Genomic DNA, 72,089 nt, shown 5'->3' with positions numbered 1-72,089 from the left:
GTACTTTGGAGTAGTATTGCCTCCTACTGACCTGTCTTGGTATGGCTGCTACATATGTAGCTTTCAGTTAATTCAATGTGGTAAAATATGCACCATGTTTTCAGAAATGCATTCTGGTGTTGAAATGTTGCATTGGTTCAATACCCACCTCAATAACTTTAGTGCAACATCACAAGCCTAGAATGCATTTCTAACTGCATACGTTGGTATTCGTTTTTACAGCTAGAATTGAACGTGGTGGTCAGTTTCTTTCAGCCAAGTGCTGTAGCCTACCAACAGGGAAATGATCTGTGTTTTCGTGAATAACACTATAGAAATAATGCAAAAATGAAAACATTATCTTAAATGTTTGAATAATGTGTTTGAATAATAATAAGGCCTACATTACGTCTCATATGCAGTATGTCCCGTCGTCCCCCGGCCCCCCCTCCCCGACCAGGAAAAAAGTTCAGGCTCAGGATTTCTTTTCACTATCACCCCTGCCAATTATATTTTGCATGAAGATGTAATTCCCCTGTGAGTTGAGATGGACCTCATCTCTCTGGTACAGGATGTCACTGCAGACGTTGCTTTGCCTGACATATGACATTCCGCGATCAGTGAGGAAAGAGCCAACCAACTTGTTGATTTTTCTTCGGGTCGTGTTAAGACCCCTGGCCGCACCACAGATACAGCGTAACCATCTGTGCTTCTGGCAAGGAAGCATATTGGAGTAAACAATGTGGGTGGATGGAAAGATCTCGATCAGACGGGCGATCTCGTACCTTGTCCGCACGCTGACCTCATTCGATCCTAGATGAATAACTAGGATCTGCGGTGCATCCCTTGGCCCTTTCTCTCGCATGTGGGTGGATGGAAAGATCTCGATATGCAGCGCAAGGTCATCTCTGACCATACAGGCAATTTCATACCTTGTCCGCACGCTGACATCATTCGATCCGAGATGAATAACTAGGATCTGCAGTGCATCCCTTGGCCCTTTCTCTCGCATGACAAGGGGTAAAAGTTGATGCTAACGCATCCCACGCTGACCCAACCAGTGCACCCTGCACACAAGACCCAGGTTCGGGCTGCCATTGTCCTTCGCAAACTTGCCAAGCCAGTCAACGTAGGACAAGCCTACCATCCAGATCGTGGGGATCTCCATCGCTAAAAATGAACTAAGTGGCGTAATATCGCAAACGTAGGTCTTATCTATGGTGCGCTGATTGGATGTGCATAGACGTGATTGGATCGCTGCCAAGGCAGTGCGGAATTGTATCAATTCTGGTTCGGAGTGTCGGCCCACTACAGAAGTACAGACATGATGCAGGAGGAGGAGCAAGGAGAAGTGTGAAAATTTGCATTTTGTATTTTTTTAAACTGTCACAACGCGGGTTTTGCCCGACTGCAGCTGCCAACGCCGCGCGAAATTGTATCAATTCTGGTACGGAGTGTCACCCCACTGCTACCGACTGTCATTGCACTTTAAAGACATGCATTTAAGCTATTTTCTTTTCTGCCATCAGCAACAAGCATGTTGATGTCCTATATTCTATATGGGAGGTGGGGAGCTGAGCTGTCCTTGCCAGCTGTGACTCGCAGCCTGCTTGCTTATTTTTTTTCCGGCGTGGGCGCGCTGCAAAATAAGAGTTTCAATCGTGCCCAGTCACAGTCTCTGTTCCTCTCAAACTGGACTTGAAATTAAATATGCCTTATTTGCATATCATATCATATGAGACATAATGGGCGTAGGCTATTTATTTTAAAAATCCCTCTTGCTGCCCCGTCACCGAATTGTTGACCGCTCGCTCGTGTTTTTTGTTTTTGTTTTGTTTTTTTGGAACGTAAGAACAGGGTATGGCTCAACATAAAGGAACTGATGAGTCAATCTGTTGTAGCCTATCACACCAGTGGAGTGGTATAGGGCCTAACTAAATCCGTACACCAAACACATCCCTTGTCATGACCAGGAGTGCTCTCCATTTGAGTTCAGCTGGAAAGTAAAAGTTGTAAATTATTTGACATAAATTATATGGCCGAAAATCCGTCCAAACAAAACTCCAGTTGACGGAAATCCGTCGTAGCGACGGAGAACTTTAATCCCTGTGTTATATTAGAAAAGCACTCGCCAATTGTTCCTGATTAGGACCCAAACTCTTGGACCAGCGTGGACCCTTGCTGGCATATAGGTGGTCCTGCAGTGCCATCCCAACACTTAAGGCCTGGTGGTCCGCCATGATCGCTGGGTCATTCTTATGGTCTGCACAACAGAAAAAAAAAATGTAAATGTAATTATGTGAACACATGTGCCACCACATGCTGAATTACAATTTAACAAATGTATTCAAATATTTTGGGTAACCTTTTGGATGGTTGTATGGCCTTAGCCGGGACATGTTGATCTTCCTCAGCTTGCCGTCCTTGTTCTTAATAGTGGCCACCCCTCTGTTGGTCATGGATGTCATTGTGAATGGCCCTTCATGACAGGGCTGAAGGCAGTAGCCCTTCCTCCTTTTTAAAGGGGTTTCCCCAATGAGTACAGCGTTCCCGGCCTCAAATACACTGCCTAATGTTTTTCCTGTCCGCCTGCGCCTGTTTGATGTTGCTGTGCACCTAAAAGACCAAATTAAGGTTAGAATGTAGGAACTGTATAAAGGGGTTAAATGCATATGATAGAAATTTATTTTCATACTACTGAGAACCAACCTTCTCATTGAGGGCCTTGACCTTTTCAATGGTGTTAGGAATGTGGTCCTCAGGGTCCCCAACAAGAAAGGTCTCCTCCTCCGCACTGCAGGCGTTCAGGACAGCTGGAAGATGGGGTTGCCGATGAAACATCAAATAGTACGGGCTGTGGCAGGTTGACCGCTAATTGTGGTCAGAAAAATAATGTACGAAATTAGTCCTCTGATAAAAAAAAATCGGTTGCAATAGAGTGTCGAAAAGAAATTAGATTCTACAAGTGTTACCTGCTTCGATACATTGATGGCATACACTATGCCCTGCAGGTGTACCATGAAGTTCCATATAATAGCTGAGTTCCAATTAGCGGCTGGGTTCCCTTTAAGGGCCGGGTGTGCAAGGATATTTGGACAGATAATGGCCGGTTCCAAATAAAAGCCCGGTCTAAATAATCATTAAATGAATCAAGGAAGAAGGCTTGACCACCGGCGCTGCATGTTTCCCCCCTTGTATTGTTTTGTTTCGTTTTTAGGATGCGTCGCGTCTTCGACCATCAACCGCTGCGTCAGTGAAGTGCAATGTCGGAAATTTTGCAATCTAAAACTCGGGGGAAGCAGATGTTTCAGGGTATGGTTTAAAGGGGTATGCCACTATTTTGGGGCTTAATACAGTTAAAATCGTTGACCAGGGTTTATAAAGGTGGTAAAGTGTCTTATTTTTCATGTAAGCCATTGTCTTGCTTTAAAAGAGGGAGCATGTCGCTAAGCTAGTGAAAGTCAATGGATCCGTGTAGCATGCTACATTGACTTTCACTAGTTTAGCGACATATTCCGTATTCGCGTGGATTCATGCAAATTCAATGATATTCCGCATAATTTCACGATGCCACGTAATTCCTGTAAAGACCGCAAATTCCCGCAAATTTTCCCCTTTGTCCCCTTCAACATTCTGTGGAGTTTATAGGCAGCTGGCATCCAGCATGTTGCATTGCTGCCACCTACTGTTCAAACTTCAGTGACACTAAATGTGTGCAGCTATTTTGACACAGAGGATTCCCCTTCCGCCTTTATATTGGGGGACGGGGTGAAAGGTTAGACTAGCTAGCCTGGTAGCCAAACACCCACTCGGGAACGGTAACGTAGCTAGGTAGTGATGGCGAACAGGTCCCACTTGCCGACTAACATATCGGCCTCCGACAGAGCCAAGCAGTATCCGAAGTACCTACACGAAAGTGGAGGCAAGCTTTTTTGCACTCCATGCAACAAAGTTATTGACCATCGGAGAAAGTCTACGGTGCAGTATCATCTGCAGGGCCAGAAACACCTGCGAGCCGAGGACAAATGGCGCAGCAAAACCGCAAGACAGGTGACTTTGACGGATGTGGGGAAAAGAAAAACCGTCTCAACAATTGAACGTGAAGAGGTAAGACGCAGTGTTATTCTTGTCATGTGTTGGCTGTATGTTGGATGGCCTTTTGTAAATGCGTCGAAGCCAATTGAAGTAGAAATCTAAATTGGACAGTCTTATTTTCTTTTTTTTCCACTGTAGAAATGTGTTTCTTCTGCACTTTATGAGTGGGTGTGTTATCACTATTGTGATGAACAGCTTTGTAGTGTGACGAGTGTTTTCTACAGCTTTTGACTGTCCAAGACAAATTTCCTGCTGGATACATCTGAACTTGCCTGCCACCTGAATTACCCCCATGGCCAAATGTAATTTGTGTTGGGATTTCTACAGAAAATTAAAAGGAAGTGTGTTTCTGAATCTCTCTCTTTTGTCTTAAGCCTGCTTAGACTGATTGTGGTTTTCAGTTACCAAAAAAACTCAGAAAGGGGCGCAAAATCTTTGCAAAAAATGAGAAAATGCCGCCACAAAATCAGACATTTTGACCGCAAAAATCACAAAATCCCAGAGGGACTGCAGTATGATTGCGGCCTTATGTCCCAACCGGAATGAAGAGGATAAGTAAAAATAAGTATCTATGTTAACGCATGTGGGTCAAAGACGTGACGCTTGCATTTTCTGTCTGACTGATTTTTTTTTTTTACCAATTAATAAACATTAAAATGAATAAAATTATAGCATGTATGTCTACCACTTCCCTTATACATATGCCCACTTTTATTTCTTTAAAAACAATTGGCTATTGGCTATTTTCTGCCATCTTAATTATGAAAACATCATGTGGGGCGACCGTCCGGCCTTGACTTCTGTGTGGACAACTGGTTTTAAATCAAACTAAAATAATTTTAATATAATCCTTAACCTATTTGGAATAATTTTAAACTTTAAACACATTTCAATCATAATAAACAAACAAATCTTGTCTGGAGATGTTCATTGTCTGAAATATCATTTGGGGCGACTATCAAAAAAATAGAAATAAAGGACTTTTAATTTGACAACCATCTCAATAGGATGTTGCATCAGCCAGCCTCATGGTGAGGATCATAGACATAATATAGAATACTAGACCAAGCATTGTCTGCTAGAACGCGGTCAATAGTGCCGACATCTTGGAAAGGTGATCATCAGGCAGTAAACTCACGATAACGTTTGAGGAGTCTATAGTCAAGTCAGGATGCCGGGCAGGTGTTCAGCCTACTCCTGCTCAAATGAGCGAACCATGGCAACTGTTCGAGATCACAGCGTCTGCACTGATGACTACATGCGCTGTTCTGTAGGCCTACCAAAGCATTTTGGACGAACAAAACTACACCCCAAAAAAAACCCACATTAAAACAAAATGCACGTTAGAACCCATCTTCACTAAGTTCACTAAAACTTGCATTTAAATAATTTTGCCGTATTCAGGCTGCCACCTACGGGGTATTATCGATACTGCAATTCAATCTGCACTACCTGTGTTTTTTGTTAGGGATAGCTACGCAGAAACAAAACATGTAGGTTTCCCCACCGCTGCCACAGGAGATCATCATTGTCAGTTCTGGTAATGAACGTAGGCCTATTTTCACTTCACCGCAGGTTATCGTACAATTTAAGATGGGCCTTATTGAGTCAAGTATGAACAATAAATAAACAATGAACAAAAAAATCCCCCCCAAACCATTTTTTTTTTCATCAGCGCTTTACAGATTATATTCAAAACGCATAAAAACGTGTGTTATTTAGCGATATATTGTTAATTAAATGCGCTGACTGTTCACTGCTCCTATCAACCCGGTTATAATGAATGGAGCGAATCACCTTTCCAAGATGGCGGCCCGGCGGTCCCATTCGGCCCAATAGCGGTTACGTTCGATGCTCAGTCTAGTATTCTATATGATGTCTATGGTGAGGATCACACACAGAAAACAAGCAGGTGAGTAGTCACTCTCATTTTCACAAACAAATCCTGTTTTAAACTGCTACAGTGTCTACGTCACATTTTGATATCATGTGGAGCGACCAACCTAAAACTGCAAATAATAAGTTTCATACACATTTTTTTATTTTTAATGTAAATTTGTTAGTGATATGTGGTGAGAAGAAGCTAGCATGGGTTCTATAGCTAAGCATTAGCCTGTAATACTTGATCAAACTTGAAAACATCATCTGGGGCGACCGAGCATCATGTGGGGCGACCGCCACTGATTGCGTGAATGAAAGAAAACGCATATCCTGTATTTGTAGTTTCTGTATGCACATGTTTTCATTCATTATATGCATTTATTTGTTTTAAATAACTTTATACATTTCACCATATTTTATTTTCTAAATTTCAATTATTTCCATCCTACTTCAGAGAGAACTAAGCTTACTTCTTTTTGATTATTATTATGTTTTCATCAGATAAATGTGTGAATATTAAGCATTCATTCTACTTTTTCCAATTCCTTTTCTAACTCTGTGTATGTTTTAACCCTATCCAGACCGGGCTTTTTTGGCATTCCTGGGACCGGGGGGGGGGCTCTTTTGACCCCTCATAACTTAGGAACCGAATGGCGTATGACCACCAAACTTGGAGGGGATGATCTTCAGCCAAAGATCTCTGAATGACATCAGTTTGGTGTCATTATTGGATATTATGACGTCATTTCCTGTTTTTATTGTCCAAAATGTCATCTTAATGTATTTTCCTTTTAACTTGGGTAATGCACATCAATTTTGGTTATTATGTGCATCCGACCACTTCAAATGTTCACAAGGGTGTCTGATGCTAATGAAAATGTAAAAAAAATATGAAAAGTGATGATATGAGGCTTAGATTAGTGATTTTTGGTCAGGTGTACCTGTCAGAAAACCGTTGCCATGGCAACAACACAAATGATAAACCTAATCTTTTGGTATCACATTGTAGCCAACTTCATTCTAGGAGAAGTCACAAAGTTTCGTATTCATAGCTTTAGTCATTCAGGAGTTATACGACATCAAAGTTGGTGCGGGCACTTTTAGCCCCCCCCCCCCCGGTCTGGATAGGGTTAAATATACAACTTTTTACTAGATGGCCCCACTACCAAGCAAAGAAAAGACTGCTCGCTACAGGCAGCGGATCAATGCAGATCCTGAAGCAAGAGCGGACTATCTTGCCAGGAAAAAAGAAATAAAATCTATAGGTAGTTACAGTATAAAATGTAATGTTTGGCCACCAGAATCAGTAACAGTATACTAATGTCATTAATTTATTACACAATAATTTGTTTCAGTTACGAGAGAAGAAAGCAAAAGTGCACAATCAAATACATGAAGTCAGATGAACTATCAGAGAGAGAGAGGAAGAAGCAGAAAGCCAAGTGGAGGGCTGCATCAAAAGGTTACAGGCAGAGGAAGAAGATAAAAAAAGGCAATGCTAGAAATGACACCACCATCATTAGAAAACGCCCCACCAGTTTTAGTTGGAATAGGGCTTCATGAGCAGCAGGATAATCCAGGACCACCTACACCTCTAGTGGAGGAATTTAATCCCCCAATGTCCTCCACACCAGAGAGAGAAAGAAAGGAAACACCAGAGAAACAAGAACGAAAGAGAAAGAGACTGCAGGCTCAGAATCGTAGACTATGTGAGGAGAACAGAAAACTGGAAGAAAAACTAGCATACATGACAAAGGAAAAGGAATAAGCCAGAAAGAGTGAGATGAGGGCTAAAGAAAAGGTACGGTTGAGTGAGAAGTTCAAACCCAAAGGAAAGAAAAAAATGGCAACAGAGAGAGCGCAAGCAGTTGTTCGTTTTTTGACAAGAGATGAGAACAGTCGTCTTTTAGGTGGCAAAAAAGATCCTATCACCAAAAACAAGCTGAAGTATAAAAGACGTGTGCTTACAAAGCCACTCAAAGAGCTGCATACACTTTACAACAGTGAGATGGATAAGAGTCTGCATCTATCTTACAGGCAGTTCACTCGAAGACGGCCATTCTATGTAACAGATCCAAGGGCCCAAGATAGGGAGACATGTGCATGTATGGACCATGAAAATGTGCACCTGCTGGTCAACAAGCTCCACAGCAGAGGAGTACTACAAACAAAAAGCATCTCTGAGCTGCTGGGCATGATAGTGTGTGACACCAAAAATTAAGCCTGCATGGATCGCACATGTACCAAGTGCTGTTTTGAACAGGTAAAGTGCCTTGACACAGAGACCAGCACACAAGTCACCTGGGAGCAGTGGAAGAGGGTGACATCCACCAAATGGAGAAAAAACATTTTCCAACGTGATCAAACAGACCTTTACCGGAACCATAAAGGACTTGACTGAGCTTTTCCATCAAAAACTAGAAGCCTTGGCAGTCCACAAGTTCAACTGGCTCCACCAGGCAGAGCAATTCCGCCTCCTCAAACAAAACATCAGCGAGTGTGAAGCTGTGCTGCACATAGACTTCTCAGAAAACTATGCATGTAAGCTAAGCACAGAGATCCAGTCCTTTCACTTTGGCGGCAGAAGACAGCAGGCCACGATTCACACCAGCCTGATCTCCAAAAATTCCGTGCTCCTGGACACGGATGTTAAGGACACGAAATCCGTGTCCAGGAGCACGGATTTTGCCAAAATTCCGTGCTCCTGGACACGGAATTGTTTTCCGTGCTCCTGGACACAGAATTGTTTTCCGTGATGGGCACACGGAAGTACTTTCTATAGGCTAATACCACAGCACTGTCTTAACTCTACCATTAGAAAATACATACCAAATACTAATCCTAAACAAAATAATGCTATAGCAATTTAAGTTGTGCCCTGACCAAAACATTCCCTAACCTTAACCTGTCATTAAAGACATATTTTTGAGAAATACCTTTTCCAGATGGTTGCTAGGCTATCAAATTCATATAATGAATGAAAGAAAACTAGCTGTGCCCAGACCAAAACGATCCCTAACCCTAACCTGTCAGTAAGAAATGTTTTTTTTTTTAGAAAAATATTTGAAATTGGAAAAATCCTGAGAAAACACCAGACTGTGGAAACATAGAGCTGTGGGAGTATAGAGAGATCACTTCTGTGTGTCCAGCACGGAAAATAATTCTGTGTCCAGGAGCACGGAATTTTGGCAAAATCCGTGCTCCTGGACACGGATTTTGTGTCCTTACCATCCGTGTCCAGGAGCACGGAATTTTTGGAGATCATGTTGTTCACACAGCAGTCCTGTACACTGTTCATGGAACCAAATCCTATGCAACACTGTCTGACTGCCTTCGCCATGATGAACGGGCAGTGTGGGCACATCTAGAGCCAATCTTGAAAGAGCTTCGGGAATCCTTCCCACAAATCACTACCCTCCATATTCTGAGTGAGGGGCCTGTAACACAGTACCGAAATAAAAATATTTTTTACTTGCTCAGTACTGTGCCTTTCCTCTCAGGATTTACAGATGTGACCTGGAATTTCTCTAAAAAATCTCATGGAAAGGGGGCCCCAGATGGGATTGGTGGGGCAATAAAGAGAGAAGCGGATCTTTACGCTAACAGAGGAGGGGAGCTGCAGACACCAAAAGTCCTCTATGAGATGCTGGCAAAAGCTGACAGAAGCTCAAGGATCAAGGTCTACTGGGTGACAAGTGAGAGCATTTACAAATTTGACGAGTTAATTCCAGGCAATTTGGAGGTGGTGAAAGGCACCATGAAGATACTCTAAGTCCCCCATACTCAAATAGCGGCTCGCGAGCCATTTGTGGCTCGCGGGGCATCTATTTTTGGCTCTCGAATAATTTTGAAAACTTAAAAAAAAAAAAAAAAAAAAAAAGTATTTTTTTTTTTGGTCGCGGGGCATCTATTTTTGGCTCTCGAATAATTTTGAAAACTTAAAAAAAAAAAAAAAATTTTTTTTTTTTTTTTTGGTCCGATCGCGCTGTCGGCTCTTATTTTGAAATCGCGCCAAGACGCAATGACGAAGCGTGCCGTGCCCCGCCCCCTCAGGCAGTTTCTCCCTCTTTGTGTCAGTCACTGCAGGCTCCGGACAGAAGCACCTACGACGCTGGCATTAGAGGTTGTGAGGTAGACTACAAGGGAAGGACTGTATCAGAGCCTATAAATAAATTATTCACAAAGTTCTCTATGCATCGTTTTTGAAAGTAATGGTCCACATTTGATTGCAAACAGTGTGTTAGGACTTCGAATTGGTTTAGCAGTAGCTGTAGCTGCTAACACAAATGAAGGCAAACTGTGTTTGAACTCTGCTGGCAGCTAACTATTGGTAGCCTATTAAAAACGAATTGCTTAATAAACTTTTCACACTTTTAAACAGTCCCCAAATAGTTCGTTTGGAATGCAAAGACCCTCATAAGACTGCAAACAAAGTTATGAGCAACTTGACAATTTATTATTGGCTTTTGCATTTAATCAACATGGCATCTTTCTTGTTGATAAAACCTGGTGTTCTCCTTTCTATGTATCCTCTTTGTTGGGTCCATTATTGCCTCTGATTCTCATTATGCATGTGAGAGCTGCATAAACAAAGTCATAAAAAGCAACATGTGTTTGAAAAGTGTTATCTTCAGGCTTATTGGTTTTCTCACTAAGAAATAAATCTTTATGAACGTAGTCTGCAAATATAGACTAACAGATAATCTTATGTCATTAAAAAAAAATAATGAAGGGTGGGTGGCAATGAGAGCAAGGCAGGCACCTCACCCCACAATGCAGGCCCTTTATGAGAGAAATGTTCTCCCATCCTGTCACTAGAAACTAAATATCTGCTGTGGGTGTGAGTGCGTGTGTATTGTGCTTACAAAGGACTTATCATGTTTTATTTTATTTTATTTATTTATTTATTTATTTTTTGGGGAGGGGGGGGGGTCGTGTCGGCCCGGCCCTTTATTGGGAGGAATTTTGAAAAACTGGCCCTCGGGGACTTTTAATTGAGTACCCCTGCTCTAAGTGGTGTCATCGCAGCCTGCAAAGATCAGTCACAGGGAAGTATCTTGCTTCTGCAAGCACCTGGACAGTAATCCTTGCCCTTGTTTCGAGCTAAAAAAGCCACAAACCAAACCGAGAAACTGAGGACCCCTCACGCTCTCCTCCTGTGCCACCTAGGCAAGAAGAGAGGGTCCAAGATCTATGTGGAAGGTTTGTCATAGTGACCTACGACGAGCTACCGTATGTAGGTCAGGTCCTACAGATCAGCTGTATGCGGCAGTCAGATGATAAGAACTTGTTCCTATAGCCACAAACCCTGGATGTCACTTTCTACTTCAGGAAAGATGTTCACGCAGTGATTTCAGAGCCAGCAACTTCACGCTTTTCGAAGTTGACCTGCCCAGACTGGGTAGCGTTTAGAAATTGCTGGGGTTAAAAGAGAGAGAGAGAGAGAGAGAGAGAGCGAGAGAGCGCAACATGTCTTAAATGAAATCGTAAGGAAAAAGCAAACATTGTACTTTTAAGTGATTAATGTAATGAAAAAGGAAAAATGCTCAATGTGTCTGCAGAATACTGCTATGTTCTAGTGTTATATGAAATAGTAATGAAAAGACAAACATTGTATGTACAGCTCTAGGCCTTTTTATTAGAATAGCATGAAAAAGTTGATTTATTTCTGATTTTTTTTTCTGATTTTATTTCTTTTAATGTTAAACTGTCATGGATTGTAGATTCATGGCCCAGTTTTTTAACTATTCCAACCATTACATTTTTTCTTTTTATATACGTTGGCCTTCCAGCTCAAAAAACCCATGATTTGGGGAATACGCAGCATTAGAATATTGTTATAAAATCCCGTTTTTCTTCATCAAAATTCGGGTCACATTAAATCAGTTGAAATTTGGTACTTTCTACATAACATGCAATGGTCAATACTTGGTTAGGTCATTCTCTGTCTTCTTAAATGCGTTTAACATTGAAGTCAATGACAAAAACAGTGCATGGGAGTTATGGAAGCCCAGATATCCTTGATGCTTTGCTGTCAGCTGTTCTTGTTTGTTGACCTGGTGCCCCACACTTCACCCTTCAATATACACTGTAGATTTCCATGCCACGTTTTGGTGTTAACTCACCAGTTTAATTCTAACTCAACAGAAATAAAACCCCATTCATTTTCAATGGGGGTTAATTTCTGGTGATTTAGAATTAAACTGGTGAGTTAACGGCCATCACCCAAAGACGCCGGTGGGGTACCAGGCAGTGTGCCTTTCCCCGGAGGACCATCAATCGCACAAGAAAGTGGGTGAATAGTAAAATGGCTTACTTTATGCCAACGGTGAATGGTGTTTTTGTCCATCACCATCACATAAGGAGTTATAAGGAAGAGCTGTACTGTGATGAAGTTCATTGTCTGATAGGGGCCATGACATTTTGATTGTTGTCTGCTGTCATGCTGTTGGATCCACATATTACATGCAATTGTGGTATAAATTAACAATTATAGATTTGGTAGAAATTAAAAACTATAGAGCTGTCTAATGTTTACAATTCTCTCTCTCAGCAGCCTCAAAGCTCCCCAGCACTCGCCATGAAGGGAGGCACCATGACGCTAGCCTGATTATCATCGACATTCAAATCTCTTCGGCTTAACATTTACCAAGCGGCATGGTTGACCTGCCTCCATTGGTTTCCTTATAGTCCAGCAGTTAACTGTCAAAATAGCCCAGAATAGTTCACTTTGGTATGCAAGCATGAAAATTGGCACGGACGTTCATTAGAATGTACTCTATCAGCTCAGGGCGTTGGCCACGCAAAAATCCAAGATGGCCGCCATTTTTCAAGATGGCCACCTTCTCCACTTCTAAATAAGTCTAAGAATAGTTAAATTAGTGATGCAAGCACGTAATTTGGCAAAATTGTTCATTTGAATGTACTTTTTCAAAATATGGTGTTGGCCACGCAAAATCCAAGATGGCCACCATTGTTCAAGATGGCAACCCTCGCCACTCGCAAATAAGTCTAAGAATAGTTAAATTAGTGGTGCAATCATGTAATTTGGCAGAAATGTGTCTTTGTATGCACTTTTTTTAAAAAATGGTGTTGGATACACAAAATTCAAGATGGCTGCCATTTTTCAAGATGGCCACCCTTTATGATGCATAGAGAGAGAGAGAGAGAGAGAGAGAGAGAGACAGCACTTTCGCTCATAAACCCCAAACAATTGGTGCCTTCTTGGCAGCCTCCAGAGCTGGTCTGTGAATGTGAGAATGAGTATGTGCTCCACAAAGGCAAAGTGCAGAAGTTATTACTAGTGTCTGTAAAGGTTTTACCATTACGGAAGTGATAAAAGCACCAAACTTTGCATGGTGTGTCTTAAGGGTATTAAGCTGTAATTCTAGCCTAGGAGCCATCGGAAAAAAAACATTCTACCTTGTCATATACAATGTCATGCATTACATTGCATTACAATGCATTACATTGTTAGTACATGACATTATACTTAGCTGACAATGTTAATATAGTCCCAAACCCAGCAGAGATGAAGCAATGGCAGTTGTAGCCTGCTTGACAGATTGATGAAACTACAAAAATGTACATAGTGTGAAAGTATGTGTGATAGTGTGCATACTGTGCTTACATGCTTGGCAGCAAATGTAACATTGTGAACGATTTGAGAAGATTCTTGGTTTGAATTAAAATGAGTATTTCCCACACTAAAACTATGGTAAGAATAGACTGCTGCTAATGCTCACTCAGCAGCATCTGAATGGGGAAGTGTCAGTGCAAGATGATGTCCAAGGTAGCAGGTTCTCCATCCTTTCATTAACAGATATTTTGTATTTGTTTGACAGAGGGTAAAGGACAGGATCTCTCCATATGTATGAAGAACCCATAAGATCACCTAATTCAACATTTTCACAAGTAGCATTGTGCACATAGTGAGTGCACTTCAGTCATCTTTAGAATGGTATTACAGATTACTCAATATACATGTGGCCACAGTATGTCTTCAGTTCAAATTAAATGGAAATAATTTCTAAGTAGGTGTTGAGTAAGAAGGCAGAGGTAAATTGTTATTTTTTCAAGTCTTCACCTAGTACTTGTGTCACAAGTTGTATTACAGTTAGCTCAATAATCATTGAGTACTTCAATTGCTACTTCACAACTGACAGCTGATGGACAACATGTACCATATGTCTTTGCCACCCTTACCCATAGGAGAAATATCTATATAAAACAACAGTTCTCATATGGTATATACTATAAAAGTAAATCATTACTGGTACTCATTACTCATTTTCTTGATATGCAAGGCACACAAATAGTCTGGGAGGAAGGATAGTCTACCATAGATTGTGAGTGGTAATAGTAACACAACTCATTCCCACTACACTATTTTGCATCATATTGTACATGACCTCAGAAGGCTCCACATGTTTCAGTTCTACTATGTAGTTGTACAGTGCAGTGCAGTGCAATACAGTACAGTACAGTTGTTGGAAAGGCCAGGGTTTGTGCATGTGCCCCTGTCGTGATCCTCATTAATATTCATGGTTCACGTGCACAGAGTGTGGTAGGTAGTTTAGTCATGTTCCCGGGCACGAGTTGTAAGTCCGTTAGTTGAATTGATGCCGCTTGCTGCAGAAGTCCTGCCGAAGTTTGCCTTTTCCTGTGTGCGTAAATGAAGAAAATGTGAGTAATCCTGTCGAAATGTTAAATGTCTAGCCTGTATTTACTGTGTATATAATGTGTGAGATGAATGATAGAAGTTTTAGTGATCGTTTTTTGTCTATTCATTTCCAGCTAAGTTTCCTTTATTTTAGCTTGACTTATACTGTGTAATTACTGCTGATTTTCGGTGATATTTGTTACCTATGTATGTGTAAAGTCATTTCGAGTGTAGTGTGTCATGAATCTGTCCTTTATCAACCATTTTTGGGCTTAAAATGTTGATGCAGAAGTTCGTTAGAATTTGTACTCATTTAAGTGGAGATGCTGGAACTTTCCAGAGCTGCAAGCTGCCTGTATTACCGCTAGTTGTCTGTAGAGGGCGATCTTACTCCATGATTGTAATGTGTCCTGTATACAGTCGGTCCCCCTACAATGCACACCCTTTACCGAGGTAATGCCACGTCATCCACCTCGGTACGTACCGGGCCTAGCTGCAGTGTACCCAAACAACCGCCGGGTGGCACTTGGGAGCGCTCGCTCAATACCCATTCACTCAGACGCACACACGGGCGCGCACACATACACATACACATACACATACACATACACATACACATACACACACACACTCTCTCTCTTTCTCTCTCTCACTCTCTCTCTCTTGTTCATATCAGATAACCATAGCACAGAGTGGTGAAGAAGCGCAAATGTGTTGGCAACATTTATTACCATATGGAATATTTTAGACAATGTTGACGGCATATTAATATGCTCATATTCACCAGCACGCACCGATTCAGCGGATAACGACATGCCTAATTAAATTGTGTGAGAACACCTCCAGGAAGTAAGAAGAGTCATAAAAAGAATAAATAGCCTAATGAATTTTCTTTTCTTTTTTTTATGATGATCGGATGAATTGCTATTAATGTGCAAGCTCTAGCCTATGTGTAGACGTAAATTGAAGCCACAAGCCCCGATACCGATTCTCGCATCGCAAGATTTGAAACGTCTAATATTGCAACTTCAAACTTGTTATCTGGATGTGGATACTTTTTTCATTTCGTAAAAATTATGGAGAGTGCAATAGGGGGCCTAAACCTCACTGCAGTAACCTACAGCGCCGCGTTTGAGTGTTTAAGCGTTGGCTATTTATCTTACATCGCCAACAGCTGGGGCGATAACCTAACCTACACTTCCGTAATCAATGCTTAATTTGTAAATCACAAGGTACCGGAACGCAAAAAACATATGACATCACAGCGACGGTGAGTTGGACAGAGGTCCCGGAACGCACAGAAAAACTATAATTACGCAAACGAATACAAAAGGGAAAAAAAACAGATGCAATTCCCTGCATTTGAACGACATTGAGTCCCATGTCAGCTCATATCCATACGTTTGTTTCTTAATACAAGGGACGGTTGGCAATCCAATGCCTATTTTAAACAACAGCCATAGCATAGGCTATTAAATGCTGTAATGACAACAACCAATATTTTTTGATCGCTAACTTTATGCTTAGTAGTTTCGTGCAGTGCATGGAAATTATGCTTTCCCCATGAGGTGAAAAGAAACCGAAGCGGTCTTATACCTATTATTCTACTATACCTATTGAAAGGACAGTGCATGGCTGTCCAATTCCCGTATTCACACAACGTTGGCATAGGCCTATTAAACGTTAAATCATCGCTTTGTTGGCGACTTTGTTGCATATGATTTGGCTGATCCGCATGTGCTGTTGCGATATGCCACTTCACTGTTTCGAGAGCTCGCGCACTGATGGTAAGCGAGCTGCGATTTTCAGGGCTCGCGCACTGATGGTAAGCGAGCGGCGATTTTACCGGTAGAGTTGGCTTTTCACACTGACTGTCTGCTCGCGCTGCGGTCCGGTTGAAAATCCCTCCGACCAATGTTTTATTTGGAGTGTGTAGGCCCTATTTGAATGAAATATCACATTGTCTTTGCTGTTTTCGTGCTCAAATTGACTTGTAAGCAACTGGCGGGTCTTGGGAGAGAAGATAACGCGTGGGCACACATGCTGAGCGCTCGCCAGCCGAGGAAGATCTCATCCTCTCACCCAGGCTGTCTTTTTCGCTAGGCAACATGACTGATCAATGCACCAAACGCAGCCCAGGTGCCACTAGAAATTAGTATGTCCAAAACCTTGTGTGCCGACCAAAATTTGATAAAAACTTTTAAACAATGTTTGGCACAGCCAGTGTCGTGCCGAAAAGCGAGTCCCTGCCAGAACAAGAGTGCCCTCATTGAAACCAATGTCATTTTTTTTTTAGAAAAATATACTCATTTTTGCAGAATGAATTACATAATATATGAACTAAAATATGCTTATGAAATATTACTCGTCCTCCACTTAATATGAGCTATTTGACTGAAACTGCAACTTTTGTTATGACAATTAGGCTATTCGATTCCTTTATGGAAATAATAGCCTAGAACTACTGAAATTGTAACCAGCTCTAGCCTAATTCTTCCAGAAGGAATGCAGATGCTTTATGGATATGCTTTCCATCCATGCACTCTCCGTGCAGGGGTGGTGGAAAGACACCAAACGTGCCATCACCACCCCCCCGGACCCACGAAACCCACTGCGCTCCGAAGTTGAATTCCTTTTACTACTTTATTGCTATGTGTGCATAAAGCGCATGTTCGAATAGGCTACGACCAGTAGCCTCGACGTGTCTGTCTTTTCTTTTCCTTCTTTCAATATTTAGTAGGCTAACATATGTTTAAGCCTAAAAATATAATAAATAAATAGAAATAATTTGGTATCCATGTCTGGTTAGCGTCTGGGCATTTGTGGTCTTTACCTGGTTCTCCGCACCATCTTATGACAATGTTGAACAATGTTGAACAAAAAAAACGGATGCACACACGTCATACTCTTTTATTACCTCATATTGTTTTTATTGTAGGCCTATTGATTTTTAATTCTGTGTATAGACAAATAAACGTAGGCTAAACTTGACATTTCAGTAAGAGTGTACATTTATTTTACAAGTAGGCCTATACAGAGTTTTAGTAGACAATGCCTACACAGCAGCCTTTACAAGTTGCCTAATGTAGGCTACACTGCAGATAAAGACAGCAGAAAACATCCTTTCTGCCCGGCTTAACCAGAATTGCGTTCCGTCCCTTTCGCTGTGTCTCCTGCGACTCGGCCTGTTGTTTGTGCAGTAGTGCGCTCTTTCCCTTCACCTACCAGTGGGCTCACCACCTAGATCGATGATTTGGTCGATGACTGTAGGCCTATCCAGGTGACTGGACACTTAAAAGACTTTGTAAGGATTTATTTTTAGGCATAGCCTACTTAGATTTTTTTGAATGCCGCCTTTGTCCTGAGTGAATTCTGAATCAAGACCAGACTGCGTTGCTGCCACCCTTGTTGAGTCACTAGCCAACTGCACTTTTTGCACCATGGGATTTACAGTATGGACACGGGAGTAAGGACATTGAAGTAGGCTAGGCTAGGCCTACACCTGGACACTTAAAAGACTTTGTAAGGATTTATTTTTAGGCATAGTTTGATTTTTTGAACGCCTTTTTATTGATCTATGTTTTTATTGCTATTTGTAACATCACAACAAATAAACATTCAAACTTTTGAAACAATATCCATACTCTGCCTTGCATCTCTCGTGTGTGTGTGTGTGTGTGTGTGTGTGTGTGCGTGTGCGTGTGCGTGTGTGTGTGTGTGCGTGCGCGCGCGCGCGCTCGTGAAAAAAAAACTCTTGGCCGCAAACTGTTAAACTCACAGGGCTTGGAGGGGTGCTTACATAAATTTCAACTGACTACAGTCTTCAACTGTGTGACGCTATGAATGTTTGTCTGTGGGGGAGGGGGTGATTAAACCCCTACACGCACACAAAAGAGCTCGTGGTGTGACAGGTTATCCAGCCTCCGAAGAAGGAGTCATAGTTCACAAGTGTCCACAAGCACTAATAATAATAATAATATATATATTTTTTTAAACGTCTTTTTTATTTAATTTAATTGTAGGTAGGCCTATGCAAACTGGATTGGGAGATGGTGAATGAAAGACAGAAAAAAGTCGAGTTTAAATTCACATGGTGGTCTTGTTTAGGGCTCACACTTGTGTTATTATCAAATGCCCTATCAAATGCCCAATGCTAAATAAAACGTGCAATTTGCTGACTGTATTTCTACTACTACTAAAACTGGGGGATGGACAAGCACGGAAGCACAAACACAGGCAGACGCCTGGAGGGGCGCTTACATAGATGTCAACTAACTACAGTCTTCAACTGTGTGACGGAGTGAATGTTTGTCTGTGGGGGAGGGGGTGATTAAACCCCCACACGCACACAAAAGAGCTCTCTCTCTCTCCAACAACACAAGAGGGAATATTCGCATTGGACGCACTTGTTTAGTCCCTCACAATGTGTAGGGCCTATGCTTGGTTGCCATATTAAAATCAGGTTTTAAGAAGAGCACACACAATCGAATCGAAAGTAGCCTATAGCCAAATATTTTAATTAAATTCGGGCGGTTGGTTGAATCATTCAACTAGCCTAATTAAAAATAGCCTATATAGTAGCCTATATAGGCTTACCACCAACAACAATTATGAAATAATGAAAACAAATTATACTATGTAGCCGCCTTAACAATAGAAGTAATTAGGCCTATTAATGAATTCGTTTGCCAAAAAATAGGCCTAAGCAAAAAAAAAAAAAAGAATTTCACACTTATCTTAACACTTATCATACTGTCACAGGTGGGGGGTGCGCGTTTGACAGCGGCACCCCCACTTAATACCAACTACCCCGAGGAGCATTGTACACATCAGGAAACACCAAGACAACAAAGTCATTTAAATCAAGTATTTATTTTCTATTTGGAGACATAGTTCTGTATGCATGTGTGTGTGTGTGTGTGCGCGTGTGTGTGGATGTGTAACCAGTTCTCTGTCCGCGGGGTCCAATGGTCCAATGTCTCTGATCAGCACCTCAAACCTCTCACTCGGTCCGTGCGCATCGTAGCCTCCGACAGGTTGGGCGGGGCCACCTGGCTCGTCTGGGCACGCGGAGGCGGATCAGCTGGTGGAGATATGAGAAGGGTAAACAGGCTTCCAGTCTCTGAATTCGTATGAATAACGCACAGGGGGATGCTAACTCCCATCACCAATTGTGAATAAAATATGCCTACACAGCACGAGTAACTAAGCTACTTATTTAAAGGAGCACACGTGAGCAGCACAGCAACCAACACAGCACACATAAAACGATGGTGTAGGGGTGGCCATCCTCGCTGCGCAAAAAGTCTTTTCCGATCGTGCATTCGCTGGGTCCGGGAGTGAGAGAGTGAGTGAGTGACAGACAGAGCGGGCCAGGGGCAGCGCACACAGCGGGGAGGAGGCTTCAAGGTGAAGGCTATGGTGACCAGGCGTGGCACTTAACTTCGGTGGAAAGCGTCCTCCACCACCAGCTTTCCAACGCAACCTCTTCGTGACTCTGGCCGCAAACCTCGTTCAGGCAATATGCCGTCCGCGCCATTCGTAGTCGTCTGTTGCTTGTGTCGTCCAAAGGACCGAACGCGTGCCCTCCTGGCCCCATCCGGATACCGGCGTGCAGCTCACCCCCCTCCCAAGGCTGCCCCCCGGCCGCGGTAGTCTCTCCGACCCTTCTCTTGTGCGGTAGCTGTGCGTCTCGTCCTCCTCCGGATCCTCCTCGCCATCTTGCCACCTGCATTCTAAAAGCCCATACCCAACCCACCCCGTACACCCAATCACCTTTCTCCCTCTTCCCATTGGCACCTGCAAACATTTGCAATCAGTGAGAATAACAGTTAGTCCAAGTTTGTCACCCCCGTGACAATACGACTGCTGTGTTTTTTTTTTTTTTTTTAAAAAGGCAGTGCACAGCCTTTTGTGACACGTCGTGGTGTGACAGGTTATCCAGCCTCCAAAGAAGCGGTCATAAGTGTTCACAATCCGTTCCTGGCATGAATGCAGAATAATAAAAACAAAACACCGTCGACTGGCGGTCTTGTTTAGGGCTCGCGCGTGTGTTATTATCAAATGCCCACTGTTACGTGCAACACAATGTCGTCGCCAAATTTAAAATTCGATCTCTCTCATGCTGGCGTTACGGGACACACTTAATTACAATGGTGTTCCTGTCTGATTGAGTCGGTTTTAATTGTCTTTACCGGTTCAAATTGTAGTAGGTATGCAAACTCTGTATCCTGAGGATACCCGTTCCTGGCTTGAATAGTGCTGAAATAAGTTAGAGACGGATTGGGAGACGGTGAATGCAAGACAGAAAAAAAGTCGAGTTTAAATTCACATTGTGGTCTTGTTTAGGGCTCACACTTGTGTTATTATCAAATGCCCTATCAAATGCCCAATGCTAAATAAAACATGCAATTTGCTGACTGTATTTCTACTACTACTAAAACTGGGGGACGGGCAAGGACGGAAGCACAAACAGACCACAGACACAGGCAGACGCTGCTCTGCAAAAGCGGTGCTATACTGCCCCCCGCATTCCGAATGGCCACAGGGTGTAATGATCACGGTACGCTGCCGCGGCCCGGCACGGTAATGAGCAGATTGAAGTTACACCATCTGTATGTATGTGTTAGTGCACCAGTATAGCTTTAACTGAGATATATTTTCCTGTTGTTTCTTTCCCTTGTAGACCACACACACACACAATGCCTTTTTGTTACCTTTAAAATATGAATAATTTGGAGACCTATTCAAGAAGATTTATTTGGAATTACATTCAAGTGTACCCTGGTGCTTTGCTGTGCTGCATTTACTGTATTGCCTTACCACCAAGAGACTTTCATTAAACCCCTTTTATTCCACATTGTTGTCCTGTGTTCTGACCGACACACCAAGGAGACACGCACATATTTCCCAAGTTTATAATACAGTCCACCCTCTAGTTCCTGAGCTACGCCCGTTGCAATAAAGGTCCTTCGAGCCGGATTTTCGTGTCAGCCTTGGAAAAGCCTTGGTTATATCCTGAAGATATGCATCCTGATTCACCCCAACCAGAAGTCGTCAGGCCTAAACGCCAGATTCATCCACCTAGATATCTTGAAGACTATGATCTGACGGGTGGCCGAAGACTTTCCCTCCCATTGCTCCCCTCAGCAGCACAGCACCAGCAAGCACAGGGTACTGAAGAGACCAGTGGTGGACGAAGTACACCAGTTATGTACTTGAGTAAAAGTACAGTTACCTTGCATTGAAAACTACTCAAGTAAAAGTAAAAGTATTCACCTCACTTTTTTACTTGAGTAGAAGTACAAAAGTACCTGCCGTCAAAAATACTTAAGTATTAAAAGTAAAAAGTAAAAACTTAAAAATGAAGCCTTTGGTGCAATTTTAATATTTAAGTGTTGTAGGCCTAGTTTGGTCATATCTAGGCCTAATTAACTATCCTCTGATTTGCATAGGCTATACCAACATGTTAGAACTAGGCCATAACAGGCCTCAGAAACACTGTGGAGTAAGTCCATGGATGTTATAGCATCAGAAGTTCATATTTACCTCTCTAAACATTTAATACTGACCCTAACATGCCCAAAATAACACATGAAAGGGCCATTCGTATTAAGAATGATTAGGCTGAAATGTATTATATGCCTATTAGAACAACTACTACAATACCCCCCAGCCGCAGGCCTACAGTCCAGTATAGGCCTACTTATTTGTGACAGCAAGGAGTTAGAGTAGCCTATAAAGTACTTTATGTCTAATTTTTGTGATAATTATGGTTTTGGTAGACTACTTATTATTATTATTATTATTATTATTATTATTATGTAGTGTTTGCTTATGTTAATGTCGGCTTAGGCCTATGTATGGACAAACAGACCTCTTGCAATTCTAAGCTACCTTTAAAGATAGGAACATCTTCATATACTTGTAATGGTCTCTATTTGCAAGATGCCAATGATTTGCAATAGCCTACTTGATACAACTTCATTGGAACACTTATCTGTCTGATCATTTTGTGCCTGTGCACATCACTGGGCCAATATTTAGCCAAAGTCCACTTTTTTTTTTACTCTGTTACTGTTGTTTTTTTACAACCTCACTTTGGTGGTTTTGCCAGTGCTTTTCATATCCACTGTAGCCTACTGACGTGACTTTAGGGAAAGGATACATGTTGCATGCAGCCTCACTTTGCAACATGTGGTGGCCAAGGCAATCCTCATGTACAAACCCTTTACACAAGCCTTTTTCCATAATGTTGAAGCAAATTATTTTTTTGTTAACAGGGGAGTCTATTAGACAAGTAATTTATCCCCAACTACTTCAGAAAATACTGCAATGTATTGAGGGGAAAGAAGGCTATCACGGAGTTGTGCGCCTGGATGGTTTGGAATAAGCAGCATGTTTAGGCATCCTGTGTGTACTTGACTCAAGAAACCAACACGCTACAAAAGCGGCAATTATGGACTATGGACTCTATTGTAAGTCACAACACATATATAGTAAGTCAAATAAGCAGTACATTAAATAAGTATCAATTCGCTAATTATTCAGTTCAAACGCGAAGCCTATTTAACAAATGTTTAGTGTCAGGCGAGTGCAGCCTGCGAGCTAACCTCTCCCCCCTCACACAACGAATACGACGTGCAGATTAATACACTCTAACAACGCTATTGTCGCCTACTTTATTGTTTTGTTGTGCTTTCCGCATGTTACTAGTAGTCTAAGTACCATTTCTTCTTATTTCAATTCGTCTCACAAGTCGCAACAGTGGACATATGAGTGGTCTGGCTCTGCTTGTTTCCCTTCTAAAATTAATAACATTAGAGCTTGTTGTCACGTGGGACATTACAACCAATCACAATGACGAATCTCCGAGTCTGCCAATCGGATTCAGTTTCACTTTCTTCACACCAGCGCGAAATCTCAGATTACATTTGACCGGCATTAAACATTAATGAATTCACCTGCCGTGTATCGCCTTAAATAAAAAAAAAGGAACGAGTAAGGAACGAGTGTTTCTGTAAATGTAACGAAGTGAAAGTACTAAATTTCGCTTTGAAATGTAGTGAAGTAAAAGTATAAAGTCTTACCAAATAAAAATACTTGAGTAAAGTATGAAAGTATGAAAATGTTACTTAAGTACAGTAACGAATTACATTTACTTCGTTACTGTCCACCACTGAAGAGACGCTACAATATATGCCAGATGACCTAATGGAGGCTCGGCATACTTCAAGAGCTGAAACGCCTCACAGACATGGTGAACTGTTGCTTCCTCTTGACGAAGACGGGTTGCATCCTGCGCTACAGCACAACGTGGATCCAATGCTGCCTGGCTTAGGCCGTCCTAGTCCTTTTCTGTCACAGATTGACCATCATCCACCCATGTCTCCCTACCACGAACCATGGGAAGGGCAGCAATTGCAGCCACCATTAGTGCCTACTAGCCAACACAGTTTCCAGCCCATTGCTGAGCATATACAGCAAGATTCTCTTCATCCTGCATCCAGACATGCATCCCCGATACCTCAACTAACACTTCAGCGACCTCATTCAACTCCAGCAGTGCAACGGACGCTTCCACCTTCTCAGCCCACCATCAACCGCCCAATGCAGTCATCTCAGACAACTGGTCAACAGCCTTATTATCCTTCCTCCTCTCAGCCTACGAATCCTGGAGAACCCACAGACAGAGACCAGATGTTGACTGACTTCTTAGGGAGAATGATGTCAGAGCTGCAGATAGTGAAAGACCAAGTTGCATCCCTTTCTCCCATTAAACATCCACGTCCATCAGCTAGTATCCCACTGTATGGTCACTCCTCAACTAAGCCAACCAATCCATACCGACTGCAGCCTCACCAGTCGTTTACTCAAGCACCTCCTGGCTTCCAGCCCAGTCAGCCTGCATTTGCTGGTTATTCCCAACCACAGATGCCACCACCCAGACCTGCGTATGCTCAACCTCAACTGTTAGCACCGCAGCCTCGATACCCTCCACAGCAGCCATATCCTACACATCCCGTACAAGCGCCTACATACCCCAGCCAAGAGAAATCGTACAGGGGTCCTAAAGCGACAATACCCAACTTTGTCACCAAAGATCCTGGCGAGTTCACTCGTCTAAAGAGAGCCCTTGACAATCTTCTACCTCCTGACTCTACAGAGTTATTCAGATACCAAATTCTCCTGGATCACTTGAAACTCGAGGAAGCACGTCTGGTGGCAGATTCTTACATGAACTCTCCCTTCCCCTACTCTCACACCATGGCTGCATTGACTGAGAGATATGGCCAGCCCCATAAGCTAGCTCTCAAGAAAATTGCCAGCGTGATGGATTCAGCAGATGTGCGAAGAGGAGACACTGCTGCCTTTGAGAGATTTGCCTTGGAAATTAGAGCTCTTGTCGGCATGCTTGCTACTCTGGGTCCAGAAGGCGCAGTGGAACTGAGATGTGGTTCCCATGTGGATCGTCTCTTGAGTAAACTACCAGCAGAGATGAGGTCAGAGTTCCGTCGCAAGATGGGAAGAGGACGAGGAACAGTGTTCACACTCAATGACCTGTCGCAGTGGTTGCACTATGAGGCATGGTGTCAGGAGACGCCTGCTACGAACCCAGACAGAGGGCAGAAAACAGTCCCAAAGCCTGAGCGCAAGCGCGAAGCGAAACCCACTGCTCGCGCCGCTACAGTACTGCATGGAGCCAATGAAGTGTCCAAGCAACCAGCAGCTAACTCAGTCACTACGTCAGCTGACGCCGCCCAGAAGAAAGCCACATCACAGGCATTCTGCCCATACTGTAATAGTAGCGAACACTACCTCAGCCAGTGTACAGTGTTTAAAGCCTTCAATAAAGAACAGATGGCTAACTGGATAAAAGCCAACCATCGATGCTGGCGGTGTGCACGCACTCACCAGGCCGCGCAGTGCACACTGAAGAAGCCGTGCAGTATCTGCAAAGGTAAGCACCTCCAGATCCTACACGAGGTGAATGCTAAAGACGCCAGCCCCAAAGAGCCTCCAAGCCAGGTGAGGTCAGCCACTGAAACCCTCTACCTGGACCAGCCTACAGTCAGTAAAAGAGTCCTCCTGAAGGTTGCCAAAGTGCTGATTCGCTACCAAGGGAAAACTCTCGAAACCTACGCAGTGCTCGATGATGGATCAGAGAGAACCATCTTGCTCGCAGCTGCTGCGCTTAAGCTGGGCATGCAAGGCTCAGAAGAGAGTTTGACATTGAGAACCATACGTCAGGACGTACAAACCCTTACTGGTTCCACATTCTCCTTCCAACTGTCACCTGCAAACCAGCCTCAGAAAACATATCAGATCAAAGCAGCCTTCACTGCTGAGCGCCTTGGACTCGCTGACCATTCGTATCCTGCCGCCCTTCAGAGCAAGTACAAGCACCTTCAAAACCTGCCTCTGCAGCCCTTCGAACATGCATCGCCCCTGCTACTCATCGGTGCGGACCACCCCCATCTGATTACACCCATCACACCTGTTCGTCTCGGACCATCAGGTGGCCCAGCTGCCGTACAAACCCGGCTTGGATGGGTGTTGCAGGGTCCAGTCTGTCTACTCCAAACACAGCTCCAGTCACCACAGTGCCTTTTCCTTTCCTTGAGTCCTGCCGAGTTGGAACTCAAAAGAGATGTGGAACGCCTCTGGCAACTTGATGTCCTGCCTTACCGTTGCGAGAAGCAAGTCACAAGGTCAAGGGAGGATCAAGAGGCCATAAGCTGTTTGGAGGCCAAGACAACCCGAGTAGAGGTGGATGGAGTCCTTCGTTATGCCACCCCGTTGTTGCGCAAGGCCAGCACTCCCTGCTTCCAGGCACCCAAGGAAGCTGTCATGCCCAGCCTCAGGAGCATGGAGAGGCGTCTCGCGAAAGACCCTGGCAGAGCGGAGATTTACAATGTAGAGGTCAAGAAGCTAGTGGACGCGAAAGTGGTGACCAAGCTGTCCTCCGAGAACACCCCTACAGGGGAAAGTTGGTACATTCCCCACTTCATTGTCAATCACAATGGCAAAGATCGGATAGTATTCAACTGTTCCTTCAGATACAAGGGTCTCAACCTCAACGAAGCCTTGCTGCCTGGTCCAACCCTCAGCCCCTCCCTCCTGGGAGTTCTCCTTCGGTTCAGGCAGCATAGTGTGGCCATCAGCGGAGACATACGAGGTATGTTTCACCAGGTATTACTCCTGCCTGAAGACAAGCCTCTGTTACGCTTCCTATGGCGCGACAGCAGGAGAGACGACCCCCCTGATATCTACGAGTGGCAAGTGTTACCCTTTGGGACAACTTGCAGCCCTTGCTGTGCCACCTTTGCTCTACAGAGACATGTCACATCCCACAGCATGGCAGAAGAAGACGTCAGATTCTCTGTGGAGAAGTGCTTCTATGTTGACAATTGTCTCCAGAGCTTCAGAACCAGCCAAGAAGCCCGCCATCTGCTCGACAAGCTGCGAGACCTCTTAGCATCGGGAGGATTTGACCTCCGACAGTGGGCCAGCAACAAGCCAGAGGTTGTTAGCCACCTCCCACCTGATGCTAGATCGGCCAAGCTGGAGCTATGGCTCTCACAGGACAGAGCAGAAGCAAGAGAATCCACCTTGGGCTTGAGTTGGTTCTGTGACACAGACACCCTAGGCTTCAAACACAGGCCTGTGTCTTACAATGCCCCTACAATGAGAAACATCTACCGAGTGTTGGCCACTCAATATGACCCGCTTGGAGTCCTCCTGCCCTTTACCACACGAGCAAAGGTCATAGTCCAACAGCTCAGGGATAAGCATCGAGATTGGGATGACCCCCTGCTCCCTGAACACCTTCTGCAAGCCTGGATAGAGTGGGAGTCCGAGCTGACATACCTACCTCAGATGATCCTGCCAAGGTGCTACTTACCATCCACACTGGACAACCCACAGGCGACCCACAACATCCATGTTTTCTGTGACGCCTCAGAAAAAGCGTATGGGTCTGTGGCTTACCTGCAGTCTACAGATACTGATGGCAATGTACACCTAGCCTTCCTCCTGGCAAGATCACGTGTAGCTCCAAGAAAACAGCACTCCATGCCCCGGTTGGAGCTCTGTGCGGCTCTCACAGGTGCTCAACTAGCCGCTGTCCTCCTGAAAGAGCTTACGCTGCCCATCCAAGAAGTCACCTACTGGTCAGACTCTACCACTGTCCTCCATTGGTTGCACTCTGAGTCCTGCCATTTCAAGGTCTTTGTAGGCACTCGAGTGGCAGAGATACAGGAGTTGACCGATCTGAAAGCATGGAGATACGTAGATACTGCCAGAAATCCTGCAGATGATGTCACTAGAGGGAAGCCCTTGGAGCAGCTATTAGGCGCTAACCGGTGGATCCAAGGACCACAATTCCTCCTGCAGCCTCCAAGCGAATGGCCTTCAAATCCTGTCGAACTAGCTGGAGATGATGACACAGAACTGAGGAAGACAGTTTTCTGTGGGCTAACCCTTACCCTTCCACCTGTCACCGATGGGCGCAAGCATTCCAGCTGGCAAGACCTGCTGCAAGCAGTAGCGGAGGAGCTTCATGGGGCGGCGGGTTTGACTGGTCATCCTCCTGCAGATACCTTCAGAGAAGCAGAGCTTCTAGTGCTGAGGAAAGTCCAAACAGATTGTTTCCCTGAAGACTATCAGCTGCTTCAAGAGGGAAAAACAGTCACCTCAAGTAGCCGACTACTCTGTCTATCCCCTGAGTTTGACCACGTCACCCAGCTCATCAGAGTTGGAGGTCGATTGAGACATGTAGAAGGATTGGACGCAGACACAATCCATCCCATAGTTCTCGATCCTAGCCACCCTAACACTCGTCTCCTCATAAAAGCCTACGATGTTCAGCTGTGCCACCCAGGACCCCAACGCGTGTTCGTGGAACTTCGTCGGAAGTTCTGGATCCTCAGAGGCAGGGAATCAGTACGTAGGCACCAACGAGCCTGTCTAGACTGCTGCAAATGGAGGTCCAAACCAGCCAGCCAGAAAATGATGGACCTTCCGCCACCTCGACTCAGGCTGTACAAACCAGCAGTTACATTTAAGATATAAGTAATTGGAAACCTATTCAAGAAGGTTTTTTGGAATTGCATTCAAGTGTACCCTTGTGCTTTGCTGTGCTGCATTCACTGTATTGCCTTACCACCAAGAGACTTTCATTAAACCCCTTTTATTTCACATTGTTGTCCTGTGTTCTGACCGACACACCAAGGAGACACGCACGTATTTCCCAATTTCCTAAATACAGTCCACCCTCTAGTTCCTGAGCTACGCCCGTTGCAATAAAGGTCCTTCGAGCCGGATAGATAGGGCGCAGAAATGAGAAGAGGTGGGGCCTGCTCTTTAAGTGCCTGACAACCAGAGCGGTCCATCTAGAGATCCTGACATCCATTGACAGCGACGCATTCCTCATGGCCCTTAGACGGTTCATTGCCCGTCGTGGTCAGCCTGCCGAACTCTACTCTGACCAAGGCACTAATTTCCGTGGAGGAGAGTCCGAACTCAAAGAAGCCTACAGCAACCTGAGCCATGACCTGCAGCAGCTCCTGGCCAAGAGACAGATCAGCTTCCATTACAACCCGCCTGCAGCTCCTCACTTTGGCGGAGCATGGGAGCGTGAGATCAGGTCGGTCAAGACTGCCCTATATGCCACAGTGGGCTCAGAGACTGTGACCGAGGAAGTCCTCAGGACTGTCCTCACTGAGATCGAGGCCATAATGAACTCAAAGCCGCTGGGATATGTCTCAGCTGACCTAGCAGATCCAGACCCGGTAACGCCCAATTGTCTCCTCATGGGGCGGCCAGATGGCTCCCTACCTCAAGTCATCTATCCGGAGTCAGAGCTGCTGAGCAGACGGAGATGGAGACATTCCCAAGTGTTGGCAGAGAGATTCTGGTCAGCCTACATCAAAGACTACCTGCTGGGACTACAGACCCGAGGGAAGTGGCAGAATCCTTCCCCAGACGTCGAAGTCGGCATGGTGGTTATGTTGATCGATCCCCAAGTACCCCGGTCTTCATGGCAGATCGGCAAAGTGGTCAAGGTCTTCCCAGGCGCCGACGGACGGGTGAGGACAGCCGACGTGAAGATCCACGATCGAGTCTACACCAGGCCCATCGTCCGCCTGATCGTGCTTCCAGAGATCACCGACGCAGAGGACAACCCTGATGACCCCGACCCTGATTGACTTCAGGGCAGCCTTTCCAAGGGACAAATTTAGCCACAAATTTGGGGGCGGCTGTGTTGGAAAGGCCAGGGTTTGTGCATGTGCCCCTGTCGTGATCCTCATTAATATTCATGGTTCACGTGCACAGAGTGTGGTAGGTAGTTTAGTCATGTTCCCGGGCACGAGTTGTAAGTCCGTTAGTTGAATTGATGCCGCTTGCTGCAGAAGTCCTGCCGAAGTTTGCCTTTTCCTGTGTGCGTAAATGAAGAAAATGTGAGTAATCCTGTCGAAATGTTAAATGTCTAGCCTGTATTTACTGTGTATATAATGTGTGAGATGAATGATAGAAGTTTTAGTGATCGTTTTTTGTCTATTCATTTCCAGCTAAGTTTCCTTTATTTTAGCTTGACTTATACTGTGTAATTACTGCAGATTTTCGGTGATATTTGTTACCTATGTATGTGTAGAGTAATTTCGAGTGTAGTGTGTCATGAATCTGTCCTTTATTAACGATTTTTGGGCTTATAATACTGATGCAGAAGTTCGTTAGATTTTGTACTCATTTAAGTGGAGATGCTGGAACTTTCCAGAGCTGCCAGCTGCCTGTATTACCGCTAGTTGTCTGTAGAGGGCGATCTTACTCCATGATTGTCATGTGTCCTGTATATGTATGTGTTAGTGCACCAGTATAGCTTTAACTGAGAGATATTTTCCTGTTGTTTCTTTCCCTTGTAGACCACACACACACACAATGCCTTTTTGTTACCTTTAAAATATGAATAATTTGGAGATCTATTCAAGAAGATTTATTTGGAATTACATTCAAGTGTACCCTGGTGCTTTGCTGTGCTGCATTCACTGTATTGCCTTACCACCAAGAGACTTTCATTAAACCCCTTTTATTCCACATTGTTGTCCTGTGTTCTGACCGACACACCAAGGAGACACGCACATATTTCCCAAGTTTATAATACAGTCCACCCTCTAGTTCCTGAGCTACGCCCGTTGCAATACAGTACAGTACAGTACAGTAGCATACAGTACGGTGCAGAATAGTAAAGTACAGTACAGTCGCATGCAGTACGGTGCAGAATAGTAGAGTACAGTACAGTACAGTCGCATGCAGTACGGTACAGTACAATAGCATACAGTACGGTGCAGTACAGTACAGTTTGGTATATCACATTGCAGTACAGTTCAGTACAGTAGAGTACAGTACGGTGCAGTACAGTTCAGTGTATCACATTACAGTACAGTACAGTAGAGTACAGTGGGCCTACAGTACAGTATGGTATATCACGTACAGTACAGTACAGTACGGTCCAGTACAGTACAGTACAGTACAATAGAGTATGGTGCAGTAGAGTACAGTACCATACAGTATATAACATTACAGTACAGTACAGTACAATATAGCAGAGTACACTACACCACAGTAGAGTACAGTATCTTGATGACGTTTGGGCTAATTTGACTGGTGTATCCCTCCAAAGTCAATGGGATTTCCACATGTTGTTGTTTAAAGTTTTTGAAAGACTTTGAGTGTGTGAGAGAAGTAAGCCAGGCTGACATGTTTTAAACAAAGGACCACACCCACAAATAAAAAATAATGAGCAATCAATAAATCAAGTGGTTAGGTAGCCAACATATCATCTAGGTTAAAGGCCAAAGTAGAACATAAAACAGACATGTTACCATTTTGCATATGTCAATATACTGTATGTATGGTGTATTGTATATTGATTATTCATACTTTCCTAAGCATAGAGACCCCCATCACTCCATAGTACACTAGGACTTGAGGTATACATATCTGAACACAAAACAGCATACATTTTAATTTGTAATGACCTCATAGAGGTGGATAATCCAAGCTGTCACTGACACTTGATATGCACATGTATTCACTTGATTGATATGAAAATTGAATATTTCAGTTGGGCTCCTAGGCTTAAATCATTGATCAAAAATTGATCATTGATCAGAAATTCTTTCTGGTGAACATTTGTGCCAAATTGCATGATTCTCTCCCTAATTTAACTCTTCTTGGCCTTATTTACAAGTTGCGAGGTAGCCATCTTGAAAAATGGCAGCCATCTTGGATTTTGAGTGGCCAATGCTCTTTTGTGAAAGGGTGCATTCTAATGAACATTTGTGCCTAATTGTATGATTGTATCATTAATTTAACTATTCTTAGCCTTATTTACAAGTGAACAGGGTGGCCATCTTGAAAAATGGCGGCCATCTTGGATTTTGAGTGGCCAATGCTCTTTCGTGAAAGAGTACATTCTAATGAACATTTGTGCCTAATTGTATGATTGTATCATTAATTTAACTATTCTTAGCCTTATTTACAAGTGAACAGGGTGGCCATCTTGAAAAATGGCGGCCATCTTGGATTTTGAGTGGCCAATGCTCTTTCGTGAAAGAGTACATTCTGGTGAACATTTGTGCCTAATTGTATGATTGTATCATTAATTTAACTATTCTTAGCCTTATTTACAAGTGAACAGGGTGGCCATCTTGAAAAATGGCGGCCATCTTGGATTTTGAGTGGCCAATGCTCTTTTGTGAAAGAGTGCATTCTAATGAACATTTGTGCCGAATTGTGTGATTGTATCATTAATTTAACTCTTCTTAGCCTTATTTACAAGTGAACAGGGTGGCCATCTTGAAAAATGGCCGCCATTTTGGATTTTTGCGTGGCCAACGCCCTTAGCTGAAAGAGTACATTCTAATGAACCTCTGTGCCAATTTCTATGCTTGCATACCAAAGTGAACTATTTTTGGTCTTATTTGCTCCGCTATGTTTGTTTGCTTCCCGTCAAAGTGGGAGTTCCCGTATGTTCTGCAATTCGGAAAGTACTTGCATTTATTCCAGACCTGACTAGTTGCAATGCTGAAGGTGTTGCATCACAAGGAGGGCTCAGTCTGGCTACCGTAATGGCACATTTTAGTTGTTTTTGTTTTTATTACTATTTTTATTATTATTTTTCAAAGCTCATTTGTTTTTTTGTGTGTTTATTTATTTTGTTTTTTTTGTAAATGCACCTGCCCCCCAAAATGTGTGTGTGTGTGTGTATAAATGAATACTGTAAATAAATTATTGATTGTTTGAGCAAGCCTCTCATGTGAGTTTTTTCTATAATATCAGTGGTAGTTGCACATGAAATGTTAGTGTATACTGCAGAGACGTGCGGTCAGGGTAGGCACTGCCCACCCTGTGATAAATTTCTTAAAAATAAAAACTAACACGTGTTTCAGAGTTCACATACACAACAATAACATTGATTCAGCATATATTATGAGCTGTTAAAAGTACAGTATACGGAGGACAACGATCAAAAACCTAAGTAATCGCACGAAGCAAAGCGCTCAGGCTTGGGCAGGTTGCCGTGGCAACGCGCAGTCCTGGCTGGTAGCAGAGACCGGCTATGCTGGTAGCCTGTGAAAGCAGAGCTTTCGAATGCCAGCCAGGCAGCCCGGTCAGGCTCACTTTGCCTCTGCCTACTCTGGCTTCAGTGCTGTCAATGTAGAAGTTTGCGCATGCGTATTAAGTTGTCACATAGCTTGTCAATGGGACTAAAAGCAGAGCTTTTGGCTGTGGCGGGAGTATGTGAGCCAATCACAGCGGCCAAAACTAAAAATTGTTACAATTCAGGTGTAATGACTATGCAATAGTCCCGCGAAGACACTGCATTCAGCACTCTATCGAAGACTTTGGAAGTGAAACATCGGCAGCGATGTCAAAAATTGCACATCTGAAGTGTTTTAGCAAGCTTGATTACCAGCAGAAGTTGCTCACCATCAATTGAGGTAGGCCAACACCCCTTCTTCGCGATTTATATCAGCGCAAGGAGCAGAAAATAGTACGTACATTCCATCAGGAATGGTATGAGAGAAAAGTGTGGCTCTGCGGGTGTGATGTTAGCAACCGTCTGTTCTGCTTCCCATGCTTGCTGTTCTCAACACAGCGTGAGCATGTGTGGGTAAGTGCTGGCTACGGTGATATAAATAACCTGCCCACTGCCTTAGCCAAGCATGAACGGTCAAGTGCACACATTCAACACCAGATAGCACTAAAAACATTCGGGAAGGGCACTCCGATTAATTTAGCTTTGGATGAGGCAACTCGGTGCATAATGTGAAGGTTAGGTAAAACCACGAGATCCTGAAGCATTTGATTCACGCCACTTGTTACCTTGCAAGGCAGGAATTACCATTTGGGGGAATGATGAAATGTCAGACTCCTCAAACAGGGGGAATTACGTGGAGTTTTTGAATACCATTGCGGAAACAGACGAGCGTTTGCAGGTGCACCTGGACACATCAACGGTGTTCAGTGGTACATCCAACAGCATTCAGAACGACCTCATCTCGGCAGTGTGTGACACCGTCTGTCAAGACATCCGTACGGAGGTAAGTGCTGCCCCACTTGTGTCTGTGCAAGTGGATGAGACGACCGACATTACAAACAAAGCCCAAATGTCAGTCATCTTGCGTTACGTCAGCAAAAACACAGTGAAAGAGGCATTTTTGGGCTTTGCGGATGTAAGCAGGGATCGCAGAGCTGCCGCTGTAACCGAGCAGATATTATCTGTGCTAGGCGCTTACAATTGCACTGATAAGCTAGTTACGCAGACATATGACGGTGCCGCTGTGATGGCTTCTGATCTGAACGGAGTCCAGGCAAAAGTGAGAGAAGTCGTTTCCGAAGCACTTTTCATTCACTGCTACGCGCATAGATTAAATCTTGTGCTTTCACTGGCTGCAACAGCAATCAGAGAGAGCAGGGTATTTTTTCAAACTGTTGAGGGACTCGCATCATTTAAGTCTGTGAAACGTACCCGGTTCTTGGACGAAATTGTGAAGCGCCGCATGCCTAGGGCCGCGCCAACCAGATGGAGTTCGCACTCAAGGCTGGTCCAATAGTATAGTCAAATGTCAGAATTGAACAAATCGCTATTGCAGAGTTTCCAAGATGACCTCTGAGAAACAGTCATGTGACAATTTGCAGCAATGTTAACATCTTTTATTGTTAAAGGGTTTATGAAACGAAAACAAAGTAAAGGAATTTGACCATTTCCAGGACAGATTCTGAAAGTTCTAAGCCTTGTGAATAAAATGGGATATTGTCTGGGTGATATTTTGTCCTAAAAGTCATGTTAAAACGTTCCCAAAAAGTGTTATGTTGACTTTTTTTTGTGACATGCAAATTTTATGCAAATGATATGCGTGACATATCACCTCGTTCCACCTTGTTCAGATCAATGGCGGCTAGTACCAAAACAAAGCGCAGTGTTAAGCAGTGTGTTGCTGGAGGGCCGAACGGTGCCAGCTGCAAAAATGGCTACTTGACAGAAGGACTATCTTTGCACAAGTTCTCTTCTGTGAAGAATGATGGAACTGTGGCCGACAAGGAGAAGGCTAAAACAAGGACTCTGTGGATCCAATTCGTACGCAGGCACCGGCGTGGTTTTGAAGCAAGCTCACTGTTGTGCTCGGCACATTTCCACCCCTCGTGCTTCACCACAAATGTGGAGATCGCGGCATGATTGGACTGAAGAGAATGCTATTGCCTCAAGCAGTTCCAACAATTGACATCGCCGGCGTGCAGACTGAAACTGCCCCTGTAACTGCTCGGGCACGAAGACAGGTGAGTGCAGCTTTAGGCTACTCGTTTTACCTTGTCCACCTGCTTTGTATGTTGTTTTCAGGAAAGGGTAATGCACATTACATGCCAAACCGATGAATGCTCTCGGGATATGCACTTTTTGTTGATTGCCATTCAACTTGTCAATAAATTGGTTTTGGCGCTTCAGACTCCGTGGTGCTCTCGGTCGAGGACAGCCAACTCACAGACTGGGCTACTGCTTAGCAAATAAACGGAGATGCATATAGCGTAGGCCTACTTTGAAGCGTTTGATTGTTTGTTTTTAGTATTGTAGTGCACGTGTGGCTGACGTTTGGACACACCTCGTCCTGTGAGTCAGGCTGAGGGACACGCGACGCCTGTGACTTTGAGCACAAAAAATAATAATAATGATAAACGCTAAAAAATATGTTGAGGACTCGGGCTATCTAGGGTGTTTTTCCAACAGCCTAACACCTCCGTTTTTTCTCTAGTTGATGATATTTTTGCATGTATGCATTTCAATCACACTATATCGCGCAATTGAATCAAAATGCCCCCCATTTGTCCACAAATACACACGCCACGTCATCTTTGGGTCATGGCAAAGCGCCCTTGGCAACCATAAACAAAACGAACTGTCAGGCTATGTCAACAATCGTCACTTCGCCTGTCAGACATGTCACTCTCTGCAGATGTATCAATGCCTCTGAAATAGATTTGTGCTGCTGTTTTTTTTTCTCATGAGGTTGGATATGTGTTTTTCTTCACGCTGATGTTTGTATCAGAATTTTGGTTCCTTTATAAGATGTGGGTCCATCAAATGTGTGTTGTTTTCTCAGATCGCCATACTAGCAAACCAGGGACTTTCCTCTATGACGTCACAGCCCGTAGCTCATTAGTCAAACCGAATTCACACTTTGAGTTGCCATTTTCACAAGTTCCTCCAGGATGATTGGGTTCAAAGTCTCATCGATGCTATCAGAAAAAACAAGGCTTTAATGGGAATGACCGTTTGTTTTTGTTTCATAACCTCTTTAACTAGACATATTAAGGAGTCTAAAAACAATTACAGGGGGTGCACGTGGACCCCCTATAATGACTAGACTATCAAACCTACCTATAAAATAATAGAGTAAGAGAGGTTAAGAGAGACCATTTAATCAACACTTCGTGACCCCCCACTTTGAAAAACACTGCTCAAGGTGGTGACTACATCACCATCAGCGTCTTTCAGAGAAAAGGTGAGTAGGAGTGGTCCAGCAGCATCAGCGTCTGGACATGACCATAGGGTGACCATCTGTCCGGACTTCGGCTGGACAACCCCGCCCCTTAATCTTAACCCACCGCCCTGTCGTAGTACCCGTGGCTTCAAATCGCTGACTCTCCGCCTACATGTCACTCCCCGTATCATTCTAAACAGTAGGCGGAAATCAGGAAGCTGCGCTGCCATATTATCAGCTGCCAAAAAAAAACGTTTTAGTTGTAGGCTAAAACAAGGACTTTGGGAAGGACTTTCGCATTGGCATCAGTAGCAGTGTTGCCAGATTGGGCGGGTGCCCGCCCAATTGGGCTACTTGGGATGAGCGTTGGCGGGCAAAAACGGAAAAAATTGGCCATTTGGCGTTTTTTTTAGCCGTTTTGGGCCCATAGAAGTCAATGTAATTAGTTGAATTTGAGCGGAATTTAGCGCATTTTGGCGGTTTTTGAGAACCTTTTGGACAGGATTTGGTCAGACACATCTGGTAACACTGATCAGTAGGCCCACCTTTAACGTTCAGAGACGTAGAGGTTACGATAGACGATCTTCCCGTTGGAGTGTAGGGGCCTTGGGCCTACTTATTTATTCAATCGTTATTTTTTACTGGGAAGGCATGCATACATGTAAAGATACGGGCAGGAGTGTAATTATCAGCTGTGTTTTAAATCGGGAGGCGGCCGGTTCTGTCATCCCCCCCTCCTAATAGCTACAATTTATTTAATTTAGGCTAATTTAATCAAAGTTATGGTCAGGAGTGTATCAGCAGTGTTTGAGGAGGGCCGCTTCTGTCAGCATCTCCCCCCTCCTCCCCCTAATAGCTTACAATTTATTTGACAACTTTAATCAAAGTTACGGTCAGGAGTGTATGTATTTATCAGTAGTGTTTTAAATCAGCACCCCCTCCCCGCCCCTGCAGATGCTTGGATATCCATAGCAACAACACAAGCTGAAAATACAGACAGAAAGCCTGTGCAGAAATACGCTTTGAGCGCCTGTGCAGAAATACGCTTTGTCTAGTTTGTGTCAATGACGTTGTCAGTGTAGTTTTCAAAAGCAAACGCATGCATATCATACATCAACCACAAGGCTCAAATCGTAAATCGACCACGAGTCGCAGATATCGGAAACACAACCAACTGTCTGTCGAGTTTGTGTCAATGTAGCTTTCAAATGCAAACGCATGCATATCGCAAATTAACCACGAGGCTCAAATTGTAAATCGACCACGAGTCGCTAGGCAGCAGTCGGGCAATTCAAATGAATAGGCAGCGGAAGAAGCGTTGCCCAACCACAAAAAACAGGCAATAACGTGAATGCACCATGAAGTTTACAGTTCAGTTCCCCATTTTTTTGTGTGAAAACTTCACGAAATGGCCTAGATAGGGCTCGCAATATACCAGTATTTCCTTTCACGGTGTGTGTAACCAGAAATGTTGCGCCATCATGTTTTTACCAGTAGATGTCCTCAGTGTAACATCTGGTAATTTAGGACCTGTAGTTGGGGCTATTCTTATTCACGCACCAGCAGAGCCACGCAAAGTGGTGCCTTTATGGCTAACTTGACATGTCTGAAATAAAAGTTCAATATTAATCTATGACAACATAGACATAACATGATTATGCATGTCAATGGTAATTATGGTCATCCTTATTTGTGTGCACACACACGCACACACAGCCTCACACACAACTATATACACAGAGCTTAAAAGGTTAAGATGATGTGGATAGACATGTATCTGAAAGCACAGTGAAATATTAATATATACTACATTTTGTGCATGTGCCTGTCACCACAGTTTTCCAGGTGAGCAGGATGCGGAGCGGAGGCGGCAGTGGATCGTTAATATTCGACAGCAGGACTGGACGCCCAGCTCATCATCTCGCCTGTGCGGTGTACATTTTGAGGAGGATGCCTTCACCATTGATGTAGAGGGGGGCCGCCTGAAGACCACGGCGGTACCTACTCCGTTCTCCTTCCCTGAGCATCTTCAAAAGAAACTTGCTTAGGTGAGAACCTCAAAGGTAAGTGCTGCTGCTGTGGCAGGTGTTTCTGAGGTAAGTGTTCCTGTTTCTTTACCTTCTGTCACAGTAGCTGAAGAAGTTAGGGCAGAGGTACATGGTGGACTGGGCAAAGAAGCCTTAGAAGAGCATAGTTACACTTTAAATTCTCCACGTGTGTTGAAACGTAAAAATGACGCACTATTAAAAATTGTGGAGAAGTACCAGAAGAGGATGAGGTTGGAGAAGCAGAAAACCAGGCGGCTGGAGATGAGAATCACCACTCTTAAAGAGGTGACTATGGATCTAAAAAAGCAGCTGATGATCTCAGATCAGTGCGCCGCCATCCTCGATAAAGTCGATGGGATACCCGAGGACATAATGCGTATGATGCTGGAGGGTAGAAAAACTGCCAAATATTCAGATGAATTGAGGCAGTTTGCCACTACACTGCATTTTTATCTCCAAAAGCGTACGAGTATGTCAGGAAGAAATTTAAGAACTTTCTGCCTCATAAGGATACCATTTGTGTGTGGTACAGTGTGTCAGCTGATCCAGGTTTCACTGTTGCCTCTTTTGCCGCTTTGAAGGGACATGTGGAAACTAACAAAGCACAAGGGCGAGTAACTGTGTGTGCTTTGACACTTGATGAGATGTACATTCATAGAATGTCAGAGTTTGCTGGGGACCAAACCCATGGCCATGCTGACATGGGAAGTGGCAAGATTTCAAACACCATGGCAAGGGAGGCCTTAGTTGTCGTGGTCATGGACCTAAATGAGGCATGGAGGATTCCCATTGCATACTTCCTCATCAATTCTATGGATCACGAGGACAAAGCAAATGTTGTGCAGGCTTCATGAAGTTGGCATCAAGGTGGTTTCCATTACATTTGATGGTTTGAGGACAAACCTCAAAATAGCTGGCGCACTTGGTGCCAACCTTAGCATCTCAGACATGAAGCCTTATTTCCAGCATCCAGAAGACTAAAGTCAGCTGGTCCACGTGCTCCTGGATGCCTGCCATTTGCCTAAGATTATCCGCAATCTTTTCGGAACATTGCTTGTGCTGTACACTGAGGATGAGTAGAAGATAGAGTGGCGATACATTGTGGCGCTGAATGACCATCAAGAAAATGAAGGTCTGAGGCTTGGAAATAAACTATAAATGGCCCATATCCAGTGGAGGAAACAGAAGATGAAAGTCACTCTGGCAGCACAGCTGTTTAGCAGTAGTGTTGCTGATGCCATCGAATACTGTGACAAGGAGCCGAAGTTAAAGGACTTCTCAGGCAGTGAAGCAACTGTGCGTTTCTTGCGCATTGTGACATGCTGCTTTTGATGTCCTTAACAGTCGGAATCCACTTGGGAAAGGCTTAAAGCGATGGTTCGGAGTAGAATCACCCTAATGCCATTTGAACCGTGACACCCATCCACCTTTACACCCGAAGTGTTTTCTGCCGCAGGCTTACATCAACAGAGTTGCCGTGTTATTCGATGTTTATTCCGGTTAGCTTGACTCAAGCGCATATGGATACTGGGCACCGTCTCCAAACTTTCCCCACAAAAATAACATGTCATGACACCAAACTTCTGCAGTAGCACAAATATGGTCTGTACTCACGAAACGAAGCATTTGGAAGTTTGGAAATAGTCCAGGAGTTTATTATCATCAACACAAGCCGAATAGCTTCTCTGCTGCTAAAGCTGCGCCAACGTTACTTCCGTCATCTAAGACAAGCATGTAAGAGTCCTCAACGAAGCTCATAATATGCACAATGAAAAGTGAATTCAGCATCAGTATTGATAACGAAAATCCTTGTCTAATTGATAGTAGGTAAGATTTGAAATATCTTTTAAGTATTGCCTTGAAAATATAACCCTTAATCACAATTCAGTGAAAACTTTTTTAACACTCTCGTCTGGAAGTTTGTTGAAGACTTTTACGGGCTTGTCTCATATGACGGAAGTAACGTTGGCACAGCTTTAGCAGCAGAGAAGCTATTCAGCTTGTGTTGATAATACTAAACTCCTGGACTATTTCCAAACTTCCAAATGCTTCGTTTCGTGAGTACAGACCATATTTGTGCTACTGCAGAAGTTTGGTGTAATGACATGTTATTTTTGTGGGGAAAGTTTGGAGACGGTGCCCAGTATCCATATGCGCTTGAGTCAAGCTAACCGGAATAAACATCGAATAACACGGCAACTCTGTTGATGTAAGTCTGCGGCAGAAAACACTTCGGGTGTAAAGGTGGATGGGTGTCACGGTTCAAATGGCATTAGGGTGATTCTACTCCGAACCATCGCTTTAATAGCTCCACTGAAGCTAAGCACAAAAGAAGGCATCTGGCAGAGGACTTTCTTCGTTGTCTGAAAATGTTACGACATGGAGAGTTGGAGCCACTTCATCAGACTGACAAAAAAACATCTATCCAGGGTGTGTGCTTAATGTCTACCATGACGTGGTGGAAAGCAACAATCCATCCTGCAGGTACCTTCTGACGTACAAGCTTAGTCAAGACCACTTGGAGCTCTTTTTTGCATTAGTAAGAGCTAGAGGGGGATAAAACAACAATCCCAATGTCAGGCAGTTCAGAGCAGCCCACAAGGGGTTGCTTGTACGTCACTAAGTCAAATCAGGTAATGGTAACTGCCTCCTCAGAGACAACACTGATGTGCTGGATGCCACCCCAGTAGCAGTGAATGTCTCAAGAAAAACTACAGTGTACCTGGTGTATGTGGAAGCGAATTTGTCGGACATTGCTACTGTTCCCCTCCCAGATGTGGACCCCTTGTCTGAGTTCAAGGAGGCAGCAGTCAGCTACATGGCTGGTTTCATAGTCAAAATTATCCATGACAAAATATTCTGCCAACCATGTTCCCTTGCACTAAAAGCCGATGACGACACCAAACAACCACTGCCTTGCTTGTGTCTAGCATTTTAAACACTTCAGTGAGTACTCTGCTATTATGCTGTTATTAAGGGTTTTTAACGGAGGGCTCTGGGTTAAAGACAATTCTGGTCGCTGCAGTACAGTATTGTTAAGTCCTTTTGATATACCATAATTCCACTCGGGGGTATAAATCCGAACAATCAGGAACTTGACGGTCTTTTCGTGCTTCAGAGTAAGGTAGGAAGATGATACAATGCATGTTACTGCAAGCCAGGCATAACAAAACGTACACTTTGGGAAAGTGTTCGTATTGTCTCTTCTATTACTACTGCATTAAGTGTTATCGGCGATTAAATACGGGAATTATTTATTTCAAGATTTAATTCAAGTGCATGTGATCATTCTGGATATTTCACGCGATGCGAGAGTGCAACAATAGCTGGCGGGAAACTGCTTTGTCTCGACTCGAGGTAGCATACACGTGCTCCTGCAATGCTAACTTCACTGTGGACGAAACTGAACAAACTGAACATGTGATTTAACAAGATCTCATAACCACAAATAAGGTAACAGTAGTTTGCATGCCGTGTAACAATATGGCGAGACATTTGTCTGTCACTGGACAGGTTTCCCTCCAGCTATGTTGCATACTCGGTCTGCAATCAACCTGCATGACCTTCTTATCTACAACCTAGTAAATTAAACTGATGTTGCTCTCTGTTCTGTTTAAGTTTCAGGCAGATACTCGCAGTTTCAGGCAAGACTCAAAGCAAGGTGAGGTTTTTTTTTTATAACGGTTGATGAATTACTGCATAATGTGTTTTTAACATTATATATATTATATTCTATAAATGTTATATATTCTTTTTCACATTGCTTTACATACAGGCCGAAGCCCTCTGACCTGTCTTTATTATTTTTACGTTTTTGTTTAGGAATCGATAGCAGAGATGGACCAGAAGACCAGCTGTGTGGATCGTAGGGGACAGCTACATCCGGCGCGCGACTGAGAGGGCAAGGGTAAGTATCAGTAAGAACTTAGACCTGCCGGTCGATATAACATGGTTTGGAGTTGGAGGCCTGCGATGGGGGTCCTTTGTGTCTAGGTTGGACTCACTGTTGCGTTCCAGACCTGCCCCAGATGTGTTAAGTCGGGCATATTTTCAGCTTCTGCTCACACTGCACGAGGGAAATTTCGTGATTTAAAAGTTCATATCTCATTACTCACCACCTCACACTATACGATCCGACGGATAAGAGCAGAATGGTCCGACTGTACGACACACGTTTCCTGGGGCTGCAGAGGAGGGAACATGCGGACATGATCAAGAGCGAATTGGATCAAATCGGGTCGTGGCACTGCTTTAACTGTGGAGTGCCAAATCCTGGCAAAATCGGGAGAAAGGTCGCACAGTGTAAGCCCAGCTTTAAGCCGGGCATACACTGTGCGATATTTTCACTCGTGGGTCTTAAGCTTCTGCTCACACTGCACGATGGAATTTCACTGTTTAAAAGTTCACAGCTCACGACTCACGTCCTCACACTACACGAGCCGACAGTCGGATGCCAGCGAAATGCTTCCACCGTACGACGCGACAGGCATGTTTCCCCGGTCTGCAGAGGAGGGAACATGCGCACCTGAGGTGGAGATGAGGTCGCGCTGAACAGCGAATCGCACGGCCCTATTGATTTGTGCATGTGAAGTGTCAAATCGGGTCGTGGCATTGCTTTAACTGTGCGATTTACGCACGAGCCACGACCAGAATTTCAAACCGTTTTGATTTTCTTGCGACCCTGCGATTGCACGATCGTGAGGCGAAATCGCTTGTTGTTACCCCATGTACACTGCACGATGCGAGACTCACGATTGACCTGCGATTGAGCAAGAAATCGCCCCGACTCTCAAAAAGTCGTGCGAGTGCCAAATTGGGGCAAAAGTCGCACAGTGTAAGCCCAGCTTTAGTCGTGTATTTTTGGAGGTAATGATCTAGGAAAAGTAAAAGGGACTGGAATGGCTAGCACGATGAAATGGAAGGTCAGGTGCATGAGAACTACCCCAACCTTAAGTTAGTGTTCTCTTGCATTACAGAAAGACGCGTGGGCGTCCCTAACAGCTTAATCATCAGCGTGCCTTTCTGAATAATGTCATGTCCGCATTTATGGGGTCATTAGGGGGAGTTGCAATTCGGCACCCCGAAATTAAGCACAATTGGGAGGGGATGTTTTTAGCTGACGGGGTCCACCTGACGGACATAGGACATGACATATTCAACAGAAACCTCCAGGGGAATGGTTTGTGATGTGTAGATGAGAAATGATGATTCTGCTTTTTTCTCGACTGTGGTGGCACCTCGCCAGCCGAGGTCGTCTCACCCGACCCACACCCACAACCCAGAGCTCTATGGGTGGAACCGATGGATTGGAGGGCCGTGGAATTCCAAGACTGGTGCGGAAAATCCATTCAGGGAGTTGGCCTTGGGGGCTTCAAGGACTCGATGCAATCCATCATTGTGGTTCGCAGACGCCCTGAAGGTCAGGTGGGCAGTGTGGCCGACCAAGGAATTTCTATCGAGGGGCCAATCTAAGGACCGGGCACACTGCGGAGTGTGCAAAGGGACATTGGAATTATGAGGCGCCGCCTAGCCAATATGTCAGGAATTGCATACACATCACCGCTAAAAGCTTGCACGTACCTTACTTTTCCTCGCACATCACCGCTAAAAGCTTGCACGTACCTTACTTTTCCTCGCACATCACCGCTAAAAGCTTGCACGTACATTACTTTTCCTCGCACATGCACCCGAAAGGTTTGCACGTACACTGTTATTTGCTTGCACTCGAACAGGAAAACGTTGTGCATACGCCACATTTTCATGCACGCAGTAACAAAAATCTCACACACAAACTACTTTGACCTCGCACACACACCACTTTTGCCTCTCACACATACACACATTACACTCATACGCACAATACTTTTATTTGCACATGCACGCCAAACGCTCACACATAATTAGACTTTACTTCGCACCTATCCCACTTTTCTATGCACATACACCCTAAAAGCTCGCACACATACCAGTGTTACTACGCACATGCTTGACTTTTCCCTCACGCACATACCACTTTTTTCTTACACATCACTACCATTCAAAATCGAGATTTCAGATGGTGTTTATGACAGGGAAATGGTATGTGTGCGACGACGTTAGTGTTGTGTGTCTCTGAGAAAGTGGTGTGTGTGTGTGTGTGTGTGTATGTAAGTTGTAGTGTGTCACACAAAAAGTGTTGTGTGTGCGAGCTAACATGTAAATTAAGGGCCGAGCTCCGCCCAGGTGCCAGCTCATTATGCAAATGCAGACCGAGTAAAGAAAACATTGAATATTCTGACCATTCTGAACGTTACCCTTCTATTATGTAAAAAAAATATATATATATAAATAATAAAATGAATGGTGATACAGTTTAACCAGCCCAACCCACTTTCTTTGCCTGAACGTGGGTTGCTCGCACATTTAACGGACTGACGAACGGACTTCGAAATGGCTGCGCATACCAGGGACAGGGACGCCATGTTAAATCAGGCTATAGGGCTTTTAAACACAATTATAGATTCTCCTGGAAATTCAGGCGTTAACATCCAGGCAGGTGTTAACAATTTAGCTCGTTCTAATAATTCGACACCAACACCATCAGCAGACTCGGTCCAAGATGAGGTCAATGCACTCTTCAGAAGATCCACTGGGGCCACCACCTCTGCCACACCTGCACTTTCATTCGGAAAATGGGCCACTACATCAAAAAAGAAACGGTTGTATTTCCCTCTTTTACTTAATATGTGGTGATGTGCTGTGATCTTATGCATGCTGTGTCTATGTGTTACTGTACTGGTCCCCGCTAGTTCGGTACTTTGGAATTAGCATGCATAAGATCACAGCACATCACCACATATTAAGTGGCCCATGGCCCACATCCTCGGGACCTGTCCCCTAGTCAGAAAAGAGCGGATCATGAGTCACAATATTGTCTGCAGGATTCTGAGCTCGGTAGCGAGTCAGCTCGGATGGAGAGTGCATCGGGAAACCAGCTTCCGATTCTACAGGTAGGTGGTGTTTGAGTGCTTTTTCACAAGTGGTAGACTAGAGAGACATTATTGTTTGGTTTGTTGCGTTAACTGCTAAATGTTAAGGCTATGGCTGCAAGACTCTGGAAAACCTAGCAAATGCAGCTGAATAAGAAGTGATCAAAAAGGTATGGGAGAAGCCCTGAAACAAAAAGACTGTGTCATGGTAGTCAGGCGAATTCAGCCTACTACACAAATACGGGTAGTGGGCCGACTGTCATCAGACGCCACAACCGCCAAGCCAGCGCAAAAACGAACATTTCGTATACAAACTGTCGGGTCACTATTGGGAGGGAAAGTAATCTCATCGCCCCCTGCTTGCAACGTTCCAAGCCCCTGCATCAAATGAATGGGTTTTGTCTTAAAAAGTACATCTCTGCCCTGACGACGAAGTAGGAGTAGTGGCAGTCATATAATATGCATTTTGGCCCGTTTTATCGAATCAGGTGGTAAAATGTTTGGTTTTTCACTGATCTGTAGTGATTTTAATCTTTAAAAAGCCAATACAGAACTACACTACAGAAGTTAAAACCAAGCCAAATTAATCGCGTGTATATATGTGTACTAGGAAGACAATATAGAATTCACAGGATTACAAGAATGTGAAGTAACGCGAAGAACTTGCGTTCATTTGTTTCTCTGTGTTGTCAACGAGGCGCGAAGCACAGCATGCTGGGAACTGTAGTCAGTATCCGACCAGATTGGCACAATTTCTATTTTTCTTAAAAGGCCAAAAAATTACTCAAGATTTTCACAGGTAGTAAGTAGTTCATCCTATTGTGTAAGCTGAAAAATGCGGCTAAAATCCCCGTAAGTGATCACAGAGACTGGGAGTAACCAATGCTGTAGTAGGGTAAGTTCTAAGGATGAGTGAGAAAAACTGAGTTCCCATTGAGAAACATCAAGTTACACACATCCAAACAGCCAAAGTCGCTATCGGCTCGCTGAAAAGTCGCTATGACCTCACAATGTAACGCACGACAAGCTGAGCCCACAAGCCTTTGTTCAGAGCACATATGGGCAGTGATCCTGCTTAACCGTGGGAAATTCTCAATTATGTATGCACCCTTAAGTCGCTAGATGAGGTTTTCAGTTGTCAGGGAAGTCTAAACTGAAACTGCGACTTTACAAAATTTTGGTTGTTTATAGTGATGTCCCATTCACGAACAAACCGGTTGTTATGAACAAGTCTTAGACAGGGTTGCCAGATGACGCCTAGTACCCACTGGGATAATTGCCGGGCAGAATCTGCGGCGCGCCATATCTTGCTGGGGGTGTGGTCACGGATAGTCCCAGTAGATACTCCCCGGGGCTAACTACGCTTCTCACCCGCCTTTCAACCCTCGCGGCACGGCCAGTGTCTCGTGGCAGACAGCGGGTAGACCGAGCGAGATAGCAAACGGCGAACGGTCGTTTGCACACATTACTCACCCAGTATCACAAAACAGTGTGTACATGGCTTAAATGCGATTGTGTTTTGGTCGTAGATAAAATGTAAGCCCTGTTATGTCATTATAGAAGTACAGAAGTAGTCTAATAAACTTGTAGCTGCCTGGTTCTGGTAAAATGCTAACGTTAGCTTACCCGGTTAGCTCAAATCATCGAGTGATCAAATGGCAATGTGGGGTAACCTATTTGTGTTAACTACATAAGTTCGTGGTGCATTTTTACATAAATCTGTGGTAGTTGTGACATTTATAAGCATATAGGGTCTTAATATTAAGCAAAAATGTGATGTTGGAAATCACAGAAATCGCCGTCATGTTTCTCAAAATTTTTTGTAACTCCCGCCCTTGCTACCCATACACCCATCTGATCATCAAATTTGCATCATATAGAGAGCTCGCCTATATCAAATCGCGTCCTGCTGCGATATCGCCCCCATTCAAAGACAATGAGAGCGGAGCGGAATTTCTCTGTGTGGGTACAGGCTGTTAGGGATGATTTCCAGACCAAGAAATGCTCAAAACCCGCCTAGAAACTATTGATTTCTATGGCAAAAATTCGGCGGATTTTTCTGTTAAATGCCATTTTTACCCGCACACTGCCATCCTAAGCAGCACAATTGGGCAACACTGGACTCTTAGAAGTGAAAGCGAACTAGTTCCCCGCCTCTCGTTCACTGGTGAATCAGCAGTCTCTGTCTAATTTAGCGACTTTTGGCCACCTCTGGAGACAAAAAAAAAAGCATCTAGCAACTGAGTGACTTTTCAGGCTCAATCTGGCCGGATGTAGCGCCTATTTTGCTGGTCTTGTGAGAGGCAAATCAGTCTCCCTCCCCTCGACACATTTTCAGTGGCGGGTAGAGACAGACGTGACACATGATACACTGTGGCAGCTTTTGTGATACACACAGGAATTCTCATGCACATGTACATCTGCTTGTATGAGGCTACGGCAAGCGATACGGGACAAAGATATGGCAGGAACCGAATGTCAACATAAACCGAGATTACACAATCTTTGATATGGTCACCAAATGTTTTGGGACTGTCATTTATGGAATTTACATTTTGGAATTAGATCAGAGTCTTGTTACACAGGTATATTTGATTTACTTAAATTGTACCCTGTAGCCCAGTGGCTCTCAACCTTTTTTAAGGCGAGGCACCCTTTCAGTTCATGAAACATTTCAAGGCACCCCAAACCAATAAGACGTAACATGGCATCATATCCGATACCACACAAGCTTAGAAAGTCAATACATTTGGAGACATCACACGACCTACGTTCGAAGTTGTAGCTGACTGGGGCGACCTATATTTACTTTATTGTGCATAAATGGCAGATGAAAGATTCCACTGACTAGCAATAACTTATCAATTTATACAAATATGTATTATATTACATAATGTATTTATCAGCCACGTTTCCGCGGCACCCCTGAGGGGGGCCCGCATCCTTGTTGAGAAACAACTGCTGTACAGTGTTGCCAGATGTGTCTGACCAAATCCCGCCCAAAATGCGCTAAATTCCGCCCAAATTCAACAAATTACATTGACTTCTATGGGCCCAAAACGGCTGAAAAAACCGCCAAATGGCCAATTTTTCCCGTTTTTACCCGCAGACGCTGGTCAAAAGTAGCCCAATTGAGCGGGCACCCGCCCAATCTGGCAACACTGCTGCTGTAGCCTACTTAACCCTTTTACTGCCGTCGTCGCAAAATTGCGACAGGTCGCGGTATTGAATTAGGTGGGCTGTCACGTCGAATAGAGTGTAAAATCTTGTCCATACTCCTTTCCACTGGGTGGCAGACATGTGGTACTTCAATCCTTTCTAAGAATTTCGACCCCTCTTAGTGCATTTTTTTCGAGTAATTTCCATCTGAAAACCCAGACGCGGAAGTTGCGTTGCAAGTCACTATTTCAAAACAAAGGAGGATCGGCGTTGTGAGATTGTGCACATACTTTCCTCTAATTCAAGCCCAAATACATTCTAAATGCAATTTGTCTTTGTGGTTTATGTTTAGTGACATTATATTTTCTCACAAGTTGATTGTATATGTGTAGACATTTATAATATGGCCTTAGACAATGCGTCTCCTATTGCTAGCTTAGCCGTGGCTACAGAGAAGAACAGCCAATTCGAATAGGGAGTGAAATAGATCCCCTTGCTAAACACAGGGAAACATGGCGTCAGTTTTACATACATAAACAGTTTTACAAACATAACTGATCCTAACCATAACTCAATGGAAAGTTTCGGGATTGAGAGAAGAGGTTTGTTTGGAGACTTCATTAGGTAGGGGAGTTCCCATTTGAACAGACGCGAAGGCGAAGCCCTGTTCCAGGCGAGCTGAACGCATGCGACTGGTTTCATTCACTGAATAAATCTGAAGCAAGTTGGCCTGCCCCCAGACGACAACTTGTCATGATGTTTTGTGTGCAATGCAATTGCGTATTTCGCCCCTCAAGTAATTGCAGCCATTATTATAAGAAAAAAGATGTTGCTGCTGAGATTGCAACACAGACGATCAATCGGCTGTTTGGGACCTCCCCTGTCAAACACAGAAACACGGTGTAGACCTAGGAAACATGATCCTGAACACAAACTAATGAACATTTGCGGGGTTGTGAGAATGTGTTTGCTTGGCGACTTGTAAATGGTTACGGGGGATTTCCTTAGAACATGCGAGAAGCGTTTATTGTCATCCAAACCCACAAGGTGATATGCGTAATTTCACTGAATAAACCTCTAAATAGGCAACCACTATTTCTATGTCGTGCGTTTTATATGCAATACAATGCCATATGTCGCCCCTAAAGTGATTGCAGTCATCATGTGTTCATCGAAATAGGCTATATTTCACTTGGTGGTGAACTTTGACGTGCGTCTTCCCCTAAGCTGGAGTAGGCAAAAAAGCTAAAACATAAAGATAACGTATGTCATTTCCCTCTATGAAAGACCGTAAGGAAAACCACTGCTACAAAAAGTAATGGATTATCCTGTTAGACGTTGTAAATTCCCGTAGAAATTCGATACATGGCTTGGGGAAATATCCGCGTTTTTTTTTTTTTTTTTTTTACCGTTGCGCACGGCGAAATGAAGACGCATACCCTATAACACGAATATTTTAGACTTGTTGAAAACTGGGCTGGTCGCCGTGGTTGGACTGTCTTTATTAGAGTTTGTCATGTCACTAAAGCAGCATGGAAGAGGGGGCGGAACCGGAGAGACTGGAGAGGAAAGCGCTGCGCTATGCGTGAGGGGAGATGGTGCCGCTTCTAATCGCCTTCAGATAGCCGACTTTAGGTGTTACTTATAAAGTATAGGCCTACTATAACGTGACAACGTCGGCCTAATTGGGCTGTGTGTACTTTCGATCCATGTCTGTATGCCTAACAGTAGCCTATGATACCAAAATGAATAGAAGCAGTTTATAAGTCAATAGAGCTGAGATAACAGGAGAGGTGATGCTGATTTGCTCCGCCTCTCCACCCCTTTTCCTGAAACTGATTTCACAAGGGTACACCTCATGATACAAACAGTGTTGCCAGATTTTCTGCGACAAATAAGCGACTGACGTCCTGAAAACAAGCCCAAAAGAAGCGAATGACGGGCGTCGTGAAAACAAGCCCAAAATAAGCAACCGAAGGGGTGGGTTGTCAGTCGCGTTCCTAGTCAGGGAAGACCTTGCTCTTTGCGGGGGTCTGCGTGGCAGCTAAAATCCCCTGAAGTGACCACAGAAAGTGGAAGTTAACAATGCTGTAGTAGGGTCACTTGTAAGGATGAGTGAGAAAAGACGAGTTGCCATTGAGAAACACATTCAAATGACCGGCAGAGCAGGAGAAAACAGCAAGCCCAACCCTGAAAAGAACAAGCCCAAAAAAACCGCAACCCGCGACTTCTCAAAATTCAAAGCGACTGCTCAAAAAAAGAAGCCCAAGGTCGCTTATAATAAGCGGACTTGGCAACACTGGATACAAATTAGGCCTTTTTTATGCCCATTATCTTGACACTGTGCCCATTAGTTCTGTGAAAAGTGACAATCTGTAACATTCATTCACTGAGCTATGCTGATGATCATCCAGGATGATCCTATGCATACAGGGGTCATTGCCCCTGAGCCTTATCCAAATGGCCTACAGTAGCCTATATAGGTCACAGGTGTAGTAAAATAGGCTATATAGGCATATATGTGTACTGAATATGTGTGCTTACCCTGTCTGAGAAAGGTTTTCACAGACTAAAAAGTCACAGGTAGATGCAAACACTTTTGGCACTCCAGGCAACAACCTCCCAGTTATTCCGTTTCTTGCTAGTTATTATTATTACAATATTAGTTACAATATTTACTATATGTTAGGCTTAAAACTACTTTTTTACTTGACCATAATGTATGTGCACAACATGACAGTAATGGGATGCCACATATTTCTAAATAAATTCAATAATCTATTGAAAATCTATTGAAACTTATCAATATTTTCCATTACTAATTAAAAATTCAAAATGGCCGCCCCATATGACGTCATAATATGCTAATTAGGTATGCATATTTACTCCCAAAATAAACTTTGGGTCTTCCTCAACATTTTTGTAATTTACAGTTAGGCTCTATCTGTTACCCCTGTCCAGCAACAGCCTGTTGAATATGTGATGCCCAAATCGAGCATTTTCACCAAAATAACATTGGCATTAAAAGGGTTAACTTTACTTGGTCTATCCTACAAGCAGATACAGGGGGCATGAGAATCCGGCGCGTATCACAAAAGCTACCACAACAGCTCCTTGGGATATGCATATGACAAATTTAAACGAGCACTAGCAGGCTGGCCGCACCGACCAAAGTGAATCTCGGGCACTGGCGACAAAAAAACTCATCTAGCGGCTTTAGCGACTTTTTGGTGCATCTGGCGACTTTTTAAAACGTGCATTTTCAGTGACAAATTCATAGTTTTTCCACATAATTCTGACTCTGCTCCGCCGTCAGAAGCGTTTCCCACAGTTAAGCAGGGCTGCAGATTAGCGCTGATCTCCAAAAAGTAGCTAGCCCATTTGTACTGTGGACGAAGGCATGTGGGCACATTTTCTGTAGATCAATGCGCCGTGCCTCATGATGTCATCTAGCGACGTTCAAACACTAAAACGACCGGCTCGGCTTGGAGATCGCGTCTCGTTATAGGCTTCTCCGTGTCTCTTGTCGTTTTCCCGTTTTTGGCGATTTTGTGAAAGCCTGGGTCTCCATTGAAAACTATGGTGGAACCTTCATGAACCAAAGTTCCGCCACTCTAGAGATTAGAGTGTAGGAGGCTTTTTCGGTCATAAAACATCAACACTTTCACCTAGAAGTTTAGTTGACGCGTTGTTAGCGAGCTCTATGGGATGTCTCCAAATTGTGAAAGTTTCATCTCCCAACTCCCAATACTTTTTAAATGGCAGGTTTGTAAAAAAAACAGACCTGGCTCTATGGAGAATCCCAGTCTTTGGAAAAGTGCATTTTTCAAGAGATCAGCGCATGTCCCACACGGAGGTCCATTTGTGCCTGAAAAATTTAACCTATAAACTTCATTCAAAGACTGTTAGAGACATCACAAGCATGACTCCGATCTGTGAAAAGGACACGTGCCAACTCCTTTTAGTTTTTTTACAACGATGTTGTAAAGACAAAAAACTCATTCTCATTTTCTCCCCTGTTAAAGGCTCAATACTAACTGTCTTTCAGTCAATCACAACAGGTGCAGCCAGTGAAGGATTCCATTTCAACTGTCACTGTCTCAAGATTCCATTCTTAACGAGCAGGTGCGAGCAAGCATTCTAGAAGCCTATTGTTCAGCTCTGCAATGCAATGTAATATAGTCTTGCTGGACTATGCATGACAATTAACTGCTTGGCTTAGTGGTAATGCATGCTGCTGCATTAGATTGGAGGTTGAGGGTTCGAAACCCACATGAAGCAATGTTGATTTTCTAAATTATATCATATGCAGCGTTCCTTGGCCGACTTAAAATGCCATACATGTATATCATTTAGTATGGATGGCAAATGTGCTGAATTACAGATATTGAGGTTGGGGGTTCGAAACCCAGTCAAAGCCATGTTGATTTTCAAAATTATATCATATGCAGTGTTCCTTGGCCAACTTAAAATGCCATGTATGTCATTTAGTATGCATGGCAAATGTGCTGGATTACAGATATGGAGGTTGGGGGTTCGAATCCCAGTCAAAGCCATGTTGATTTTCAAAATTATATCATATGCAGTGTTCCTTGGCCAACTTAAAATGCCATGTATGTCATTTAGTATGAATGGCAAATGTGCTGAATTAGGGATATGGGGGTTGGAGGTTCGAACCCCAGTCGAAGCCATGTTGATTTTCAAAATGATATCATATGCAGTGTTCCTTAGCCAACTTCAAATATCATGTATTGTATGTCATTTAATATCAATGGCAAAGGGGTTGGATTACAGATATGGAGGTTGTGAGTTCTAATCCCGCTCGAAGCCATGTTGATTTTCAAAATTATATCATATGCAGTGTTCCTTAGCCAACTTAAAATACCATCTATGTCATTTAGTATATCCCCAAAACGCAGAGCTACAACACTTTCAAGATGGCTGAATCCAAGATGGCTGAATTGTTTGGCCCATAACTTCTGACTGGGTGGATGGAGTTTTTCCAAAATTTCTTTTAGCTTTGTTTTCTCAATAGTACTTTGTTTCATCTCTGCCCCAAAAGGCAAGCCCGCTTCCAGCATTTTCTGTGAGAATGCATTTCTAGTTAACATACTAAAAATCTAACTTCAGGAAAGGTTTCATTTTCAAGATTTTTTTTTAAAATATAGGCTACTACATGATAATTACATTTGCATGAACTAACATGTTTTCAGGATATGTTTGTTTGGAGTGCTGTTTGGGTGGATAAAGACACTACTGCTATGGTAATATCCATGTGTTGTTTGTCAGGGCACATCATCAGTGATGAATCATGGTGTCACTAGGTATTTTGGGTCTTTCAGCAGCTGAACTGTATAGACAGGAGCAAGTAGAGGGCAAGGTGAAACGGTTGGTACTGGAGACAGACAATGTCCGGAAAGCTTTCGGGTAAGCCAGAGTAGGGCCTGTTGTAGCTTCATAGGTAAGGGTCAGGGCCTTGTATTCAATTAGGGCATGAAAAAGAGGACATGACTTGGAAACTGAGGCTATGTGGTCAGAGAATGATAGATGGTCATCAACAATGACACTTAGATTTCTTGTGGCCTTATTTGAGGCAACAATAGCAGAATCCATATTGAGTTCGATATCATGGCAATCTAAATCTTTGCCTGGGATGACCAGCAGTGCATTTGGGCGAGGCTCAACTGAAGGTTGCATTCCTTCATACTTGTGGATAGTTCAGAGAGGCAAGCGGAAATGTGTGTGACCGTGGAGTCATCTGGCACAGTAACTGTGCTTCATCGGTGTAACAGTAGTAAAAGAAGCTGTGAGAACAGATAACATGGCCCAGTGATGTGGTGTACATGGCAAATAGGAGTCCCAGCACCAGCCCTTAGGACACCTCTGTGGAGAGGCTATGATTTGAGGACAGCTGACCTTGCCCTTGATACATGCTAAGAATGATACCACCAGACTCAAAGAATGTCTGGAAGAACTTGAGAAACATAAAACTCAATTATTTATCTAAGAGAGATGTTAAATAATCATGTTTTGGGAAAAAAAAATGCTAGCTGGTGAGTCTGCAGAAAGATTTTTAGATAGGACACCTCTGTGGAGAGGCTATGATTTGAGGACAGCTGACCTTGATACCACCAGACTCAAAGAATGTCTGGAAGAACTTGAGAAACATACAACTCAATTATTTATCTCATGTTTTGGAAAAAAAAATGCTAGCTGGTGAGTCTGCAGAAAGATTTTTAGATTTACTACAAAACAAAAAGAGATGTCCATAATCTCTTCTGGCTTACTAGAAACGCTTGGCTTTTTCAGATTTTGAGTTTTTGCATTTTGAAATTTAATGCATATTTAATTAGATATAGTCCAATTACCATCTTAAAACATAACATTTTTTCCTCACAAATATGTGATTAATCACCGGATTAAGTTTCATGGTGATATCGGCAAGCTAAATTTTTTGGCCTATTCACCTGGAGTGTCTCTTGACCCTTATAATAAGCCTATGGCAGCTATGTTGAAAAAACTCATTTCCCAAAGTCAGATTTTACTAGATTTTTAATATGTAATTTAGCAGGTCCAATAGTAATAGAATCCATAAAAAAAAACCTTTTGTATCAATTTTTTGGTGTTAAACCCTAAATGTACTCGCCTATAGAGCAATGAGGTGACGATGGTAGATCAATTCACCAAAAAAACTATGTGTCAGTAAAGACATGTATGCTGTGTTATTTTTTCCAGTAACAGCAAAATGGTCAGGAATGAAAGAAACGCCTACGTTGTTTCAATGATAAGGTGAATTATCTGCCTATTAAAAAAGCCGGATATGCGGATAAATATTCCCTTTTCAACTTTGAACTTTGAGGGGGCGGAGACTTCCCATTGACTGTGCATTATGTGACGTCATCCCGTCTTTTTTATTTTATTATTTTTTAATATTAACGTGCAACTTTTCAGTGTGGCAACAGTCAGAATATTGCTTTACATATTGTCAGGAGGTTATATTAGAAAAATCAAGATGCCACTCGAGAGTGAGAATGAAACTCGTTTTCTGAATGAGCTACGAAGTCTAGCCCATTGGTCCCACAGCTTATTCTTGCTGCTCCATGTTCACACATTATAAAGAAATTATTCAAATATAGGCCCTATTTTCCACATTTCCGGGTAAATTAAAAGAACATGCCAATTTGAATAATTTCTTAGAAATGTAACCTCTGGGACCAATGAGCCTAAAAATAAATGTTAAAGTGATACTGTCCCATTTTGGGAAATAAGCTTATATTACACCTCCCCTTGAATTAAATAATATGGTTTTACCGTTCTCAGGGTATGGCAGTAGAGCATGACACGGGAGTGGATTTTCACTCCTGTCCTGTCCCGCTCCCAGAAAAAAAATCCTGTCCTGCCCAATCCTGGTCGAGAGTAAAAAAAAAAATCCTGTCCTGTCCTGTCCTGTGTGGAACGACTCCCAATCCTGCCCGCTCCTGCTCAAAAGTACTCCCACTCCTGTCCCACTCCTGTATTTTTTTTTTTTTTTTTGTATGTTGTTACCTGTATGCATATTTGCCTCCTAGTAAGCAGTTGTAGCCATAATAATAGCCAATACAATTATACACAAGCTAATGGGGGTCTGGAGAAACCCTGGGTAGCCTAATAGAAAAAAATGTTTTTTCCCCATGTTTATTATAGGCCCTATTATTATTATTATTATTATTATTAGTAGTAGTAGTAGTATTATTATACTACAGGAGGGGGAGGCACCTACATCTTCATGCACTAATCAATAGCCTACAGTAGGCCTATATGCCATTTCTCTGTGCAACAAAAAAACGGGGAGGAAATCAGATGCTACAATTAATAGTAGGCAATTGTAATGAAACCAGTTGGATTAGTTAAGACTAGTCATGCTACTAGTTCAGTAAGCATGAGTTTACCTAGGTCAACTTCATGATGCTGGTTACTGGTTAGGCTACTGAACTAGTAGCCTGACTAAATCTAAACATACTAGTTCTACTAAGCTAATCCAACGGTTTCATGACAGCGTTTGACTTAAAACACACGGGGTGAAACGGCGTGTAGTTAGGAGGCGGAGGCGGAACTTCTCTAACTTTGTTGGCTGCGCTTTTTGACACTCACAGCAGACGCGCACTGAACACTACTTCTGAATCCTCCTCATACTAGAACTACATCTTGACTACTTTGACTACGATTGCATTCTGTGCTAAATTAGCCTGTTATTGCGGAGTTGATTAGGAAATGCCATTACGGCAACGTCTTACGAGTCTGCAAACCCAGTAGTTCTACAAGTGGCTATTTCACTATCAGTTTCAAGAGGTTTCATGTCAACAATGCGAAATCCTGCCTGCCTTATTTGAACGTTTTAACCAGGCGTCTTTTGAAAAGCTGTAGAAGTTTTAGTACAGCTACAGCACACAAAAATCAACTCCGACAAAGAAGGATGAGATTAAATCAATCGTGCGCGCCTTGACTGATGCCATGCGAGTCTGTTGTTCTTTCTCTGGTCTGTTTGCCACGGGGACAGAAGTTCCTCAATTATTGCCAACATGGAATTCAACATTCAAATAACATTGAGGACCGTTTTTATAGCGCATTCCCATTGACGCATTGACATTGTCGGACAGGCAGTGTAGGCTATGCGAGGACATCCCGCAGGAGTCAGGGAAAATGCGCAGCTCTCGCAATCATGCACTCAAGGAGCGAAAATGCGAATGAAAGGTTTGAAATAACCGACATTCAGAACAATAATCATCCTATTTAACCATTCCCGCTCCTGCCCATTCCCGTGGAATATTATTCCTGTCCTGTCCCAATCACGAGATGGATAAATGTTTGACTCCTGTTTCACGTGTATCCCGCAGGAATCACGTGTCCCACGGGAATTCCCGAAAAATGTCATCCTCTATATGGCAGTGCAAATTTTACCTCCATGCTAACAGTTAACATTGGAGGTGTAAAATAAGCTTAGTTCCAAAAATGGGACTATCACTTTAGGTCTCACTGATGTGGGACCAATGGGCTGTGGAAACATAGAAACGCTCCCGCTTAACCATGGGAAACGCATGTGACGGCATCACAGAGTCACAATTATGTTGAAAACAATGTTCTTGTCTCTATAAATGTGTTAAAAGTCGCCTAATGCCCCCAAAAGTTGCTAGAGGCGCTAGATAAGATTTTTATTCGACAGGGACGTCTAAAAGTCGCTAATTTGGCAACACGGCTCCTCAAACTCACTGCCCTACTAGACCCCTTGTCAAAGTGTTGCCAACACTCAACACTCACTTCTCTGACAGTGTCAGTGTTGCCAGATGTGTCTGACCAAAAGGTTCTCAAAGACCGCCAAAATGCGCTAAATTCCGCCCAAATTCGATAAATTACAATGACTTCTATGGGCCCAAAACGGCTTTAAAAACCGCCAAATGGCCAATTTTTCCCGTTTTTGCCCGCCAACGTTCATCCCAAGTAGCCCAATTGGGCGGGCCTTTTTGAGCAGTCACTTTTAATTTTGTTAAGTCGAGGGTTGCGTTTTTTTGGGTGTGTTCTTTTCAGGGTTGGGCTTGCTGTTTTCTCCTGCTCTGCCGGTGATTTGAATGTGTTTCTCAATGGCAACTCATTTTTTCTCACTCATTCTTGAACAAGTGACCCTGCTACAACATTGTTAACTCCTACTTTCTGTGGTCACTTGTGGGAATTTTAGCTGCCACGCCGACCCCCGCAAAGAGCAAGGTCTTCCCTGACTAAGCACGCGACTGACGACCCACCCCTTCGGTCACGTCTTTTGCGCTTGTTTTTAGGACGTCAGTCGCTTCTTTGTCGTAGAAAATCTGGCTACACTGCTCGTCAATCCGACCATGTACTGGCAGTGGCAAAATTAGCCCACTGCAGACCAAGGTCGCCCATTGTTTAGCACACTTAAACAAATGTCTTCTCCCGTTATTGTGCCTTTTAGACTTCTCAGTGATGCCAGCTCCTCTGACACTTCAAAGCGTGCATTGACCCCACGAATAAACATCAACAGCTGTGCACTGAAGAGAAAAATAATAATTCTGCGGCTTTCTCTCACAGTTGGTCGAACACGTTTTCCCCCATCTCCGCATTTCATGTCGTCATCGTTTATGCTGAGAGTCTCACCCCATTGAAGGCATCAGTCTTCTCAGGACACACCTCCTCGGCCTTCCCAAACTCTCCATCTGTGAAGCTAGCTCGGACAGAAGCCCGGTTGACCCGGAATTGACGAAGGAAGGCATCCTTTTGAGTAGGTAGCCCTGTCGGCGCCTTATCTGTCGCTTTGGGGTCCTAGCTGCGTTGCCCTGGTAACAACTGTAAACAAAAGGCTGCAGTTAACTGCTCCGCTCCCTGACAGGATTTTTTCATTCATTCATTCATTGAGGAGGATATACCTGCAGAATATAAGGTAACTGGGATATGACACACACACACATACACACACATATGAGTATGTAAGAAAACTATTTAACGTCATAGACTAACATTGTATGTAACGGTACATCTAAAAAGTATATTTCTAAAGTTTGTAGTCATTCACGTTAATTTAATGGGTAGCCTAAATGCTAGCATTAACTTACCAGCATTAAACAGTAAGATACCTGCCAGCTTATCTATGTATGTGTAGTGTACGGAGTCATTTACATAATTATCAGTTATTTTGAGAAAGACGCTTAAGTTTATTGAATTTGTGGGATTGTTTTAACCAGTGTCCGTCAGATCTGAAGATGACGCTTCTTTCTGAGGAGAAAAAAACGCATCTTCTTTTGAGGGAACATAATTCCTGAACAGCGCTATTTGTCATATCAAACCTACTCATCTGTCAAATTAGTTCATGGGTAGCCCATGTCGCAAGACTGCCCTTTGAATACAAGACAAATAAATGAATAAAAAGATGGGCAAGTAACCCGCTCAACCAAGATAGAAGCGCAATTGGTTGTCGGTCAAATCAACAAATTCACGATGTAACTTCCTCAATTTGACTCACTTTGACAAGCCCAGTGTTAAGTGACAGGTAGTCTATTCTTACAAAGTCTAATATAGAGTTTGACTTTTCATTTTACTAGATGTACATGGACATGTTGGTGGTGGAGGTGGAGGAAGAGGAGGTTGCCCTCGTCCGAGACGTGAAGCCGGCGCTGGAGTGGCTGTGTCAAAATATGGAGGATGGTGGGGCTGGTGGGGACACCAGCCTATTGTCGCCTTGCCCCAGAGGCACAGAGGGCCGTTGCCTCCACCCTGGAGGAAGATGAGGACCTCATGGATATTTTTTTCCTTCGTTTTACACATTTTGACGACATGGACAATTTTATTTTTATTTTGAGGGACACTAGGGGGCTCTGTGTCAACGCCTGTTTATGGCCTACAGAATAAAATATATTTGATTTAAATTGACTGTCTTGCTTCGTCTCTCTGTCTCCCCCATCTGGGCACTTCAGTGCTATTCAGTATGTGTAACCACAGGTTTTATATATTTTTTTTAAATGTTTTGCGGAAGGAACCTGTCCCGTGAGCCAATGCGAATAACAGGCTCTATATATATCAGGTCAGGTGGTAGTGGTGGTGTACCAGTCTTACCATCGTAGCCTTTCGGACAGCCTTTGAGTTGCTGTGTCTAGGCGGAGTTTTGTCGTTTATTTCAGCTTTCAAAATGTTGCGTAAACAACAGCTATACTTTAGGAAACGTTTTGTAACTTTTTATAAGGACTTAAACTTGCAAGGTGTGCATTGATCACGTTGCAGCTTGTGCAGTTTAAATTGGTCATGCATGCGGTGGGGAAACAGCGATGGATGTAGTGTCAGGTAAACAAAATTCGTTCTTTTAATCATGTGAAGTCTGTATGGCGATGTGAATTTGCACATTGTCCATGTGTTCTGGCTTTGGCTGCCACTTGTGCCCAGACCGTCTTACCGTAGTTGGCTATTACTCTCCGAAGCCACCTGCTTGAATGCATGCAAGTATAGAGTTCTTCAGTAACGCGGAAGCATGTAGTAGATTGTAGTCTTTCATGTTAGCATTTAAGGACTTCCTGGTTCGTATCGGCTTCCGGCCTCCATTGGGAATGAATTGGGGCCAGTTTCAAATAAGCTCTGAGTGCAAGCACGCGCTTAGTGAACCCCCGTAAACTGTCGAGGGTGTTAAAAATAGGCTGTAGGTATGACATGGTTGATCATTTTGTGTCAAACTTCGACATAAATACGATGTTGCGTCCATATGCTAAACCCGGAAGCTTTTGGCTACTACAGAAGCGGCGCCTGTATCTAACGTCATGTACGTGCGGAGGGTTGTACCCATGGCAACCAAAGGAAAGTATGTAGTTCGGAAGTTTTAATGATCAGAAAGGGGTTAGCAATATTGAATTATAATCGTCATGATTTAACATGTGAATACACCAACATGATGATTCGATCCGTTCCACTAATGAGAAAGGGATGCGGGGACACGCTAATGTTCGTTGTTGGCGTGCAACTTAAATCGTCATGGAACCGGAAGTTCAAACGCCGCATACAAGTTGACGTCAACGCTGAAGAGCTCTATTTGCGTAAGGGCCATGCCGTGATAGTTTTTTTTTCGATATTATGCACCTGTGCTCCATCCATCACTGTAACTCTGTAGATCTTAATTTAGTTAATAGACCACTATGCAATGTACTAATCATGCTGTGACAACAATAAATCTTATCGCAATGCAACATGCATTTTTGTGAGTAACATCTGTAATGTATCCGACATATATGAAGATGGAAAGTGTAAAGCACCTAAAGGCCCATTTACACCCTACGGAACCGGACGGAATTCGTCTTTCCGGGCCAACCGTTGCTCCCGGAGTTGCATTCATACCTCCGTCCGTAAAATTGATGTTACGTAATAAATCCTCTAGAGGGCAGAGTCGGTTGGCTATGAATGGACAGTTGCTGTGGCAGATTTGTGTTCGTTTTACAAATTATTTAGCCCACATAAAATAGCCAGACCTAGGATTCACGGAGATATAACACTGAAAAAAATAAGATTTGTGTAATGATGTATAAACAAATCCAGGAGGCTTCGTGCTGGCCATTTAGGTTTGTTGTTGGGAAAACGAACGTCCTCCGAGCCCAAATGTAAACAAATGAGGCATGTTTTTAGCTTGGCTAGCATGGTAGTGGAAATATACCCTTTCACAAACTCACAGGTTATTTCATTTACTATTTGTATCGTTTTTAGATGTGAAATACTTCTCTTCTTCGTTGAGTTTTGTAAATTGGTGTCTTTTTCACTATACTGCCACCCACGGATTCCTCTGGTATTGCTCCGTTTCACCCGTAGTCACCGGATTGCTAAGCACTCGACCAACGGACAATCTGACGGATGAAACGACCCCCGGAACCGGGTGAAAGCGTCCGTTTCCGTAATTACCGTAGGGTATAAATGGGCCTTAATGCTCCATTTTTGTTGCATTGTTGTTCATTTGGATATGGATAACTGAACTACATCAGAGATTTTGATAGGACTAAACTGTCTCTGACTACATGACGTTGATGTCGTTTTTCCTAGTGGGTCGACACTCGACAGTTTAACACTAGGTGGCGACCTTGTCTTGCACATGATTCTGACGTATTGGTCGATGGTGGGTGGACTTGAGCTGTCAAATAACTATTTTTGTGTTTACATTGCTACTACTCGATTGTGGGACAGCCATTTTGTCTTTGACTTTGACAATTGTTAGAACTAATGGCCATTACGCATGATCCATGTCGTTCCCTGCGTCCTGTAGCCATTTTGTCTTTCAAAGCGCGCTTTTTGACGTGTTATTTGCATGCCCTGACAGTGGAAAAGGTAAAACGCAGTGGAAAGAACAATATTGGATCATATTAGGCTACAACTCTCTTTATGTAAACAAAATGACAAGAGTACAAATTTAGACTACCACAGCACTGAGCTCACACAAATAAGCATTTTGTAACGGTGAAGGTCAGTGTCGCGACCGTGAGCTAATAGCTAGGTTAGCGCACGAAGCGCAGGCAAACAAATGGAATAATAATCATTATATATAATCAAGACTAGGGCTGGGAAAAATAATCGATTCAATCGATAATCGATCAATATAATCTAATATTCACATAATCGATTCACAGGGCACAAAATCGATTTTTTTTTTCTTTTTCTTTTTGTTCTTTTTGTTTAATTTAGGTCTATGGAAAATACCCAGTAGGTCTACTTATTGCAAATTAGCAATCTGTTAACACTGTCAAACCACAGCCCTTTGACATTTTTATTAAACAATAGGCAACAGCATCTCTTGGGGGAAATCCTGGCACCAAGAAGGGAACGGATTGAATCAATTCGGAATGAATCGAATCGAATTTAATCGTGATTAATCGATTCAAAGCCCTAAGAATAGAAATCGAATCGATACGGGAACATGGCTACAATACCCATCCCTAATCAAGACACACATGAGCTGTAGATTTTGGGTAATAACGCTCAGTTGTCATTGTAGTTATTGGTTAATAACGCCGAGTAGTCAGTCAGCTACCTAGTCACTCCTACGCACACCACGCTAGGAGTAGGGGTAGCCAATACTACTTATTTGACATTAAGTATGGCCCTTAAAAGGGCCGTTGTGTTCATGTGGGGAGATGGGTCAAATTAGTGTTTTGAGGTGACCGATTATGTTTAGCATGAACCTGCAGTTACCCTCAAGGTTGAAATGAACACCATCCCTTCGGTATATGGGCATGGAGCTCCTGAGGTTGTTATGCCTCACCGAACCCATCCCATATTGCCTCAGGTAGGCGCCCACCACCTTGTTGATGTTGCGTCGGGTCTTGTTCAGACCCCTAACGACACCGCACTTTCCCCGCATCCACCCATATGCCTTGCGAGGGCATATGTCGGAGTAAACGACCTGGGCTGTAGGGAACATACATATCACTGTCGTTAAATCCTTGCGGATCTCACGAAGGAGAGCAGTCCCAGTACAGAAACCAAGATCGTTAGACGCCAGGTGAATGAGGATCACTGCGGGCGCTTCCCTCCTAGCCTGTTCCTGCTTGAAAAGTGGCAGTAGCTCAGACCACCGCATGCCTCGACGGTACTGTACTGTATATATTATAACACGCACACACTCACACTAATAATCCTATTAATTCCTGCTCATTTGTATTGTTTCAGTATTTCCTCATGTGGGAACTTTTGGACCTTTTTGCTTTGGTAAGTGCATTCAGCTACCAACTTCTCCCATCTGTCACCCACAGTTGTAAAATTGCAAAAGGGGTCATTCGCTTTTCATCTCATTTTCAGAGCACTCACCTTGTGGGAATTATCTATCTATACTTTTATCTATACTTCTGGAACCACACTTAAGTAGTTTGTATGTTATTTTGCACTGTGAACACAAATCAGGATTTCCCCCTGTATGTAAGGCCTATATTGAAGGCAGTCAGCTTCAAAACAGAGCCCACCTTCTCTTTGGATTTTTTTGGTGAACCTTATTGTAGATGTGTGTGTGAGAGAGAGGGAGAGACTTTATAGTGCAATTTAATTTGGCCGGTAATGTGATGTAAAACATTGTAATGTGTAGTGGAACTTCTTTATTCTTTATCGTTGGTGTTGTCTTTTAGGGAGAACCAGCGACGCCCTACCCCACCGTCCAAGTGGCCGGATCATATACCTGGAAACAGGTTTTTACCGAGAAACGCCATCCAGTGACTATAAAGGTGGATGGCTCCACTTTCTGCAGTGCCGTAGGTGTGGAGGATGGACTTTTATCAGCTTTCTGCATGTACTTTGTGTTTTCTCTCCAGTACCCTAGCCGGTAGCATGTCATTTTTCCGACACCCCTTTGGTCCGATTCGTCAATATTCCGAAAATTTCCCATTGATCCTACAGCCCACTAACTCAAAATAATTAAATGAAACCCTTTGCTCCGACAGCTCAATGTTTCGACCAATGGCTGTTTGGGGTTGGTCATCATCCCAGGTCATATGTCCTGCTATTCCCGGTGTCAAGTAGACTTCAGCTGCATGCGCTGCGACGAGCACATAGATGTCGCCTGAGTCGGTCTTGCTGTGCCCTTACCAAAACCACCCCTAAACATAACCTGTCATTAATGCAATGTTGCCCTACCCAAAACCATTCCTAACCCTAACCTGTGGCTATTGCAATGTTTCTGAGTTTTAAATGTGTGCCTTGACCAAAACTTTAGGCCTACCTAAACCTAACCTGCCACAGACAGCTGCATGACCACTGCAGGCTTCAGAGATGACGGTGATCTAAAGCAGCTTTTGGTCGGGACAAAGGGTTTCATTTTATTGGGAAAAAGTTATCTGAGACTAAGTGCTGTAGGATCAATGAGACATTTTCCGAACATTGACGCATCGGACCAATGGTATGTCGGAAAAATGAGCGGACCCCCCTAGCCACAACAGAAACACACTCATATATCTGCAGCGACACATTTTGAAAGTAACCGACCCTACTGATAAGGCCTTGCCAACAGTTGTTCTTAGGGCCATTAACTTTTAGGTTTGAGAATGCTTCGCCCTTTTTGTTGTCCGAAGTGCAACTGATTCATCACGTTGGATTAATTCATTCGCATAAGGCTGATTTTTCTATTTGCTGCGGCCTTGATGATTGTCAATGTACATTTACAAAATATGAGTCTTACAGGAGGCACATACAGAAAACATAAAAAGTGGGTTTTGAGGAGGAGGACGAAGAAAACACTTTTGAGAAAGAGAATAATTTTGAGGAGAATATGGAAAAGTTTCATGAACCTGCAGATATCAACACTATAACAGAAAACGTTGATCATTCATTCCCTGAAATGGCGAAAACATGTTCTTCATCAATTAGTGCAACAAAACATTACGGATGATGTGGCTCTTATTTTGAGCAACTTTAAAGAACAATATGACAATCCAATTTCTCAGAATTTGGATCAAAAAGGATTTAGTTTATTGGACTGTCCTGAACTTGTAGAACTTTTTCAGTCTTCAGATCTGTTTACTGAGGCTTCTAATGTGGCTCGCTCAAAATATTTGTTTATTGAGTACTGCAAATCAAATCTTGAACTGACTGAACCTGTTCATAATACTCTGAGACATTCTTTAGGGCAGGGGTCCCCAAACTAAGGCCCGGGGGCCGGATGCGGCCCGCCATGCCCCTTTGACCGGCCCTCCACCTCTCTGCACCTCACCATTTACCTGGCCCAGAGAAGCAATCCTCACAGAAAAAATAATGATAAAATACTGTATCTATTGTATCACTCATAAACTGCAGGGATTAAAGCAAAAAAAAGTAATCTGACTGAACTTTTTTACCGGTTAGGCACCCGATCGAGTACCGCTCAGTAACCCTACGAAAACCAATGTAGCCAGGCTCTGCCCTCATGACGAAACATACATGCAAGGAATGGTGCCAGAGCCAGCGGCATAGGCAGACGGGGCAGTCGCCTAGAGCAGAATAGGCCTATGTCTTGAGGGCGCCAGTAATACCAAAAAGTGCCACAAAATCAGAACTTCAACCAACATAAATCTTTACACTTCACATGAACAATGAATATTCATTATACACTCAGTAGACCTATATAGACTCAGTAATGTGTACCTGTAGGTACTAGATCAGATGTGCTCAATCAGATGTAGGCCTACAATGCTATGTTTACAGATGCCAATTTCTAAATACAAAAAAAGGAAAGAGGGCGGGCAGGCCTAGGCCGCTCGCTCACCAGATTGACAAGAACTGGCCGAGAATGGAGACATAATGGATACTATATCAGACTGCAAAGATTGAACTGAAATTTGGGGCATGTTTTGGTTATTTCCTCTTATTTCTACCCATTGTTTATGAATTGTTCACAACATCATGCAGAATGGATTCACAATGAATGCTGCTTCAAAATGGTAGCTGATCTCACAGAATTATTGACTTGGAATTGCAATGTGTTGATACAGTGAGTGATCCCATTATGGGGTTTTTTGTTGTAGTAGTAGGCTATATTTTGTCTTTCACATTAGAATGGGCAAACACTGTTCTGGTGAAAGCACTGGTGCGCATTGCTTGCAGTTGTATTTCTGACATTTAAAAAGCCCTGATCATAGCAATCAGAGGGAGAAAACTAGCTTTAATTATTTGTATGTTTTTCACCCTTCTGCCTTTTTCTGTATTAATCCTGTTACAAATAACTTGTCGACGTTTACAAACAGGGTGCGGTATGTCTACCTCTGTGTTCTACCGTTTTGAAAACTACTTGCTACTATTTTACTTCTCGATGTGCGGTGCCAAGCACACGCTTACCATTGATTTAAAAAACGTCCCCGATTCTTCCTATGCGCACGTGTTCTACAAGCTGACAGGACGCAGCAGACACGACAGTCACAGACATACGCCTATCGTTTACAAAAGTAACACACTTTCCCAAGCTTGTCGCGCAGCTTTCCACTCGAATCAAGGCAAATCACCCACCCATCAGTCCTGAGTGCGCAGTGCGCAAATAGGCTAACTGAACTCAAACGAAACGCATAGTCCGAGAAGATGGGCACAGACGTTGAGCCACTCAAAAACAAGCGCACACACAACTGTTGCTGCTGCACACTATTCCAGTTAGCAGAAATAGCGTCACACAGTAACCAGCCTTGAAAGTGAAACAAACGTCGAAACGGCATTTATCGACCATGAGTCCACCCATCAGAACACTGCTTCCCAGAACAAGACGTGGCATAAATTGGCTCTGCCATGGATAGCCTATCCGTGACCCAAATGCAACCCATTTTTAACTTATTTCTTGAATATATATATATCGGCAACAACAAAGTTAATCTGCTATGAGTACAGATGAGACTGTGAATTATCCGTTGTCAAAAAGACAACTAGCTCTACACGCAGCCAGTCAAACGCGCTAAACTTTGAGGATGAAACGCATGGTAGGCTATCCTAGTTAGCTGCCATAGTCGTCCCATTGGGGCTGTGAATAATGCTAGTAAGAGTCACAATGCTTAAAAGGCAAACCCTTCATGAAAAGGACATCATACGCAGTCGAAGTAAACTATTCATTTTTTTTTTCTAAATATCTGCCACGGCAGGTGCAATGATATGGAAACGTCACTGCACTTTATACATTGTATTACAATTATTTTCTTTTCTGCCATCAGCAACAATTTTGGCTATTTTTTTTTTTTTAATCTCTCGCGTTGCGCTGCCACAGAATTGTTGACCGCTCGTGTACTTTTTTTTGGAACACGGAAGAACAGGGGATGACCCAAAACTAGGCTACTGATGAGTGAATGTTGTATCACACCGCCAATGGTGGAATAGCCTAACTACATCCGTAGGCCTACACCAAACACACCTCTCGTCCCCTTCTCATGACCAGGAGTGCTCTCGATTTGAGTTCAGTTGGAAAGTAAAAATTGTAAATTAATTGACATAAATTATATGGACGGAAATCCGTCCAAACGAAAATCCAGTTGACGGAATTCCGTCGTAGCGACGGAAAACTTTAATCCCTGTAAACTGTCATTCACCATATTTTTCTAACCTTTCCTTGCTATTTCTACATGTGAAGTACTCACTTCTTTTGCAAATCTCTTGTAATGATGATTTTTTTCATATTTTGTGCTAGAAATTATGGCTATAACAGGCAGTAGCCTAGCATACAGCCCACATTGATCCCGGCCCCTGATCACAGTCAGGAACGATGATGTGGCCCCCAGAGAGAAAAGTTTGGGGACCCCTGCTTTAGGGTCATGTTCATATGTCCCAATAAGTGATGTACTGACGAAATACTGCAGTCATAATGATATCTGGGAACATATACAGTTTCAAAATAAACAGTTGGTGAATGAGAATGTTTCGACTATCGAGATGGCTTGCTATGTAAGGCACACCCATTTTTAAAAATTCATTCTGATGCCCTACACTTACATTTTTATCAAGATGAAATTGACGTGGTGAATGTTCTTGGAGTTAAACGTGGTAAACACAAACTTTCTGCTGTATATTTTACCATTGGAAACCTTCATGGAAAATATCGCTCCCAAGTCAAACATATACATCTCGCCATGTTATTTAAAGATTCTTTACGGAAGAGTGTTGATTTGGATACCATTTTTAAACCACTTCTTCGAGATTTGACAACACGATCATCAGAAGGATTTACCATTCTTGTAAATGGTCAGGAGCACTTGGTGCATTCCGCAGTAGCCACTATTTCAGGAGACAATTTATCAGCACACGATTGGTGGTTTCCGTATGACTTTTAGCTCTGGACGCATCTGTATGTACTGCATCATACTTCATCAAGTAAAAATGATCATTTTAGTGAAAACGATTTTACAATTCGAACTAAACAGGCTCACAAGTACCATCTTGAGTCTGTAAAGGACAACCCAAGTAACAGTGCACTGTATGGGGTGCGAAGAAGTTGTCATTTTGACTCCCTAGATTACTTTGACGTCACAACATACTTACCGCCTGGCATCATGCACAATGTGCTAGAGGGTGTTATACCATTAGTCAACCGTATCTCACTCATATCGTGAAGTATTCACGAAAAAAATAGAGTAATTTTCGTGGTGCATTCACGTTATTGCCTGCCTTTCGTAAAGTCTTCACGAAAATAATAGATTCATTTTCACGCTGCCTATTCACTTGAATTGGCCGACTGTTGCCTAGCGACCCACTAGTTTGATGCCCTTTCGGTAGCCTACCGTCACATGGTAATCAAACATTTTAAACAAGCAATTTAGGGTTATGTTTAGGGTCAAGGTTAGGGTTAAGGTTAGGTTTAGGGGACATAAGGCGCAAGTACCGAAAGGGCGTCGAATTAGTGAGTCCTGAGTGTATCAGCAGTGTTCTGTCAGCACCCTCTCCCCGCCCCTGCAGACGTTTGGATAACCAAGCAGCAGTGGGGCAATTCAAGTGAATAGGAGCGTGAAAATGAATCTATTATTTTCGTGAAGACTTTACGAAAGGCGGGCAATAACGTCAGCACCCTCTCCCCGCCCCTGCAGACGTTTGGATAACCTAGCAGCAGTGGGGCAATTCAAGTGAATAGGAGCGTGAAAATGAATCTATTATTTTCGTGAAGTTTTACGAAAGGCGGGCAATAACGTGAATGCACCACGAAAATTACTCTATTTTTTTCGTGAAAACTTAACGAAAGGTGTGAGATAGGGCTCCATTAGTAGTGAGTCTAGTCATTTGCCAAGCTCATCGAGCAAAACATGTTACCATACATGAGTTCAATGATGCCCTGACACATGTCAATAGGTCAAAATGATAGGTCAAATAAACCAGTATCAATCTCAGAAAGGATCCTTGGTCAGCAGCACAAAAATGGTGTTTATTTAGACTTTTACCATTCATCATTGGGGACCGAATTCCGACCATTTCCTGATATTGGCACGTATACCTTGTTCTTCGCCAGATAACTGACATTGTTATGGTGTTCGATGTAGACTTTTGTGTCTTGATGTTCTCGTGCATCAGTTTTTATCAGAGTTAAATCAATTTGGAGATGTTTTGACTCCGAAATGTCACTACCTTGTACACTACGCAAGGCAGATAACATTGTATGAGCCACTACGGTCCTTGTGGTGCATGAGGTACGAAAGTAAGCACCATTATTTTAAAATCGTTGACTTAAAGTCGGAGATATATTTATAGAAGTTCTGCAATTTTCAGCAGAGACATCAGTTCAAACAGTGTTACGAGTTCCACTCACACAATATGTTGGATGAGTAAGAAAAAGTACCAGGCACAAGTTGAAATATTGTGTTCTCCTCCCTGCCTTCTGCTCCCCAAAGCATTCTTGACCATGATGGACTGCAGTCCAATGTTTCAGAAAAAATGTTTCAACGGGTCACTGAAGCAACAATCAATGGTGTGAAGTATGCTGTTAGAGACATATTTGTTATTGATTTTGTTCATGCAGAAAAAATACCAGTATTTTTTCAGATTAAGTTTATTTTTGAACTGTACACTGCGCCTAGATGGCTTGCTTATTATCCAATTTGCCTTGTTACCTTCCTATTATTTAATGTTGCTTCTATTACCTTGTGTTTGACAATGTTGTCAGTGTTGCATCTGTACACTGCTATTTGAGGTCTTTAGTTTACTTTTTTGCTACTTTTTAATGCATTGTCCTCTTCTTTACTCTTTGAAGGACAATGCTATCAGTGTTGCAACTGTACACTGTGCCTTACCCTGTTCTTGTTAAAATTGCTCCTTGTAAGTCGCTTTGAACAAAGGCGTCTGCTAAATACTAATGTAATATCATGTGATGTAATATGGACACTCAATGGTTATTAAGTGGAAGAATTGCACTTCCTATCAGTTTTGACGAGCATTTTCATGCATATGAGGTGAAGTTCGATGATTGGTCGTGCATAATGCCAGGACATTAGTAATTTTCAAGCTCTTGATGTGTATATGGTTGAAGGAAAATTGTTAGTGGCGATAAGGCATTTGTGAAATATTTTTAACATGAAATTAAATGAAAAATATTTTTTGTACAATATGAATATATTTTTAATGAAAAAATGTTTTGTACAATATGAATATTAATGTGTGTAAATATCAGTTTTATTGTTTACATTTGAAAAAGACAATAAAAGCAAAATGATTTTTTGAAATTGTTAAATTTGTTGTGTCAAATTATGTTATGTGAATTGCTATGGCCAGACAATGTACCTTAAAGGTACAAATTAGCTTGTCTCTGTGGTGGTACCATTGTGGTGCAGATTTGTACCATCCATTTAAGCTACAGGTACAGTAAGGCACTTACAGGTACAAAGTATAAGGGTACAAATATGAACCTTTTGAAAGGTTCAACTCTGTACTCCCAAAGGGTACTGCCACAGAGACAAGCGTTTGTTCGGATCTGTACTTTTATTTCTGAGAGTGCTATATGTGGTTAAAGGACCAGTTCAGTCAATTTCAAAATGCTGTTGTATTGCTCACTCTACCCTTGACTTCTTAGTACCTGGTGATGGCACATTTTTCAGCTCAGCCCTATATGAGCTATTCTAATGGGGGCAGCGTTTGTTTACATTTAAAAACATTTTTAACATAGGCCTACTACAAAATATGTTCTCGAAAGGTACTGCTGTTTGCTAGTTGTTTGCTGATGTTGTGTAACCTTTTGGATGTTTTTTTTTTTATGTAAACAAAGCGCTGCCCCCATTACAATGACCAGGATCTCAGAAAAGGCTGAAGAAAGAAAGAAAGAAAAACCTCAGGTACTGACAAGTCC

The sequence above is a fragment of the Engraulis encrasicolus genome, chromosome 11 (genome assembly GCF_034702125.1).
Source record: "Engraulis encrasicolus isolate BLACKSEA-1 chromosome 11, IST_EnEncr_1.0, whole genome shotgun sequence".
NCBI lineage: Eukaryota > Metazoa > Chordata > Actinopteri > Clupeiformes > Engraulidae > Engraulis > Engraulis encrasicolus.
Note: the sequence above shows the minus strand (reverse complement) of the source record.